The sequence below is a fragment of the Oenanthe melanoleuca genome, unplaced genomic scaffold, assembly GCF_029582105.1.
Source record: "Oenanthe melanoleuca isolate GR-GAL-2019-014 unplaced genomic scaffold, OMel1.0 S001, whole genome shotgun sequence".
In the NCBI taxonomy this organism is placed as follows: domain Eukaryota; kingdom Metazoa; phylum Chordata; class Aves; order Passeriformes; family Muscicapidae; genus Oenanthe; species Oenanthe melanoleuca.
Window position 1 is genome coordinate 2,251,933 of NW_026612650.1, and position 71,216 is coordinate 2,323,148.

Below are 71,216 nucleotides of genomic sequence, written 5' to 3' on the forward strand. Positions count from 1 at the left end.
GTTTAGCAGTAGAACCTGTTATAAAGTTAGCTAAAATTTTAAGAAATATCGATCTAAGTTTGTGAAATGTTTTATGGTTGGTTAAAATGACGCATTGCAGCAGAGCCATGAAATGCAAAGCAATTAATGACTGGTATGAAAAGACACTAGCAAGCTTTGTAGAAGTATTTGATTGGCTAAAAATTATATAAGGCATTTTTTTGTAACTAAGAATTAGGTGGCTTGTGATATTATGTCGTTGGATCTAACACCCTTAATGTCTCACCTTTGATGAGGGTGATGCTGTGAGACAATAAACCATCTTTTACACCATCTCTCGTAATATTTCCATCCCATTACTGTGGTACAGAGGAGACCCCTGTGACACTGCAAGGCCTCATGGGAGCAAGGGACCATTGTGACACTGTGGAGCCCCATGGAAACAAGAGGCCAGTGTGACACAGCTGGGCCTCATGGAACCAAGGATCCAATATGACACTAACATTGTGACACTGAGGGGTCCCATGGAAACAAGGGGCCACTGTGACACTGCGGGGCCCCACGGATCCAAGGGAACAGGTAACAGGTCTGGTTGGCTTGGCCTGACTGGTCCAACTGCCCTTGGCATGTGGAGTGAGGAGAGAAGACAAGGACTGTGCATGATTCAATGTGAATCAAGCCAAATCCGTTTATTTTTTTCCTGTAAACATGGTTTATATTTACTTCCTCTCTTGGATTACACAGTCGCACATTATTTCATTGGTAGCTCTGCTTTGTCCATGTGTCTCTCGATTGGTAGCTCCACTTTGTCCATGAGGCAGGCACGCATCTTTTTCTTAATCTAACTGGTTGATATCGTAAGTGTCATTTTACTCTGGTTGACACCCCTGTGTTTGTCAGCAACTTTCAGCTTCTTCTTTCTTCTTGCAATATCAGCTTTTTTATCCACTGAGATAACATCATGTGGAAGGTTAGGCTAGTTTATTTAGGACATGTCCATTTTCCTGTAAATATGATCCTATAATTCACCCTTCTTCTTTTTTTTGAACCAGCCAAATGTTCTTTATAGCATTTTCAATCATGTTCATAATTCCCCTAAGTATACATGGCACAATCATTAATAACAACACTATTACAATCAACACAGTATGTGCCTGGATGAGAATATCTATCAACCATCCAGTAATTCCCCAACCTTTAAGCCAAGTTTAGAGCATGTAGAGATTTGTCCCAAAACTGTACTGTATCTTCACAGTGTGGGCCTAACTGATTTACATCTCTCTTTGTCCTTGCATTTTGTGTAATATTCCCTATCATGTGATTCAGTTACTGCTTATGGTCTGACCTAAACATGATCAATTTTCCAATAGAACAAGGTCCGCCTTCGAGGTTACTTGGAATTCCAGTCCAGGCCCTATCTTCTCAAATCAAAAAGATTCCATTGGGTAATTTTAATCCCTGTGTATTGTTGTCCCATGCATTGCTTTATACCTCATTTCTGGGGCAGTAGCTGTTAGAATCATCCCTTCTGTGTCTATAAAGTACACTGCTAGGCTGTACAGAAACTTTTTTTGATTTGCTATTGCCTTAGCTGCTTTGCCTGTTGTGCATTGTCTTTAAAATACGGACATCCATCCTTTGGCCATAAAGATTCTAACAAATTTAATTTTTATCGCTCAATCCCTGTATGATTCAATTGCATTATTATTTGTCCATCCAGCAGGAATTCCCATCAATCTCAGGTTTCAGAGTTTGGCATGTTGCATTAGCTTGAGTCAGATTCATTGTTGCCCACGTTTTGTTTTTTACCAGGTCCCTAAATTGTGTAGCCTCAAACCATGGCATCCCAATCAGACAGGTCCTAAAAGCATCCTCCGGGGTGGCCATAGGAAAACAAAAGGATTGTTGTCCTGCCTGGTTGGCAAATGTGACCCATATGTTTTCCCTGGGGTTAATTTGCACTGCTGGATGTTCATTAGTTACTGTTACCCATAGCCCACTCAAGAGCATCCTTAGCTGCCCATTGATTACCCACATTTTTGCAGCTTGTTGATTTCACTTAATAATGAATTGGAATCTGAATACACTTGCCACACTTCTTGGTTAGGGTTATTGCATCTTTAGCCAATCTCCCTGTAGCATGGGCTCAAATCAATGTTCTTATCCTTGGCTTCCTTGGATGCTCGTGCACTGTTAAAATTAGTAATTCAATAACTTGTTCTGCTACCTCTGATTCCTTTGTAATACATATTTTACATAAGGTACAAATCAAAAACTCACTATGTTTATACCATTGCTTTTTACACCCTTCACACTGATAGAAAATCCAACAGGCACAGTGGCAATTGTCCCTGCAACTAAATCCACTCATTTAACTTCTGTCTGACTGGTCCCTGATGTCCTGCTTCCACCAGTTATCCACAGTCTCACCCATTTTTCTGGGATCCATCTAGTGCCAGAATCACAATTGAAACATTTTAGACCTGTCATTGGATACTACTCGGAACCGGGAAAAAGTAGCCTTGAGGCCTTGCCTTTCTCAGGCCTTTGCAAGGTCAAGGAATTATAACAATGGCTATCTCACCTGCAGGGGGCGTGAGAGACGTGATGTTTTGCTTAAAGCATGTTTTCAAAGAGGTGTTGCCTTCTTTGACCAATGAGTATTTTTTATTTTGTTTTTCACGTACTACCTCATATATATATATGTATAGTGTTTCTTTAAAAAAAGCTTTCTTTCTCTCTTGCTTCTCCATTACATGAGGAACTACTTTGCATTATCCTGTTCGCTGCTCCTGTTGCCTTAAAATGCAACATAGACCTTGGTCACTATTTCCTTCTTGGATCAAAAGTTTAACAGCCACAGCAAATGCAGTAGCTATGTATCTTTTTCCATAGCTTTTTCCGCAGTTGTGCCTGCTCTGGAGCAAGCCTCAATCATTTCCACCAATGTTGCAGTTCTGGGCATTTTCTACAGCTAAGGTCATAAGCAAGGCTTCTCTTACAGAGTCAGTAAGCAGACCTTTATCTAAAGCATTTTTCAGCTTATCTAGGAACTGCATGTATGGCTCTTCAATATCTTGCTGAATTTTCACATAAGAGGGAGTTAGTTTCCCAGCCTCTGATAATGTTTATAAGCTTCCCTTGCTAGATCTTGTGACTGCTGTAAAGCTTCTGAGTGCAGTCGTGCTTGTACATGTGCATTGGCAAAGGATCCCTGACCTAGTAACGTATCTACAGAAATTCCCCTTAACAGATGCCCATCATTCCTTTCCAGATTGCTAACTGCGGCAAAGTGACACAAATTAGACCACCTTGTCCACCATATCAACTCTTGTACAGGTGTAAATATCAGTCTAGCTATCTGCCTGCAATCAAAGGGAGTTCAGTGTGATCCAGTAAAAACATGACTGTGTATAGGAGGAGATTAACCCATACTGCAAAGCTGACTGTCCAGCTTCTTTAATAATTTTCTATTCTAGTGTGAACCGGGTATTTGGATGCCTTTATCCTTTCCCATCACTCTCCCCCCAAGTTGGACCAGATATACCATTGAAATAAATTCATACTCAATTATTGCATCCTTTATCAGTCCTTTCCAATCTTGGAATCATCGTTGTCCCTGGCTCCATCCATCTTTATGTTGTAAGTCCCTGTCAGCAAATCCATGGCTGCCATGTCGTCTTGTATGAATTGCTCATGCAGTTTTTGTTGTTGTTGCAACTCCTGCCATTTCTAAAATAACTCCAGTGCCCAAAAAGGTGGATCACTCATCACCTGCCGAGTACACTGGCCAGCGGGTGATGGAGTTGGTGGAGGGAGTGGTGGGTACTGGCAGTGAGTGTGAGGGGCAGTTTGTGGTGGAGGGATTGCAGCTCCCTGTCCCTCGGGCTCAATTTCCATCAGCTCATTTTGTGCTGAGCTCAGTGCCTCTGAGGGATTAAAATGCCTGGGTCCTATGCTGGAGAAAAGTTCTGTAGTGTCTGTGACCCTCCTCCTTTTGCTTCTTCCAGTGGTGGTGCTGATGGAGGAGCAAAGGAAGGAATGCCAGGGTCATTGTCAAATACTTTTGTTGGATATACAAATTCAGCCCTAGAGAAGCAAATGTCCCAGTGGCAGCACTGCATTCGACCTTCATTTCCCAGATTACAGTAATTATCATTTTCCAAGTTGTTGCTTGTCCTTTTCCCTCTTTTGATCCATTACTTACTTTATCCCACAGAAGCTGTCCTATTTGTTCAAATGTCTCTATTTTAAATGCAAAATTCACTTTTGCATTCACTTCAGGGGACACTTGTGTTCCCCGCTCCACAATAATAGTTTTCTTAAGATACCCTCATCATATTTAATCCCTCTTAGAAAGGATATGAAGGAGAAACTGCATTATTGCACTTTTGTCTTTAGTTAAATTCTGTCCCATCTCCTCCTCCTGGTTGCTCCCCTCACTGGGCACCCGTTCCAATGTACGTTAGTCAGTCCCAGGCTGTCCTCCAGCCTGCCAGTCTCAGCCCTGCTGAGCTGTCCTCCAGCCAGGCTCTCCTTCTGGGTTCTTCTGCCACCTTCTCTCTGACTCTGATCACATTAGGGTCACCATCAGAGGAGAGAAGATAAAGGACTGTGCACGATTCAATGTGAATCAAGGAAAAGCCATTCATTTTGCTTCCAAAAATATTGTTTATATTTACTTCCCCTCTTGGATTACACAGTCACTAATTTCACAGTCATTAATTCATTGGTAGCTCTGCTTTGTCCATGCATTTCTTGATTGGTAACTCCACTTTGCCTATGAGGCAAGCATGCATCTTTTTCTTAATCTTATTGCTGGATAATATAAGTGTCATTGTATTCTGGTTGACACCTCTATGTTTGTCAGCAACTTTCTGCTTCTTCTTTTTGACACATCAGCTTTTTTATGCCCAGAGATGACCTGATTCAGAAGGTTAGGCTGATTAATTTAGGAAATGTATTTTTTTCCTGTCAATATGGTCCTACACTGTGCTGCCCCTCTTGTGCCCAGCCTAGCTCTGTGTGGGGCAGAGGGAGAACAAGGGGCAGATCCCTCCCAGCCCCAGCCAGGGACCCCTCCAGCCCCAAGGCTTGGGGCACTGTCAGCACCCTCTGCTCCTGCCACTGCTTCTGCTGGCACTGACAGCAACACCCAAACTGTGGCTGATCCTGAGGGAGCAGCAGCAGTGTCTGGATCTGATCTCTGACTCTGGGGCAGGGCTGGACAAATGACCCCCACAGCAGCAGCAGCAGCAGCAGCACATGGAGCAGACTTTCAGCACAGCCCCTGCCACTGTTCCCTCCCGTGTGCAGTGGTGTCACAGCAGACCTTTCTTGGTCTAGCCCTCTGCAATCTCTCCCTAGCTTCCCCCACCTTTTCACCTTTTTAACTCCAAAAGTTTCCCAAAAGAATCACTACCCTGTTATTTAGAGTTAGAGACACAAGAGGGCAGAATTACCTCAGAAACAACAGATCTTCAGGCCCCCCCCCCCCAAAAAAAAGAACAAAAAATCCTAACAATTGTAGTTGTAATTACTGTTAATAACATAAGAGGGTAGTGTTACATCAAAGATATTGCAAAAGTCCACTACAGAAAACATAGAAAACATTACCCAAAACCCAAAATCTCCACCAGCAAAATTTAAATGACACAAACACAAAACATTTATCACCATATAAAATACTTCCTTCCACTACCTTACAATAAACAACAAGCACAATTTACACAGAATATTTCAGTTATGGTTATAGCAGTGAGTTATGCTGTTAATAATATTGATAATACCTTGGTTCCTGTTACAATTACCCCCAAACTAGCGGCCACCCCATTCAGTCAACAGAAACCCCTTTGCTTCCAAATACCCTCCTCAAAACTGTCAGCTCTAGGGGTCGGATGTCTCTGACACGCTGTTAGCCATGCACAGGTGTTGTAATTCAGTATTTGAGGTATAGGAAATTATATCAGGATCCTGTAACATCCTTCCTGCAAACCCCAGTTCTTGTCTTCCTTTCTGGTCCTGTGACCTTCCCCTGTGTCCTTGTACCCACCGGGGGTCGGATATTCCGGTCCTTGTCCCCTCTGTGTCCTCATCCCATTGGCAGCTAGCCAAAGCCACTCCCATTCCCTTCTCCTGAATTCCTGGTTCGGGGAGAAACTCGCCCTCTTTCTGGCCACGCCGTCGCCCTGAAATAAACTGAGACTGAAAGAGCCTCTTTGTATCCTTCTCCATCCATGATGCGATACTGTATCTGATCTGTAGTAATTAGGAAAAAGACACAGTGTAATCGCATCAGAGCAGATCATTTTTTTCCACATTTATTCCTTTCTTGTTCATACACTGATATCAGCAATATTATAGACTGAGAATGAAAACCGAATCAAGTCAGTCCTAATCAATTAGAGTTTATTCAGCAAGGGGCAGTAAGCAAAACCGCGCTGGGCGGCCGGGATGCACTGCTCCACAAAGGGAGCGCAATTTCCCTCTCCCCCCATGGTCTTTTTATGCAGTTCTGATTAAGCTGACCTGTCCTTCCTTGGAGTATTCTGCATCTTCGAGGCCCGTTGCTGGGCGGGGTCTGTAATCTGGAATTCTGGTGGTTGCAGCAGGGGAGAGGTGCTGGGTTCATTTCTTGTTTATTCCTCCTAGCCTAGGGGAAAATCCTTAAAAACTGGTTAAACAATCGCTGGTTTTAGCATAAGTTATGCATACCATGCTCAGTGACTTGAAACTATGTGGTCAAAGTCTACACCCATCTCATTCTCTGATGTATTCATTATTCCTTACTAGGAGTTTTAATGAACAAAGTACTTATACTGTATCACAATCCCTCCTTTTCTCTTTTACCATTTCGTTCATTAAAACATTTCAGTTCTCTATGACTCAGGGCAAGGGTTTCAATTACCTCTGGATCACTAGGTATTTGCTCATATTTAGCTGGAATAAGCATTAGGTGTGCTGCCTCTAGTCGTCTTTTTACAATTTTTATGATTTTATTAAAGATGCAGGGTCCAAAATTAATCCTAATACCAGAGAATGATTGGTCCTGCTATGGTTGACAACAGGGTAATGAACCAAGGAGAATTATTAAACCAAGTCTCATAGCAGCTTTGGTGGGCTTCCCTTTCTTTCTTCCTTCTCTCTAACCCCTCTCTTAGCTTGGCCATTGAATCCCTTACAATGTCTGTTTTATTCGCATACATGCAACACCCTTCTCTTAAGGCAACACACAATCCCCCTTGTTGTAAAAGATTGGATCTAGACCCCTTTGGTTTTGTAACACTACCTCCAATAGTGACTGAACATCTTGCTCTAGATGGATCTATGGAACTATGGATCCCTCAATGTGGGGTAAGTCTGCATCTACAGCTACCCTTAGGGAATTGAATTCTTGGTTTTGTTTCACTAATGATGCTACTCTGGTGCCTACCTCTGCTCCTCCTATTAGCATTAAAGTGGCCACGGTTAAGGCTGTGAATGGTTCCCTTTTAGTCAAGTGATGCCCCTTAGCGTCTTGGAGATCTTATGCATATCCTTCTGGGTGATATATAATTTTAGGGACTATCAATACCTGTACACAAAAATTTGATGCTTCATTGAATAAGCTGAGAGAAATACAAGGAGTTATTCCTTCCTTTGAACATACCCATCCAGCATTTCTGGCAAGGATTAGCCAGGTGGTGGGGTTTCTCGGTTGCTTTGCTTTTGTTATTACCCCACACAGATGTTTTTTATCTTTCGGGACATTCCTGATGCACCTCCCCTTTCCAGTTACTGCTGCTAAAGTTATCCCTCGAGCTTGAGTACCTTTCCAATCACATTGAGGGGGGTTACTTCCATTTGCACGCCTAGCCTTTTCAGTGACTCCTATTGTTTCATTGTTGGGGGTTGAGTGTTTTCCTATTACTGTGTCAATTTAAAGAATTTTTCCCATTATCATGCCAATGGAGCTGCCGGTTACACCTCGGATCTTTGATGGCTCTGGACAAAAGGGGTAGGTGGGATCGGCTTGGAGAGGGGCTCTCATGCTCCCGGAGGGGACTCGTGTTTCCGGGAGCTGGGAGGAGGATCCTCTCGGTCTTGGAGCCACGCGGCCGAACGCAGGAGAGAGCCAGACCCTCTGCGATCACCTGCCCTGCATCTGCCCTGCTCCAGCCTCCAGTCTCTGCGGACACAGCGAATCACCTGGATACCAACAGTGAGCGAGGAGCTGCCCGCTCCAGCTGCTCCCCCCTGAGAGCCGCGGCCGCCCCTTCCCGCCTCCGCTCCCGCCGAGAGAGAGTGTGCTCACAGCTAAAGAAAGGACTGGAACCGAGTTATCTGTTCTGTTTTGTTAGTAATTTTAACAATTGCTGTTGTTTCTGCTGGTACAGTTACATATATTAGTAAAAGAGCTGTTATTCCTACCCCCTTATCTCTGCCTCAGAGTCCTTGATTCTAACGTTTATAATATTTGGGGGGGAATGGAATTCGGGTCTCTGCTTCAAAGGAAAACTTCTGACTTTCTTGGCAGACACCTGTCCTTCAAACCAGGACATTCATAAAAGGGGTTTAATATCAAAACAAAGCCAATAATGTTCAGTAAGGTCAGGCTTAGTGGCATTAAGAACTTGATAAGCAGCATACATAAGGCTTCAAAGAGTGTTTTGCTGAGGGTCTACAGTGGGGAGTATTATGGTCTCGTTGTCTGATGCCAGGGCGCTGTTACCTTTAGTGAAGGTGTCATTTACTTTAGGCAAATTGTCATCACTAATTATTGGGTTTGGGCCTATGGCATGATAGTCATGGGGCAAGGGTTCCTTCTTAATGAGTATTAGTCCTCCTCTATCGGTGCCTGGTTCCCAATACCGCACTCCCCAAGTCCTCCCAATCACCCACCCAGGGTCTTGTGGGTTTGTTATGTTTAAATAAATGAAATAACAATTACTACTTCCAAGTACTCCCCCACTATATGAATGCTTAGGTTTTTGGCAGCCTGAGGGGCCCCATCCCACTTGAAGGTATTTATCTTTGCCGCCCCAGGTTCCCAATCAGAGGCAACTGTCTCACAGCCCCAATAAGCACAATAATATTCTCCAGGTGAATTACAGTAACTTTTTCCTGGATTCAAGCTTGGGCACATATAAAATGCTTTTACTTGGGCTTGTCTTTTATTTATAACTACAAGTGAGCTCAAGTGCGGTGTGAAGCTAGGGGCTCCTGGCCCCTCTCTAGACTGAACTAGTTGTTGATCTTCTCACATGATTAGAGACCACCTGAAGGGTTGGTGGCTGTGTTCTCCTTGTGACAATTCAAAAAGCATTCCCAAAATCACCAATACAGTCTGCCAGAAAGGGTAAGGTCTTGGCCTGGCCATTAAAGCACTGTTTCCTAATCTCTTTGTCTCCCCTGGGTGTTTGCCCTCTGGTCCCAATGTGGTGTCCGTTTTTTGGTTTCTTAGGGAATTAATATCCCAGGGGCATTTCTTGAAGGATTTTTGTGTTGTCCCACTTGGTGTGTTCCTGCCTCCACACTCTCTTACCTCTCTGCCTCGCCCGCCGACTGGGTTGCGGCCAGACACGAGGTGTTCCATCTTCTCGGCAGCAAAGGTAGGCTTCAGGAGGTCTGTAGCTTTGCCCCTTTCCGTTCTTATACGATTCCCAGTTTTTATCTTTTACTTGTGAATCACACTGGACCCACTGGGCCCCATTCAAGGGCTTTCGGCAACACACTTTGATGATTTGTGCTGAAAATGCTGCTGGTTCATTGGAGTGATAACAATAATTCTCAGGGTTCACTCCTTTTACAAATATTTCCCACCACTCTTGAGACTGTTCTACTATTCTCCCAGTAATTTGTCTTACCTTCAGGGTAGCCCCTGTGAGCTTCCTTTCTATTCCTTAACACCCTCTACAAACTCCCCTTGGGGGTCTGCCTCTTTGGCAGTGGGTCCACCACTGTTCCTGGCACACTTTACAGATAAAACATATAAAAGGATAGCAATCACAGCCCCATATCCCACAGTATGCTCTGAAATGGACAACAATGGGGTAGCTATATCCAGCCAATTCACTAACTCGGGTCTCTTGAATTAATCGCACAGAGTTCATTAGTAATAGTTCTGAGTCTAGTTCCAAATTCTTATATTTAAAACGTCATTTTCAGGTCTCCAGGCGGGCTGGCTATCTTCCAGGGCTTCTCAGCATCCACCAGAATGGGTCCTTTTACTCGGATAGCGTTGAATCCATCCTTTTTCAGCAGTTCTCACAGCTGTTTTTATAGTAAGCAAAAACAATATAGGGTCCTTCCCAACGAGGTGTTAAGGACATGTCTTTCCAGGCTTTGATTAACACCTTATCCCCAGGTTTAATTTGGTGGATGGCCATACCTAAAGGTGGGCACTGTGCTAGAAATCCCTTCATGCGTAATTTCTCTCTCTTAGCCATGAAACGTGCTATATATCAATTTATCTTTACATTTTCTAAACTCGGGTGATCTGCTGGGGTTTCCATGTAATAGGGCATCCCACAGAGCATCTCAAAAGGGGAGATCCCTACATCAGTTTGTGGCTGGGTCCTTATGTTTAACAAAGCTAAAGGAAGACATTTCATCCATGACATCTTGGTTTCTAACATCAATTTAGTTAATTGTTTTTTATTTCTCCATTCATCCTCTCAACCTTCCCTGAGCTCTGTTGGTGCCAGGGAGTATGATACTGCCACCGAGTCCCTAATGCTGAAGAGATATACCCCACCACCTTGGACACGAAATGTGGGCCTCTGTCTGAATCTACCGCCTCTATTATCCCGTAATGGGGGATAATTTCTTCTAGGAGCAACTTTACCACTGTTTGGGCAGTGGCTTGGGCAGTAGGGAATGCCTCCACATAATGGGTCAGGTGGTCCACTATTACCAGTAAGTACTTACATCTCCCTGTCTTTAGTAATTCAGTGAAATCTACCTGTATATGGGAGAAGGGTCGGTGTGCTAGTTCTCTTCCTTCCATCACTCTTTCTCTTAGTTGTTGCTTATTAACCTTCTGACAGGTCAAACATCCTTGAGTAATTTGTTTTACCAAATTATAAATTCCAATGCACATATATTTGATAGCAAATTGATCCACTAATGCCTGTGCTCCACACTGGGTCTTTTCATGGATTGCCTGTAGTGTTTTAATGGCTAGTGGTTTGGGAAGAACTTCCCTACCATCCGGTAGTTCCCATTTTCCTTCAGTTGTTTCTGATACCCCCATTTGCGTTAGTTTGGCTTTCTCTTGAATAGTGAAGCTAAGAATGTGTTTGGGGCCATGTATAAGGCAGTGCCTTTTTTGTAAATTATCACAGGCACAAGGTATTCGTCCATCCCAAAACCTTCCCAACAGGCATAGCAAGGCTCTTCCTCTAAATCTTTGCCGCAGGTTGCACACTCCTCTCTGGTCCATTCTTTGATCCTTAGGGGTAGCAGGGCTGCTCACCGAGCTTCCTGGTCTGCCAGATTATTCCCTCTTACTGTAACACTTAGTCCTGTTTGGTGCCCTTTGACGTGTACTACGGCTATTCTCTCTGGCCCTCTTATAGCCTGTAGAAGTGGAACTATTAATTCCTCATGAATTATTCCCTTTCCTTGTGAGTTTTTCAGACCCCTTTCTTCCCAAATTTTCCCAAATGTATGTACTACCCTGTAGGCGTACTTTGAATCAGTGTATATAGTTCCTTCCCTGTCCTGTAGTAGTTTTAGGGCCCTTAATACTGCATAATGCTTAATACATGCTTGAGCTGGCCAGGGGACCTGATTGTATAACTTCAAAAGTTCTCCCATTTACAATGGCATATCCTGATTTCCTTTTCCCTTCTATTACTCAGGACGAGCCATCCACAAATAATTTCTCCCCATCTTCTAACTCCTCCTCTTCCAAGTCTGGCCAGATTTTTGTTTGCTCCTCTATATTTTTAAGACAATCGTGGGTCAATCCTTCTCTAGGCTCACTGTATAAAAACTGGGCAGGATTTTGCAATGCAGTTGTTTCTAGCGTTAACTTAGGGGATGATACCAAGATCCCCTCATATTGTAGGAGCCTGTCATCCATGATCCATTTTTCTGCCTTCTGTTGTAGTACCCCTCTAATGTTATGCGGGGACATAACCTTAAGTTCACCTCCAAAAGTGATTTTCACTGCTTCTTTGACCAGTAATGCAGCAGCTACTATGGCTTGTAAACATGTTGGGCATCCCTGACTAACGGGGTCTAGAAGTTTGGATAGGTAAGCTACAGGCTTCTTACTCCCAGCCCACTCCTGAGCCAGGACTGCAAAGGCCGTCCCCTCATTGGTATTGCCAAACAGGAAAAAGGGCCTTTTCAGATCTGGCAAACTCAGTACCGGGGGGGTTTACCAATTTTGCCTTAAAGTTCTCTAATTGCTCCTCATCTTCAGGAGACCACTTTACTAACCCTTCTTTAGTTAGTTTCTGATATAGAAATTTGACCTTGCCACTAAAATCTTCAATCCATTGTCTACAATAGCCAAACAGCCCTAGCAATTGTTGGACCTGTCTCTTAATTTTCAGGCCTGGAATTGAAAGGATGCCCTGCACTCTCTCAGGGTCCAGTTTCTTTGTGCCCTTACTTAATCTGTGCCCTAAATACTTTACTTCTTCCTCTACAAATTGCAGTTTGGACTTAGAAACCTTTAATCCCTGTGAGCTCAAAAAGTTCAGCAGTTTTATACTTTCCTGCCTGACCGCTTCCTCTTCCTTCCCCGCTAGTAATAAATCATGCACATATTGTACTAATCTCACCCCTTCCCCTAGATCATAGTTTAGCAAGATTTGCTCCAGTGCTTGTCCAAACAAATTCTGGGACTCGGTGAATCCTTGGGGAAGGACTGTCCACCTTAGCTGCTGTTTTCTGTGTGTATCCAGGTCCTCCCATTCAAAGGCAAAGTAATCCCGGCAGGTTTCCTTAAGGGGACAGGACCAGAATGCATCCTTTAAATCTATTACGCTGTACCATTTATCTTCTGGTCCTAGCTGGCTTAATAGGGTATGCAGGTTTACAACCGCTGGGAAACTTTCCACAGTTCTTTTGTTTATTTCTCTTAAATCATGTACCAATCTGTATTTTCCGTCAGCCTTTTTTACTGGTAATATAGGGGTGTTAAAGGGGAACATATGGGGCTCCAGCAGCCCTTTCTTTAACAATCTCTCCATCTCTGGTTTCAAACCTTGTCTCCCCTCTTTGGACAATGGGTATTGCCTAATTCTTACAGGAACCTCGGGATTCCTGGTTGTTACTTCAAAAGGTTCAATTTCTAATTTCCCCACTGTATCAGGTGTGTACCACACCTCGGGATTTATCTTTTCCCATCTGTTGTTCGTAGGGGGCATAATTTAATGTTCAGTTTATTCTCTGCAACTTCTAAACTAATTCCTAACTCAATCATCAAGTCCCTCCCTAATAAATTATAATCTGCTTCAGGGACTAACAATAGAGACCCCAGGCCTATTCTGGAGTCTGTTTCAAATGTTACATCCTCTATCACTGGCACTCTGAAGGGTTCTCCTTTAGCTCCCACCACCTGTACCCTTTTTAATGAGATTTTATAGCCACAGTGCAGGGATTGAACAGGTGACCTTTCTGCCCCAGAATCTACAAAAAATTCAATTTCTTCTTGTTGGGGACCTACTCTTAATTTTACCAGAGGCTCTGATCTTTCTTGTGTCCCCAGCAAATAGAGCCCCCGACCTCCCTAATCCTCTTTAAACATCTTTTCATCTGCCCCTCTTTTCCTACATTCTTTCTTCACATGTCCCTTCTTCCCACAATAGAAACAAGTCACTCCACCTCTTCCCTCCTTTTCTCTTCTCGATCTTTCTACCCCTTGACTATTCCTCTCTCTCCTGAAAGCAGTCATCCTCTGCGAGGATGCTGCCCTCTGCCCTTCACGTACCACTGCCACCATCATTTTCACCTGTTTTATTTGAGCCTCATCCTCTTGCCGAACATATACTTTCTGTGCCTCCCTTAACAACTCCTCCAACCCCTGAGTCTGCCAGTCCTCTAGCTTCTCCAACTTCTTTCTAATGTCCACCCACGATTTTGCGATTAACTGAAATTTCAACATTGCCTCTCCCGCGGGGGTACTAGGATCTACACCTGATAATAACTGAAAGTTCCTCCTAAGCCTCTCCAACCATTCTGTGGGATCCGCATCCTTCTTCTGGTGTTTATTGCAGGCTTTATTGATGTTCTGTTCCCTGGGGACAGCTTCCTTAATTCCCTGTATAATTATGGTCCTGAGATCCTGCATATGTGTACGGTGATTAACATCTTGTTTATCCCAATTAGGTCGTTGTAATGGCCACTTTTGATCTCTGGCTGGACCCTGTTGGTGTTGATGATCCCATATCCTCATCCCAGCAGCCCTAATCATCCGTCTCTCCTCAGCTGTAAACAGGATGCCCAAAATAGCCTGCATCTCATCCCATGTGTAAATGTTTGGACCTAAAAACTGATCAACTCTTTCTGAAACTCCCAGGGGATCTTCTAAAAGATGTCCCATTTCCTCCTTGATCTCCCGGACGTCCCCTGTATTCAGGGGTACCACCACGTATCCAATCCCGGGCACCTGACTGCCCATGGGAACCTCCCGAAGGGGAAATATCCCCTGCCTGTCCCGCTCCTTCTTTGTCTGACTCCTGGTTAACCTCTGCCTTAGTTCCAGTGTGCTCGAGTCTGAGCTTGAGTTAGAGTCCCTCGGATGTGCGGGGGCAGTGGGATTAGGGGGTGGCAAAGGCGCAGGGAGGGGAGGCGGGCGGGGAACATAGGGTGGAGGCAGTACTAGCATTTCATCTTTGGTTTTGGTCCTTTTCTTCCTACCTTCCTTTAGTGTAAAAAGATTCACTCTAGTCTCGGTAACTCTCCACAAGGCAGCATATTCACTCTCCTCTTGCCTGAAAAGCTCCTTTGAATTCACATAAATATTAAAAGCCTGACAAATCCAATCTTCAAAGGAACTGAAAATTGGCCAATAGAGGTGGTGTCCCCTAATCTGCTGACCACCCCATACCTCCATGCAATAGTGTATCATTTTTGCTCTGTCTTTCCCGCTCCTAGATGGGAAGGCATCCCAGGTCTTGATTATTAAACCTAATGGACTCTCTGGTGGTATGTGGGGGAGCTTAACTTGGGGTCCCCCACCCATGGGAACAGAGGGCTTGCTTTTCTCTGTCCCATCTTCCGGAGTGCCTTCTCACTCACACACACCTGCTGCCCCCTGTTCGTGACCCAGCCCTTCGCAGGGTGTGGGAAATGCACTACTAGGGGGTCTGCACTGGCTTCACCCACAGTCGGGCGTCTCACTCAGCACACTCCAGGATACTCAACCCCAACCGAATGGATAAATAATAGATAACGGATAACGGCCTATACTTACAGGTCCTGCATCTTTGTCCGGATCTTCGTGCACAAAGATTACGGGGTTTCCAGCTTTCTTTTGCTTAATGCCAAATTTAGGGTTTGTCGCTTAGGGTCCCGCAGGGCGTCTCTCAAACGGGGCTGCAAAATTGTGGGGTGCCTCCCCAAGGGAGAGAGTCCCACCGGGTTGTCCCTATCTGAGTCACGGCACCAAATTGTTATAGACTGAGAATGAAAACCGAATCAAGTCAGTCCTAATTAATTAGAGTTTATTCAGCAAGGGGCAGTAAGCAAAACAGCGCTGGGCAGCCGAGAGGCACTGCTCCACAAACGGAACGCAATTTTCTTGTCCCCCCATGGTCTTTTTATGCAGTTCTAATTCAGCTGACGTGTCCTTCCTTGGAGTACTCTGCATCCACGAGGCCCGTTGCTGGGGGGGGGTCGTAATCTTGTCTTCTGGTGGTCGCAGAAGGGGAGAGGCGCTGGGTTCTTTTCTTGTTTATTCTTCCTAGCTGTCCCAGTTTAGGACAAATTAGGGTAAAATCTACAAAGGAGCTCCCAAAAACTAATCCCCAAAATCTCCTCCCCTCCCACCTACGGGTTCCGGAAGAACTTCCTCAAAGGTAAAGTGGAAAAAACCTATTTATTTAGCAAAACACACAGGAAAAAAAACCAAAAACACTCCCCAACACGAGGAAAAGAACAGCCACGGGTGATGCAGAAAAACTTCACCCGTCCGAGTGGATGCAGCCGGTGCTGGGAAGGGCAGGAACACGTATTTCTTGTCATGATGGTGCAGCATCCAGGGTTCCTTGATGTTCAGGCCATCCAGGATCAGGTATTACTAGCTAATAAGGGAAAAAAAGGTAAAGCAAAAACCACAGAAAAAGCGCAAAAGGTGGGTGGGGGGGTGGTGTTGCAAGCAGCAGCAGCAGCAGCAGCAAGCGGGGGCGGGGTTTGCCGGCCGGCCGGCGGCAGCTCATCTCCGGGGGGAGGGGGTAGTGCTGCCTGCTAGACAAAACAAACTCTTCAGGCATGAGCAACACACGATTTGGTGATACAGAGCATTGCAATGTCACCCCAGGACATTCCACTCATTATCTCCATAACGTGAACAGGCTCAAGAACTTAATAAAATAAAAATAAATAAAAAAACCAAAACAAAACAAAAAAACTTCCATTTCACTTACTCAGTCCATCAACACTTACACATTTCCTCTCATTTCACTTAGTCCTTCAACACTTATATATTTCTTTTTTTCTCACCCCACAATCAGATCTCCTTGTGGTACGCATCGTGTCGTTCCATCTGCCTGCATTATCCACCACGTGCATCCTGGTCCTTGAGCAAAGACAATCCCACAAATGGGTTTGCCTGTACTCGAGGCAGGATTAACCCATACTGCCTTTCCTACCAAACCTCTAACATGGGCCACTGGGACTTTATCTCCATCCACTATCTTAAGGGAGTCAGACTGGGCAGGACCTGCTCGGTTGATGGAACCTCTGGTGTTAACTAACCAAGTAGCCTTTGCTAGATGTTGTTCCCAGTTTTTAAAAGATCCCCCCACCCAATGCCTTCAAGGTGGTTTTCAGTAATCCATTGTACCTTTCCACTTTACCTGCAGCTGGTGCATGGTAAGGGATGTGGTACACCCACTCAATACCATGTTCTCTAGCCCAAGTATTAATGAGGTAGTTCTTAAAATGAGTCCCATTGTCTGACTCGATCCTCTCAGGGGTGCCATGCCTCCACAGGACCTGCTTTTCCAGGCCCAGGATGGTGTTGCGGGCTGTAGCATGAGACACTGGGTACGTCTCTAACCATCAGGTTGTGGCTTCCACCATGGTCAGGACGTAGCTTGCCTTGGCGGGTCTGAGGCAGTGAGATGTAGTCAATCTGCCAGGCCTCTCCGTGCTTATACTTAGACCATCGCCCCCCATACCAGAGGGGCTTCACCCACTGGGCCTGCTTGATGGCAGCACACATCTCACAGTCGTGGATAACCTGGGAAATACTGTCCATGGTTAAATCCACCCCTCGGTCTCGTGCCCACTTATAGGTGGCATCTCTGCCCTGGTGACCTGAGGCATTATGGGCCCATCGTGCTAAGAACAACTCTCCCTTGTGCTCCCAGTCAAGGTCTATCTTCGACACCCCTATCATTGCAGCTTGATCTACTTGCTGATTATGTTGCTGCTCCTCATTGGCTCCCTTTCTGGGGACATGGGCGTCTACATGGCGAACCTTCACAGGTAATCTCTATAGCTGAATAGTGATTTCTTCCCACTCTTCAGCAGCCAAAATTGGTTTTCCTCTGCACTGCCAGTTCGCCTCTTTCCATCTCTTCAACCATCCCCACAGAGCATTGGCTACCATCCAGGAATCAGTATACAAATATAGTTTCAGCCATTTCTCTTTTTTTGCGATGTTAAGGGCCAGTTGGAAGGCTTTGAGTTCAGCGAATTGACTAGATCCCCCTTCTCCTTCGGTAGCCTCTGAGACCCGCCGTGTGGGGCTCCATACAGCTGCTTTCCATCTCCGGTTCATCCCCACAACGCGACAGGAACTGTCAGTGAATAGAGCATAGCGTGTTTCCTCTGCTGGTAGCTCGTTGTATGGTGGAGCTTCTTCAGCCTGTGTCACTGGTTCTTGTTCTTCATCCGCGACAGCAAAACTTTCACCTTTGAGCCAGTTTGTAATTATTTCCAGAATCCCAGGGCAATTTAGTTTTCCAGTTCTGGCACGCTGAGTGATGAGGGCTATTCACTTGCTCAATGTGGCACTGGTGGCATGGTGGGTTGAGGGAACCTTTCCGCTGAACATCCACCCCAGCACTGGTAGTCGGGGTGCCAGGAGGAGCTGTGCTTCCGTACCAATCACTTCTGAAGCACCTTGGACTCCCTCGTAGGCGGCCCAAATTTCCTTCTCCGTTGGGGTGTAATTGCCTTCAGACCCTCTGTAACTTCTGCTCCAGAATCCCAGGGGTCGGCCTCGGGTCTCACCAGGCACCTTCTGCCACAGGGTCCAGGACAAACCATGGTACCTGGCTGCAGAGTACAGTACGTTCTACACATGTGGTCCCATCCTAACTGGGCCAAGAGCTACCACATGGGAAATCTCCTGTTTAATCTGGGCAAAAGCTTGTTGCTGCTCAGGGCTCTAGTGGAAATCGTTCTTTTTGCGAGTGATCTGGTAGAGAGGGCTCACAATCTGGCTGTACTCAGGGATGTGCGTTCTCCAAAAGCCTTTGGCCCCTAGGAAAGCTTGTGTCTCCTTCTTGTTAGTAGGTGGGGACATAGCTGTAATTTTGTTAATAACATCAGTAGGAATCGGACGCCGTCCATCTTGCCACTTCACTCCCTGGAACTGGATCTCCCGAGCAGGTCCCTTAACCTTACTCTTCTTGATGGCGAAGCCGGCTTCCAGGAGAATTTGGATAATTTTCTCTCCTTTTTCAAACACTTCCGCTGCTGTGTTCCCCCATACGATGATGTCATCAATATATTGTAGATGTTCCGGAGCCTCACCCTTTTCCAGTGCAGCCTGGATCAGTCCATGACAGATGGTGGGACTGTGCTTCCACCCCTGGGGCAGTCGGTTCCAGGTGTACTGCACGCCCCTCCAGGTGAAAGCAAACTGAGGCCTGCACTCTGCGGCCAGAGGAATGGAGAAAAATGCATTGGCGATGTCAATGGTGGCATACCAACTTGCTGCCTTGGACTCCAGCTCGTACTGCAGCTCCAGCATGTCCGGCAGGGCAGCGCTCAGCGGTGGAGTCACTTCATTCAAGGCACGATAGTCCACAGTCAGTCTCCATTCTCCATCAGATTTGCGCACAGGCCAGATGGGACTGTTGAAGGGTGAGTGGGTTTTGCTCACCACCCCTTGGCTCTCCAGCTCACGGATCATCTTGTGGATGGGGATCACAGCATCTCGAGTTGTCCTATATTGCCGGCGATGTACTATTGAAGTGGCAAGTGGTACTCGTTGCTCTTCTCCTTTCAGCAGTCCTACTGTAATCGGATTCTCGGACAGTCCAGGCAATGTGTTCTATTGCTGGATGTGCTCTGCCATCATAGCTGCTATTCCAAATGCCCACTTAAGGCCTTTTGGATCCTTAAAATACCCACTTCGAAGGTAATCTATGCCAAAAATACATGGGGCCTCTGGACCAGTCACAATAAGATGTTTCTTCCATTCCCTTCCAGTTAAACTTACTTCAGCTTCCACCAAGGTGAAGTCCTGCGAGCCACCTGTTACACCAGCGATAGAAACGGATTCTGCCCCCACGAATTTTGATGGAATTATTTTACACTGAGCACCTGTGCCAGCTAAAGCTCTATACTTCAGTGGTTTCGATGTGCCAGGCCACCGAATCCACACAGTCCAAAAGACACAATTCTCCCTCGCCTCACCCTGGCTAGAGGCAGGGCCCCTCTAAGCCTGTTTATCTTTCTTTCCTGGGGCATACGTCTTAGAAGTTCCTTTGAGAGGGTCAGACATGTCATTATCACTATCATATTTGGCACTTTGGGTACGGGCAACAGGAGCGGCTCTCCTTCGGGTGGAACTTCCTCTTTCAATCTTGCCTTCCTTCAGATCCCTCACCCGTTGTCCAAGACCAGCCATAGGCTTTCCATCCCACCTCCTCACGTTCTCTCCAGAATCCTGCAAGGAAAACCATAGCTCGGCTCGGGGAGTGTACCTCCTCTCCCCATCGGGGGAATGTCTACATTGGGTGCCAGGACGTCTAATTTGCACAGCTGAAATTTGGAGGAGGTCCTCCTTAATTTCCTCCCTGAGCCTCTTATGATTTTCCTCTATCTTGTCCTCTAAATTTTGTAATCGTGTTTCCACGGCGGCAATTCTGGCATGGGTTGGGCCATGCACAGCATCTGCGTATGCCCAGAGCTTCTTTGCCATGTCGAGCACTGTTTCATATATCTCTTCCCGCTTCATTATTGCCAAAGAAGAGGCGTATTCAGATGGCCCGAGTCGCACAAGCTTTCTCCACATAACCGGGGTGCATGGTACCAGGTCTGGATTCCTAGTTGTTGTATCATCCGAAAAAATAATCTCCACCACCGCCATCTCCCTCAGACGTTGGATCCCTTGCTCTATGGTTTTCCACTGGGTCTGCTGCATATACAGGTCATCGGCACACAGATGTCTTTGTGCCACGCTATCCAGAACACGTGCCCAGAGGCTTTAAGGGTTGGCCCTCCTCATCATTCCTTGATCGATGACCGGATCATGAGACAGGGATCCCAAATGTCTCGCTTCAGTGCCATCTAGGATGGTAGCCTCGCCTGCCGCATCCCAAAGCTGGACCAGCCAACTAATTATGGATTCATCAGGTCATCTTGTATAATCTTTTCTTAAACCACAAAGATTTTTTAGGGAAAGAGACTCATTATTTGTTTCTGATCTCACACCAGTTGCTTTAACTCTTGATTTTATATCAGGAGGCGTTGAAGGTCCTTCCCCTGCATCCTCATCATCATCCTCCACTGGCCGATCGGTCTTCTTTGTGCACTTGCCACTCCTTGTACTAGTAGCCACAGCCATGGGTTGAAGCTTACTTTCTAATTTCGTCCCTGTCCTCGAGCCTGGGGTGTTAACTACAGCCTGAGTAGCTGGCATAGTAGCTATGTTATCTCCCTGTTCCCTTTCCTTTGTTTGTTGTTCTACACTATCTAACAGGGTACGATAAGCATAGGCCCGAGCCCAGCTCACTGCAGTGATTTTTTTTCCTTAGGGTCATCCTGACACTTCTCTCTCAGGTATTTTGCAACCTCGACTGGATCCTGAATCTGTTCAGATGGGAAGTCCCAGACTATAGTGTCAGAAAATTCTTTTAGAATTTGGCCCATATTCTCCCATTTCCCATTCCTCTCAAAATTCCTTCTGCTTGGCTTTACTTCTAAATCAGGAGTCTCACCAGCCCCTCTGGAAACCTCAGTCTTCATTTTATATAAGCTGCAGAGAGTATAGAAAAAACGTACTAAATTAAATACCAGAAAGATGGTTTCCTTAACATTCAGGGAGAACTGAACATTTTCTAACAGAGATGCAAATTATTCAGAGGAGAAGAAGGAAAATAAAGAAAAGTCCTCTTTGCCTGCTTCTCCTCTAATAAATTGAGTGCACAACACAAACCATGAATTATACATCCCTGAAGTAGTTTCTAATATTCTTATAAACATCCTGCAAATCATTACAACCAAGCCTAGCCCAATAAATATTTTGGTTAATATCCCTTTAATGCAAAACCTACGTATTAGGGACAACACCAGGGCTATCTCTGGATAAAAGAACAAGCCCAAAGACCACAGGCGTATTAACACTTCAAAAAGCCCTAAAGACCAAATATACAGGCAGGCTTCCACTCCAAAAGCCATTATGGATTCAAAAAACATACCAATACCAACACAACCAATTGAAAAAAAAATATTATTAGAGTAAGGTTTTTTTCCACTTTCTCTGGTTTCCCCGTACATGCCACCAAATTATTTGTCCAAGTTTAGGACAAAACTTGGGGGGAAACCTCCAAAGGAGCCCCCCAGAGAATAAGCCCCCCTCAAAATTCCTCCCCCCACTGGGCTCGGAAAGAATTTTACTCGGGGGGAAAAGTGGAAAAAACCTATTTATTAACAAACACAAGAAAACCACTTCCCAGCACCAGGAAAGTACAATCTCAGATGACAAAAAACGATTTCACCAAAGTGAGAGACGGTCGCCGCTGGAAAGGGAGAAAAAGCTTTTTGGCAAGCTCCAGAGGCAGTCTCTGATGTTCTGGTCCCTTCCGGAGCCAGTACAGATCTTCGAGATGAAGGAGAGAAGTGGGGGGGGAGGAGGGGAAAGCAGCAGCAGCAGCCGAGCAACAACAAGCTGGGGCAGAAAGCAGTGGGGCAGCAGCAGTAGCAGCAGCAGACAGGGGTGGCTAGCAAGCAAGACAGCAAGCAGGTGGGGCAGCAAGCAGCTGGGGCAGCAAGCAGCTGGGGCAGCAAGCAGCAGCAGCACAGCCCCGGGGCCCCACGCCCCCGGGTGGGGGAGAAGCGGCACCGGCGGCAGCTCCATGGAGACAGAGAGGTGTGAGGGCGGGAGAGGAGCAGACACAACACCAACCTGGGACACTGTCGCAGATGGAAGCTGCTGGTGCCATTCTCACCTTTAACCCCTCTTTTGAATGCAGACAGATGTTCCAAGGTGTGTTAAGCAGCTCAATGTTCATGCAAAGCTTTTGTATCCTCATGGAACCAAGGACACCCTTGTGACACAGCAGGGGCTCATGGAACCAAGGAGACAATTGTGACAGTTCAGAGCCTCACAGAAACAAGGCTCCATTGTGACACTGAGGGGAATTATGGAATCAAGGAGACCATTGTGACAGCCAGGCCACATGGAACCAATGGTCCATTGTGACAATGCAGATCCAAGGAGACCATGGTGACACTATGGGACCCCATGCATCCAAGGGGCCACTCAAGAACTTCATGGAACCCAGGGTCCAGTGTGACATAGTGGCACCATTGGAACAAGAGAACCATTGCTGACAGCACAGAAACTCATGGAACCAAGGGACTGTGGAGAAACAGCAGGGCCACATGGAACCAAGGAGACTTGTGACATTGAGGTACCCTATGGAACCGAGGGTCCATTATGGCACTGCAGAAACAAGGAGACCATTGTGACACTATGGAAGCTAATGGAACCAAGCAGCCATTGTGACACTCCAAAGCCTCACTGAACCAGGGAGACCATTGTGACACTCCAGAACCTCATGGCACTAAGGGTTTATTGTGACACAGCAGGGTCCCATGGAACCAATTGTCCATCGTGACAGTGCAGATGCCAGAAGACCATGGTGACATTTTGGAAGCTCATGGAGCCAAGGGTCGATTGTTACAGTCCAGAACCAAGGAAAGCATTGTGACAATACAGAACCTCACAGGACCAAGATTTCGTTGTTAAGCAGCGGGGTTTCATGGAACCAAGGAGCTGCTGTGACACAGCAGGGCTGCATGGAACCAATGGTCCATAGTGATACTGCAGATCCAGGGAGTCCATGGCCACACCACGGAACCTCATGGAACCAAGGGTCCAGTGTGACACAGCAGAACCTCTTGGAATCAAGGCAATCACGGTACACTATGGAACCTCATGGAATCACAGATCCAATGGAACACTGAGGAGCCTCACTGGAACAAAGGACATCATTGATGAGACAGAAGCTCATGAAAACTCTGGGACATTGTGACACTGCAGAGCCTCATTGGACCAAGGGCACCAGAGTGATACTGAAGAACCTTGTGGAACCAAGCAGGCATTTTCACACTGCAGAACCATGGAGACCATTGTTGACAGTAGAAAACCTCATGGAACTGAGGGGCCATTGTTATATAGTGAGGCCTCATGGAACCAAGGGGCCATTGGGACAGTGTGGCTCCATGGAACCAAATATTCATTGTGACCAGGAAGGCTGCTTGTAACCAATTGTCCATTGCAATGCTGCAGATCCAAGAGACACTATGGCAGTTCATCAGCCAAGGGGAAGTTGTGACGCACCAAGGCTTCGTGGAAGCAAGGAGAGCATTGTGGCAGTGCAGAACCAAGGAACCATTTTGACAATATGGACCCCAATAGAACCAAGAGGCTATTGTGGAACTGTACAAAGGACATAATTGAGTCAAGGACAGCACTGATACTGAAATGTGCTGGATAGAATCTTCTGAACACAGTTTTGAGTATTCTTTATTACAGCATGGTGGTCAGTCTGGTAATCCTTCATCCATTTGTGTGTACTGGGAATCATGTAAACGGTGATTTATCACACATGCTGATTACATCCTCATTAGCTATCCCCACTTCCTTTGACTTTATTTGACATAGTGGTATCCATTATCACAAATCCTTATGGGGTTAATTGGGGTCTGTCTTCAACATCTGGCAAAGGTGGCTGTTCCTCGATCCGTGATTTTGAATGATGGCAATCTCCTTGCTTTGCATAATTTCTGCTTTATCAGCAGTCTTTCAGAGCTGAGCTGGCATCCTGCTTGCATTTTGAATGACTTGTGCTTGCCTGAGTGACATCTTTGATCTGTTTCTCCAAGGCTGTGATCTTCTGTTTTACTGTCCTTGATAAGAGTAAATGTTCTTTTCTCCTGTCCTTATCACAGTGCTCACCCCACATGAGACATGCCAGCAACCCCCTCCAACCCATGGGCTTGGGGTGGGCAGGTGTTCCTGAGGGAACAGGGATGGGACAGCTGGGCTGGACTGACCCGAGGGATGTTCCGTTTTGTGTCACATCATATTCAGCAATAAACTGAGAGATATGGGGGAAGCAAAGGGAATAGGGGATTTATTTGTTTTTTATGACATTTTTCTTTCAGAACACCACCTACACTTCTGCCCTTGGGTAGTTTAACATTTTCCACTGATAGGAGATTTCCTGTGGATTTGGTTGCTTCTGTTTGTAGTATTTCCTTATTGTAGTTGGTTCGTTTGTAGGGGCTTTTTATTGTGGGTAGGTTTTGCTTTGTTTTGTTTTTTATTTTTGGTCGGGTTTGGTTTTTTCCGTATTTACTTTCTTTTGATGTATAAGTTTTTTCTGCCTTTTCATGTTGCTTGGTTTGCACCTGATGGCAAGGCAAATTTACGAAATTCAGTCATCTTCCCAATTATGTTTTGCAGTCATCATTAACTGGATGAGTTTGGTCACAGACTGCCTGCAGCTTGGGAGCATCCACAAAGGAATTGAAAGTGCATTTCATGCCATTATAGAGATAATAGACATGTTCCCAAGTGGTGGTCAAGGGCTGGTGACTGAGGGATGTCACCAGGGAGTGGCTGCCAAGGGGACTCTGTGCCATGGAGGATATTTGACCCTCATTGTTCAGCCAAATTCCCACCCACCCCATGTTCCACCCCTTCAGCCCAGCTCTGTCCAGTCTGGCTCTGAGGAGACCATGTCCCAGGCCTGGCTAAAGTCAGGGCACACAACATCCCCTTCTTTGCCCTCCCCCGGTGTTCTGCAATCCCTGCCTTGTGCCACCAGTACCTGGAATGGCTGCAGGAGGATTTGCCACATGGCCTTCCCTGCTGAGCCTGACCAGTCTGTGACTCTCCCAGTGCCCCTCCCTGCCCTGTTTGCAGACTGCTTCCATGTCTGCCCTTCCCAAGTGCCCAGGACCCTCTGGGATGGTTCTGGCCTTTCCAATGGGTTTGAGAGAGGTCTCACAGTGACACTGCCCAGCCTACTAAACATCCCTGAATCCAAAGGCCTTTTCCACATCCCTCAGTCCCAAGTCAGTGCCCAGAACACAGCACAGCCCTGTCCAGGTGCTCAGGGTTGTTCCGAAGGGAGGCAGCTCTGATTTCTTCCCACAAACCCCCACCACAATGGTCTCTCTGTGCAGTCCATGGCTGTCCTGAGCACTTTTTCCTGGAGCCTCCTTGCCCAGGCTGTTTCTCTCTATGGAATCCTAACCACAGCCCAATAATGAATTCAGGTGGTTTCCCAGAGTTTAGTGGCCTCAAGGCACCGTTTGTGCCACCAGAACTGTGCCAGCCCCGAGTGCTGATGATGGTGTTTGTGCTCACTCGGGTTCATCTCCCCACACACACACGATGCACTGCTGAAATCTCCTCAGTACAGAGCAAACTCAGACTGCTCCCTTGGTCACTTGGTGTCCCTCCATGCAGGGACAAACAACCTCCTGCAGGTGGGGCAGAGGCCAGTGATGGGTGTGGTGGTTGCAGGGACTGGTGTGGGACAATATCTTGGGGCACCTCCCCAGGCTGTGGCCAGAACAAAGACACAGCCCAGGCCCTGCTCTGCTGCTCCCTCAGGTCCATGCCAGGAGCTCTGGCTGTGCCAGGACACTGCTGTGTGCCCCCTGCACACTGCCCCTCTGTCCCAGGCACTGGGCTTTGCTTTGCATTCCTGGAGCACATTGCTGACAGCAGCTCTGGAGGAGAGCAAAGCCTTCCTGCCCTGCCCTCAGGAGATCCCTTTGCTGATGGAGCTGCTGTGCTGGAGCCCAGCTGTGTCCCAGCAGTGCCCATGGCCTGTCCCTGCCTGTGCTCACAGCACGGACACGCAGCAGGACAGTGACCAAGCTGCCAGAGCACTGCGGCCTTACAGGCACAGAAGGGCTGGCAAGGAGAGGGTGGAGTTGGGAAGAGCAGATGTGGGAAGAGCCAGGGCCATTGTCCCTGGCTGTGCTGCTGTGCTGGGAGACTCTTCCCTCCACCTCTGCCCACAGGCACTGCCCTGCAGAGACAGAGAAGTGCTGAGGAAGAATCCTGGACACACAGGTTAGCGCATGCACTTGTTTTTATTTAAATGCATAGGGAAGAGACCTCTTGAATATATATTTTTTTCAAAGGGTAGATATTAATGTAGAAATGAAAAGAGTAATGTTGCAGTATTTTTTAAAAAACAGAGCAACATAAAAAATGTAACGGAAGAAAAAATGGTCAAATAAGGGGGGAAAATGGCTGAGATTGTAAAGAGGTACATTCTAAAGACTCTAGTGCAGAAAAGAAGGAGTGCAACACTTCTGAAAACATAGAGTCATCAATTTTCTTGTGACTCCTTTGAGCTCCTGGTTCCTCAGGCTGTAGATGAGGGGATTCAGGGCTGGAGGTACTACTGAGTACAGAACTGACAGAGACAGATCCAGGGATGAGGAGGAGATGGAGGGGGGCTTCAGGTAGGAAAATACTGCAGTGCTGATAAACAGGGAGAGCACGGCCAGGTGAGGGAGGCAGGTGGAAAAGGCTTTGTGCCGTCCCTGCTCAGAGGGGATCCTGAGCACTGCCCTGAAGATCTGCACATAGGAGAAAATAATGAATACAAAACAAGCAAGTGCTAAGGAGGTAGCAAAAGCAGAAATCCCAACTTCCCTGAAGTAGAATTTTGAACAGGAGAGTTTGAGGATGTGGGGGACTTCACAGAAGAACTGGCCCAGGGCATTGCCATGGCACAGGGGCAGGGAAAATGTATTGGCTGTGTGCAGCAGAGCAGTGAGAAAGCCACTGGCCCAGGCAGCTGCTGCCATTTGGGCACAAGCTCTGCTGCCCAGGAGGGTCCCGTAGTGCAGGGGTTTGCAGATGGACACGTAGCGGTCGTAGCACATCACAGTCAGGAGGAAATACTCTGCTAAAATAAAGAAGACAAAGAAAAAGAGCTGTGCAGCACATCCTGAGTAGGAGATGGTCCTGGTGTCCCAGAGGGAATTGTGCATGGCTTTGGGGACAGTGGTGCAGATGCCGCCCAGGTCAGTGAGGGCCAGGTTGAGCAGGAAGAAGAACATGGGGGTGTGCAGGTGGTGGCCGCAGGCTACGGCGCTGATGATGAGGCCGTTGCCCAGGAGGGCAGCCAGGGAGATGCCCAGGAAGAGGCAGAAGTGCAGGAGCTGCAGCTGCCGCGTGTCTGCCAATGGCAGCAGGAGGAAGTGGCTGATGGAGCTGCTGTTGGACATTTGCTGTGTCTTGGTATGGGGACCTGTATGAAAAGTAATCATGGAATAGTTCAGTTTGGAGAGGACTTTAAATATTCCAGCCCAGCTTGGTGGCACTTTCCCCCCACTGCCTGCCCAGGGCTCTGCTGTCTGGAGCTGTTCCTGCCAGCAGCTGCTTCCCTGTGCCGAGGGCTGGGCGGTGCCAGTGCTGCCAGAGCCCAGCCCAGCCCTGGGGGCTCAGCTCTGCCCTGCAGACACCTCCCAGCCCAGGGCACCTCCCAGGGCCAGCTCTGCCTCTGCAGGCTCTAATGGCAGCATTAGAGGAATCCTGAGGATGTTGGAAAAGAGACACTGGTGCTGCCTATAAGGGCCCCTGTGCTGATTTCTTTTTTTGCCTGGTTTATTCAGACTTGAGAGAAATTGCTTTTATTTTTCTCAACCTGAACAGACAGATGAATATCAATGTGCAATTTCCCATCCAGACAACCTAGAGAAGAAGATTATAAAATCAGGATTTTCTCTTTTATGCAGCCTCTGCCTTGCTGTGCTCCCTATGTAATCTACTTGGAAATGTTCTGCAGTTAAATGTCATGCTGGGAGCAGTCCTGAACAATGCAGCATCCTCATCACACTTCCAAGAGCACTTCCAAGCCTTACCAGCTGTCTCCTTCCACCCAGACCTTGTCCCTCAGTGCTGTGAGCAGCTCCCAGTGCTGGCTGAGAGCTGTCCCTGGCAGGCAGCAGAGTCCCTGCCCCAGCAGAGCACCCTGGGCTGCAGGACCCTGCTCTGCAGGACAACCCTGGGCACCCCTGGCTGCTCTACACAAGAGAGAATCAGAGAATGTACTCACAGAGTCTGCAGGCATTGGGATGTTCCAGCTTTAGAAGATCGCTCCAGGTGCTGCAGCTGCCTTGTCCTGCAGCCAGAGGCTTCCTGTGTCAAGGGCTGGGAGTGATTCTGCCCCAGTCACTTCTGAGCACTATCCCAGCCCTGACTCATTGAAACTCTCTGTGTCTCTTTGCTGTGCCTGGGGTGGCTGCAGGCAGTGCCCCAGCCCTGCTGGGCTCTGAGAAGAGTTGCTCAGGAAGACCAATGTGTTTTTGAAGCTCTTCTTGGTTGCCAGGATCTCACTCTGAGCAGGAGCCCAGCCCAGCTCAGGAGCACAGACACAGCACAAGGACTTTAATGACCCTCTCGGGGTTTGTGCTGAGGCCCTGAACATCAGTCCCTGAGAAGGAGCTGAAGAAACCTCTCAAGAACTCCAAGTGAGAATCAAACTCCAAAGTTTCTTGAAGTTTTATTGGGTCCCACTGAGGAATACGAGTGAGAAAGTGTCCCTAGGTTCCAGTTAGAGCAGGAAATTGGAGGCTGAGATGACAGGTGGCAACAAAGAGAAATCAAGTCTTGGTACCCTGGGGCACAGCAGGGTCTGTGCCACCAAGGGCTGGGAGGAGACACCTTGTCCTGAGGCACTGGGGCCTCCTGGCACAGCCCCAGCAAGGCTGGGCACTGTCACCCCTTGTGCTGCCCTCAGCATCTCCCCACATCCCAGTGGCCTCAGGGATCTGCTGGGACCAGTCCCTGGGGAGCCTTGGTCAGGAATGGCCCAGGGGGCTCCTTCATGCTCCCAGGTTTTTCCAAGGACTCTGGGTTTTGCTTTTGCCTTGGAGTCTCTGAGAGCTTTGTGCAATCATGGCCTCCAATTATCTCCTTTAATTAGACCCTTGGGAGCCTTTCTCAGTAGCAACACTCAGTGGGGCTCATTAATGCTTCAAGGTACTTCAGGTTTTTTAAGGTACTTTCCTTTTTCCTTTCCCCTACGAGTCTCAAAAATTTTGGGGCAATCATGGCCTCCAATTCTCTCCACCAAGGAGTCCAAGATGAGCCTGTGTTGGGGATGGACCTCAGTGGGACCCATTAATGCTTTGAGACACTTTGGGTTTTTCTTCTGACTTGGACTCCTGGAAAGGTTTGTGCAATCTCCTCTCAGGCCCTGAAGTTCCAGGGCTCAGCACCAAATGCAACACAGGGTTATTTGGGATCAAGCAAGTTCTGACAAACCATGGCTCTGCCTTGATGTCCCTCTTGTCTGGTGCTGTTCATTAGGAAGGTTTGCTGCTGCATTTATGGAGAAATATTTCAAAGAGCTTCTAAGAAATATGTATTCCTATTTTAAAGGGTGTATTTCATACTGTTTCTCTTTAGAGCAGAGGTGATTGCAGCATTTTGTCATTGATATTGACCCAAGGTCTCTCCTCAGGAAGTCTGGCCTGCTCAGAGATGATGTGCCTTGAGGTCTAACCTAGTGTGGACAATCTTGCTGCACATTACCCAGCTCCATCCTGTCTGTCCTCTCTCACCTGGGACCTGCTTTGCTTGGAGATCTGGCTGCACTCAGGCAAACAAGAGTTTTCTTCCTTTTCTTTTTTTGAAGCAATTGAAAACTCCTGAGATTCCCCACTATAAACAGACACCCTCCTCAAGTGTCTGTCAAGATGCCACCATGGAGATTTACATTCCCAAGGGAGAGCCATGAAAGATGTGTTTTAGACCTTTGGACTCCTTGGTTCCACAAGGCCTTGTTGTGTCACCATGGACTCTTGGTTCTGTGAGGTTCTGTCACAATGGATGTTTTTTCCATGGAGCCCCAGAGTGTCACAGGGGTTTCCTTTTTCCTGTGGTAATTAGCAGCAAACCCTACTGACAGACCCAAATGCCTGGGAAGAAGGAGGAATGGGGACATTTGGAGTGATGGTTTTTGTCTTCCCAGGGCACAGTGACGTTGGGTGGGGCCCTGGAGATAGCTGAACACAGGCCTGCCCATAGAAGGGGTAAGAAACAACTCTGTGCGTGGACTACAAGAGCAGAGAGGTCCGGCTGAAGGCTGGGCTTAAAAGACTGTCACCAGCACAGGAAACATCAATGTGAGAGGAAAGATGTGTGCTAATGTCTTCACAAATCATTTGGTGAGTGAAGGGATGGGTGTTAAGGTCTGTGAAAAGGTTCATAATTTTTCCACTGACTTTGGGCAGCACATTTTTTACTGGGACCAGACAGCTTGGCTCCTGAAACAGACAAGGGTCTGCACAAGGCTGAACTTCTGAATCTCGGGGGAAAATGCCAGGTTCAAGAGGGAATATGGAGGAGGCAGGCCGGGAAGGCTGTACCTTCCTAGTACCTCAGCCAATGGTGAAAGGAAGAGGGCAACAGGCAGAGAGGAGTTTAGGATAAAAGGAGTCTGCACCCTCTGAAACCTCAAGAGAGAAAACTCCATGGGTGTGTCCACAAGGGGGCAGCACTCCTCAAGGGGCGGGGGGGTGCTGTGTCTGCAAAGGGGCAGAACTACTTGGGAGAGGGACTGCAGTACTGGGTTTTTTCCACAAAGAGAGCAGCACTGCTCAGCAGAGGGGGGAGCTGCAGTACCACGGTGTGTTCACAAGGGGGCAGCACATCTAGGAAGAAGGAGGCACTGCAGTACCAGGCTGTGCCCACAGGGGGACAGCATTGCTTTGGTGGTAGGCAGCAGTACTGGGCTGTGTCCCCAGGGGGGCAGCACTGCTCGGAAGAGGGGGATGCTGCAGTACCAATCTGCGTACACAAGGAGCAGCACTGTTCGGAGTGGGGAGGGGGGGTGTGTTAGTATGATGCTATGTCCACAAGGACATAGCTAAGAATGAGGGGGCTGCTGCACTGGCTTGCGTACACAACGGGGGAGCACTGCTTGGGTTGGGGGGGGCTGCAGTACTAGGTAGTGTCCACGAGGAGGTAGCACTGCTCAGGGTACGGGGTTGCAATACTATGCTGCATCCACAAGGCTGCAGCACTGCTCGGAGGAGGGGCTGCATTACCGAGCTGTGTCCACAAGCAGGCAGAACTGCTCAGGGAGGGCAGGGACTGCAGTACCATGCTGTGTCCACAACGGGATAACACCGATCGGGAGGTGTTGTGGCTGAAGTACCATGTTCTGTCCACAAGGGGGCAGCACTCCTCGGGGAAAGTGGGGGCTGCAGTACTGTGCAGTGTCCACAAGGGGGGAGCACTGCTCGGGGTGGGGGACTGCAGTATTTGTTGTGTCCACAATGGGGCATCACAGCTTAGGGAGAAAAAGGTGCTGCAGTAGTTGGTTCTGTCCTACAGGCGACTGCATTGCTGGGAGTGAGGGGTCTGCAGTATGAGATTTTGTCCACAAGGGGGCAGCACTGCTTGTGGAAAAGGGGGGCTGCAGTGCTGAGTTTTATCTACGGTGGGGGGGACTCTTCAGGGAGGTTAGGGGCTGCAGTACTGCATTTTGTCCACAACTGGGCAGCACTGCTTTGGGGTGAGTGGGCTTCAGTAAGATGCTGTGTCCACAAGGGGACAGCCCTTCTCAGAGGAGGGGGATGCTGCAGTACCAATCTGTGTACACAAGGGGCAGCACTGCTCGGAGTTGGGGGAGGGGGGGGGGGGAGTACGATGCTATGTCCTCAAGGGGGCTGCACTGCTAAGAATGAGGGGGCTGCTGCACCGGCTTGTGTACACAACGGGGCAGCGCTACTTGCACTGGGAGGCGGGGGAAGGCTGCAGTACCAGGTGGCGTCTACAAGGAGGTAGCACTGCTCAGGGCACAGGGTTGCAGTTCTATGCTGTGTCCAAATACTGAAGTACCTCACTCCTTTAAGCAGTGCTGCTCCCTTGTGGACAGAACCCAGTACTGCAGCCCACACCCCACCAGTGATGCACCTTTCTGAACACAATATAGAAGTGCAGCCCCCTCCCCCCCAGGCAGGGCTGCTCCCTTGTGGACAGAACCTGTAATTACAGCCCCCTCCCCCCACCTCTCTGAGCAGTTCTGCCCTCTTGTGGACACAACCCAGTATTGCTGCTCTTACCCCCTCAGAGCAGTGCTGCTCCCTTTTGGACACAGCATGGTACTGCAGCCCCCTCTCCCCGGGCAATGGACATGCTAGCAGATCCCATCCCAATAAATCCCAGGCCCAGCAGATCCCAGATCCCAGCAGATCCGAGATCCCAGCAGATCCCAGACCCAAAGATCCCATCCCAGCAGATCCCCATGGCCAACCCCCTCATTAGCATCTAATTTGCATGAAACTGCCTCAATTCCCTCCCCTAAACAACCCCAGGGACCCTCCCTGTGTCCCTAATTTGCATCTAATTTGCATAAATGATGCCTAACCGTCCCAGGACCCACCAAGGAACCTCCCAGTTCCCCTCATTAGCATCTCATTAGCATAAACACGCATTAATATTCCCAAACCTCACACATCTCATTAGCATCTCATTTGCATAGGAACACCTTCATTTCTCTTAAAAACTCCCCAAAAACACTTCTACCAGAAACACACCCACCCCCTAATTAAAATCTCATTAGCAGAAACACCCCAGATATTCCCAACAGCCTCACCCCTAATTAGCATCTCATTAGCATAAACACACCAATAATTTCAATGCAGTCCCCTAATTATCCTCTAATTAACACTAACACCCCCGACTTCCCAATAGCCACACCCCTAATTAGCATATCATTTGCATAAACACAGATGCCAAACCCACTACCCTCATTAGCATCTCATTTGCATACGAACATCATCAATTCCTTTCTTGTGCCACTAATTTACATCTAATTTACATAAATCATTCCTAGTATCCGCAGAACACCACGCCCCTCACTAGTATCTCATTTGCATAAAATGATTTCCCCCCAAGTCCGAGTCGGCCAATCAGGACACAGTGCCATCGAATCCACCAATCCCCATTGGCTGCCATGGCCTTGCCCCACCCACCACAGCCATTTTGGGGGAGTGGTCTTTTTTCGGCCGTTTTGGGGCATGACCTTTATTTTGTCGGCCATATTGGGGGTGTGACCTTTGAACTGGCAGCCATATTTGGGCATGGTCTGGAGCCATTTTTGGTGTGGTCTCAACACATTGTCGGCCATCTTGGGGGCATAGTCTCAGCATTTTGTCAGCCATCTTGGAGTGTGGTCTCAGCATTTTGCCAGCCATCTTTGGGGTGTGGTCTCAGCACATAGTCAGCCATCCTGGTGACATAGTTTCAGCATTTTATCAGCCATCTTGGGGGCGTGGTCTCAGCATTTTCTCAGCCATCTTGGGGATGTATTCTCAGAATTTTGTCGGCCATCTTAGGGGCATGAGCTCAACATTTTTTCAGCCATCTTGGGGGCGTAGTCTCAGAATTCTGTCGGCCATTTTGGGGCGTGGTCTCAACATTTCATAAGCCATCTAGGGGGCGTGGTCTCAGCAGCACCGGCGGCCACCTTGGTGGATGTGGCCCGGCTCAGGCGGCCACCTCGAGGTCCCACATGGGCAAAGTCCCGGTGTCGTCACCAGGGCTCAGCCCCTGCCAGAGAGAACCCCCTGGATTTGGGTGAAAATCCAACATTTTGGGCAAAAAGAGTCATTTTTGAGAAGAAAAGAGCAATTTGGGGAGCACAAAAATGGATTTGGAGGAAATTGAGGATTTTTGGGGTGCAAAAAGGAGATTTTAGGAGATAAAATGGGGATTTTGGTGTTGGGTTGAGGTGGTTTGGAGACAAAATGAGGCAGTTTTGGGGGAAACAGGAAATTTGGAGCATAATTAGTGATTTTGGGGGTAAAACAGGAGTTTTGGGGATAAAATGAGAATTTGTAACTGTAAAATAAAGGTTTTGGGCTCAAAATAGAGGATTTGGAGTAAATCATGGGAGATTTGAGGGGCAAAAATGGAAATTTGGGGTGAATTCGGGCTGAAATTTGGGAGTGTGGGGGTGAATGGGCTTGGTTTGGGAGGAAAATGGAAAATTTGTGGTAAAAATGAGAAATCTGGAGGGAAATGTAGAGACTTGGGGGAATAGGGAATTTGGGATAGAAATGGGCAATTTGAGTGCAGAAGGGCAAAATTTGGGGCAAAACAGGAAATTTTAGTCAGAAATGAGAAATTTGGGGTGAAAATGTGAAATTTGGGATCAAAATGCGGCCAAAATGGCCGATTCTGGGATAAAATTTATAGATTTGGGTTAAAATTGGAGGTTCCAAGGAAATTTGGGGGTCAAAATGAGCAATTGGGAGTCAAAATGCGTAATTTGGGCCAAAAGGGTCAGTTTTGGACTGAAATTGACTATTTTGGGGGCAAAATGGGCAATTTTAGATTAAAATTGGGAATTTGAGGTCAAAACAGGGAATTTTGGAGTAAAATGGACAATCCTGGTACAATGAGCAATTTGGGAGCAAAAAGGTCAATTTTTGGATAAAAAGGGAGAGAACTTTGAGGTCAAAATGAGAGATTTGAGGCTTAAAATGAAAAAATTTGGGTCAAAATTGGAGAGATTTTAGGGGAAATTTGGATCAAAATGGGAATTTGGAGTAAAAATGGGTGGTTTAGGGGCAGAAATGTCAATTTTTGGACCAAACTGTGAAATTTCGGTCAAAATGGGCACTTTGGGGAAAATTTTGGGGTCAAAATGAAACATTTGGAGCAAAATGGCCAATTCTGGGGTAAAATGTAGAACTTTGGGTCAAAAAGAACAATTTGGGGACAAAAGGGTCTTTTTTTTTGTCTAAAATGGGTGAATTTGGGTTAAAGTGGGGAATTTGGGGGCAATTTCGGGAGCAAAGTGGGGAATTTGGGAATTCAAGCGGGAAATTTGGGGTCAAAATGGGCAAATTTTTGACAAAAGTCGAGAAATTTGTGTTCAAATTGGTAATTAGGAGGAATTTTTTTTTTTTTTCCCTAATTTTGGGGTTAAAATGGGAGATTTGGGGAAAATCTGGGGGCGAATTCCTCCCCTCCCCTGCACTGACCCCTCCTCCTTCCGCAAATCCAAGCAGCCAATAGGAGCACGAGAAGCAGCGAGGCCACGCCCACGACGCCGCCAACGACCAAGGGGAGGAGATTGAACTGAGCTGAGGCTGAGAAACCCCCCCCAAAAACAACCTGGGTCAGCAAAAAACACCAAAAACACCAAAATTTCCCCCAAAATACCCCAGAGTCAGCAAATAACCCAAACCCCCAAAATTTTCACCCAAAAAACCCCCTGAGTCAGTGAACACCTCCAAAACCTAAAAATTTCACCCCAAAATAACCCGGGGTCAACAAAAATCCTAAAACACCCCCCTGGTTCACCAAACTCCCCAAAAAACCCACAACTGAATCCCCTAAAAAACCCTGGGTCAGAAAAAATCCCAAAACCATCCCAAAAAAAACACTGGGTCAATGAACACCCAAAAAACCCCCAAATTTGCCCTCGAAAACCCCCCTGGGTCAGCAAATACCCCCAAAACCCCAAATTTTTCCCCAAAAAACCACTGGGTCAGCAATAACCCCAAAAACCCCATTTTTTTTCTGAAAACACCCCCTGCGTCAGTGAATACCCCAAAAATTTTAAAATTGCCCCCCAAAAAATCCCTGGATCAGTGAAAACCCTAAAACTTCTCCAAAATGCCCCCTGGGTCAACAAATACTCCAAAAACCCCAAAACATCCCCAAAACACCCCTCTAGGTCAGAAAATACCCCAAAACCCCCAGAATTTTCCGCCAAAAAAACCCTGGGTTGGTGAACACCCCAAAAACCCCAAAACTGCCCCAAAAATTCCTGGGTCAGTGAATACCCAAAAAAACAAAAAAAATCACCCCCAAAAAAACCGTTTATGGTCAGCGAATATCCCAAAACCCTCAAAACTGCCCCCAAAAAACCCCACTGGATCAGCAAATATCCCAAAAAATCCCAAAATTTTACTCCCCAAAATCCCTGAGTCAGCAAATACCCCAAAAAACTCCCAAAATTTCCCTCCCAAAAAATCCTGAAACAGCAAACACCCCAAAATTGCCCCAGAAACTCCCCTGGGTGAGAAAATATAAAAAAAAAACCCAAAACGTTCTCCCCAAAACACCAAAACTATCCAAGAAAAAACACCTTGGTTAGCAAATACCCCAAAACCCCGAAATTTCTCCATCAAAAACCCAAAAATTTCACCTCCAAAAAATCCTGGGTCAGCAAGTTCCCACAAAACTCTGAAACTACCCCAACAAACACTGTGTCAATGGACACCCAAAACCCCCAACATTTTCCCCCAAAATAACAAACCCAGGTCAGCAAATACCCCAAAAATGCCCCAAAAACCCCAAAACCCTCATGGTGACCCCAAATTTCGGACGCCCCAATTCCGACCCCAATTCTGGCCTCGTTTCACCACCCCACACCCCAAATATCTGGGGGTTTTGGGGCTTCAGTTTTGGAGAAATTTGGAGGTTTCGGAGTCAAATTTTGGGGAAATTTGGGGAGAAATTAGGGGATATTTGAGTTCAAATTTGTGGAAATTTGGGGATTTTGGGGCTCAATTTTGGGGAAATTTGGGGTGGAAATTTCAGTGCTTTGGAGGCTCAATTTTGGGGAAGTTTGGGGGAAAATGGGGGTTTTAGGGCTCAATTTGGGGAGAATTTTGGGGGGTTTAGGGCTAAATTTTTGGGGAAATTTTTGGGGAAATCTGGGAGGGAAAACTGGGGATTTGGAGACTCAATTTTGGGGGAAATTTGGTGGAAATTTAGGGAAATTATGGGGAAAATTTGGGGATTTTGGGTCTCAGTTTGGGGGTAATATGGGGATTTTTGGGGTCACAATTTTGGGGAAATTTAGAGAGAAATTTGAGGGGCTTTTGGGTATTTTGGGGATATTTGGGGACATTTGTGGAAACTTGGGGGTTTGGGGGACACAGTTTTGGGGGAAATTTGGAGGGTTTGGAGCTCAGCTTTGGGAGAAAATTTGGGGGTTTTGGGGCTCAATTTTGGGGCAATTCAGAAAGAAATTTGGGGGATTTTGGGATTAATTTTCGGGAAATTTGGCAGTTTGGGCTCTCAATTTTGGGGGAAATTTGAGGGGTTTTGGTAGCTCAGTTTTGGGGAAATTTGGGGAGAAATTTAGGGATTTTGGGGCTCAATTTGGGGAAAATTTGGGGGTTATGTACGCTCAATTTTGGGGCAATTTGGGGTGAAATTCAAGGGGTTTGGGGGCTCCATTTTGGGAAAAATTGGGAGATTTTGGAGGGTAATTTCTGGGGAAATTTAGAGGTTTTGTGCTCACTTTTGGGTCAATTTGGGTGTTTAGGGCTCAATTTTTGGGAAATTTGGGGGCTCAGATTTGGGAAATTTGGGGGGAAATTTGGGGGGAAATTTTAGTGTTTTTGGACTCAATTTTAAGAAAATTTGGGAGGACATTTGGGGATTTTGGGGGCTCAAACTAAAGCTAATTTGAGAGATGTGGGGACTCAATTAAGATGGAAATTTGGGGGCTTTGGGGTCTCAATTTTAGGGTAGTTTGGGGGCTCAATTTTGGAGTAATTTGAGGGGGTTGGGGACTCAATTTTGGGTCTCAGTTTTGGGGGAAATTTTGAGGGTTTTGGGATTCAATTTTCAGAAAATTTGTGGTGGATTTGAGGGGAAAATTTGGGATTTGGGGGCTCAGATTTGAAGGATATTTGGGTATTTTGGGGCTCAATTTGGGGCAGAAATTTAGTTCTTTTTGGGGTTCAAGTTCAAGGTAATTTGGGGGGTTGGGGGCTCAATTTTGTGGTAATTTGGGGGGTCTGGAGGCTAAATTTTGGGGCTCAATTTTGGGGCTCAATTTTGGGGCTCAATTTTGGGGGAAATTTGGAGGGTTTTGGGACTCAATTTTTAGAAAATTTGGGGTGGATTTGGGGGGAAAATTTAGGATTTTGGGGCTCAATTTTGGCTGGAAATTTGGGGATTTTGGGAGCTCAAATTAAAGGTAATTTGGGCGGTTTGGGGGCTCAGTTTTGGAGAATATTTGGCGATTTTGGGAGTGCAATTTAAGGTAATTTGGGGCTATGGGGGCTCAAATTAAAAGTCATTTGGGGATTTGGGGTGCTCAAATTAAAGCTAATTTGGGGTAATTTAGGGGCTCAGTTATGGGCTAAATTTAGGGGTTTGGGGAGCTCGATTTTGGGGGAAAATTGGAGTTTTTTTGAGGCTCACCGGGTACTCTGACAGCAGCGCTGAGCGGGGACAGCACCCAGCCCATGTCCAGCTCCTCCTCGTAGCGGCAGCTGAAGTGTCCGGCTCCGGCCGTGACCGCAGAGGGGACGGCGACAGAAATTTGTGGCCAGGGGCTGGCCTCGGTGGTCTCATAGCCGTCGCAGTAGAAGCGGAAGTGGCGCCGGACATGGCCGGAGGGGTCAGGGGCGAGGCAGGTGAGGGAAATTTGGGATTCGGAGCCGTCCGGAGAGGCCGAGAGAGGGGTCAGGAGGAGGATGGGCTGGGTGGGAGGGGCTGGGGGATACAGGGGGTGTTGTCAGTAGGAGTGGTCAGTGGGTGTGGTCAGTGGGAGTGGTCAGTTGGGTGTGGTCAGTCGGATTTGGTCAGTTGGATGTGGTCAGTTTGGTGTGGTCATGGGATGTGGTCATTGGGTGTGGTCTGTGGGTGTGGTCTGTGGGATGTGGTCACTGAGGTGGTCAGTGGGTGTGGTCATTGAAGTATGGTCTGTGGTGTGAGCAGTTTGGTGTGGCCAGTGGGTGTGGTCAGTTGGGTGTGGTCACTGGGGTGGTCAGTGGGTGTGGTCAGTGGGTGTGGTCATTGTGTTCAGCCATTTTGATGGATGTGGTCAGTGGGTGTGGTCAGTGGGTGGGTAGGATCAGTCGAGTGGTCATTGGGGTGGTCAGTGGGTGTGGTCACTGTGTGGGTTCAAACATTTTTATGGGTGTGGTGAGTGGGTTTGATGCAGTCAGTGGGTGTGGTCAGTGGGTGTGGTCAGTGGGTGTGGTCATTGTGTTCAGCCACTTTGATGGATGTGGTCAGTGAGGTGGGTGTGGTTAGTGGGATGAGTGTGGTCATTGGAGTGGTCTTGGGTGTACTCATTGTGTGCGTTCAGCCATTTGATGGGTGTGGTCAGTGAGTTGGATGCAGTCAGTGAGTTTGGCAATTGGGTGTAGTCGGTGGGTGTGGTTGGTTAGTTTGGTCAGTGGGTGGGCGTGGTCAGGGGGCGTGGTCAGTTGTGTGCGATCAGTGGGTGTGGTCAGTTGGTATTGTCAGTTGGTGGGTGTGGTCAGTGGGTGTGGTCAGTGGGTGGGTGTGGTCAGTCGATGGATGTGGTCCATCTGTGGGTGTGGTCAGTGGGTGTGGTCAGTGGATGGGTGTGGTCATTGGGTGTGGTCACTGAGGTGGGTGTGGCCAATGGAGAAGTCAATGCACAAGTGGGTGTGGTCAGTCAGGCAGGATTGACCATTTCTGTGGGCGTGGCCACAGCTAAAATCCGAAAATCTCGCCTTCCCACCCCAAATACCCCTTCCCTTCCCCAAAAAAATCCCCACCTACCCCTCACCACCACAGTCACGCCCCGGCTGGGCAGAGCCTCCAGCCAGGCCCCGCCCACCTCTTCCTCCACCTGGCAGCTGAAATTCCCAGCGAAATTTTGAGAAATATTCAGAAAGATCAGCTCGGACCCATTCCAGGTGATGACGTCACCAATGACGTCACCAGCATTTGGCGTCACCTTGGTGCCGTCGCGGTAGAACCCGAAGCGCTGCCAGAATCGGCGCCGGGGCGCGACGCAGCTCAGCCGCAGCCGGTGGCCCACAGCCACCACGCCCGAGGGCGGCTCCACAGACAGGATGGGGGCCGGACACAGATCTGAAGGGGGGGGAAAAGAAGCGGGGAAAACTCTGTGGAACCCAACTACGGCCCAACTTTGGCATCTCCTCAAATTCCTCCAACCCAACACTGAGGTTACTCCAAGCCCATCCCAGTGCCCAGAAAATCAGGGATTTAACCCCAAAATAAAATATTTATCCCCAAAATCACAGATTTATCCCCAAAATCTCAGGTTTATCCCCCAAATCACAGATTTATTCCCCAAATCAGAGATTCATCTTCCAAATCACAGATTTATCCCCAAATCACCAATTTATCCCCAAAACCACAGATTTATCCCCAAAATCTCAGGTTTATTTCCCAAATCACAGATTTATCCCCCAAATCACGGATTTATCACCAAAATCACAAATTTATCCCCAAAATCCCCAATTTATCCACTAAATCACAGATTAATCCCTGAAAATCCCAAATTTATCCTGAAAATCTCATATTTATCCCCAAAATTACAAATTAATCCTCAAATTCACCTTCGACGATGACCTGGACGGAGTCGCTGGGGTAGGACGTGATCCAGCGCCCCTCAGTCATCTCCTCGTAGCGGCAGCTGAAGTTCCCGGTCCTGTTCCGGCCGGTCTTCTCCACCTGCAGCCAGACGCCAGCAGCTCTGGAACCTTCCTGGATCCCGTCCGTGACCTCGAGCTCAACCTGGAAGAACCCAAATCTCCGCTCGGCGGTGCCAGGTCGCATTGCGCAGAGGAAGATGAGGGGCTGCCCTTCCACGGTGACGCTGGAGGGAGTCACCGTCAAGTTGGGTTGGATTGGGCGATCTGGTGGGAGGAGAAGACTGAAAGTCAATGTTGGGCCTCAGTGGATATGGATTTTGGGATCCGTTGGGCCAAGACCCAAAGTTATGTTCACTGGGGATGAATTTTGGGGGAAAAGATGCTCCAGTTGGGTGGAAAAGTCAAGGTTGGCTGGAAAATTCAATGTAGGACCTTCATGAGGGTGAATTTTGGGATAAAAACACCCACATTGAAGCAAAATCACACATTTTGGTCAACGGGGATGAATTTTGGGATAAAAATGCTGAATTGGATGGAAAAGTCAAGGTTGGTTGGAAAAAGTCAAGGTTGGACTCCATGAGAATGAATTTTGGGATAAAAATTCTCCTGTTGAACTGAAACCAAACATTTTTGTTAACAGGGATGAATTTTGGGATAAAAAAGCAAAATTGGGTGGAAAAGTTAAGATTGGGCCTCAAAGGAGATGGATTTTGGGGTAAAAATGCTGAATTAGGTGAAAAAGTCAAGGTTGGTTGGAAAAGTCTAGGTCGGATCTCCATGAGGATGGATTTTGGGTTAAAAATGCCCCCATTGGACCAAAACCCAATAACCATGTCAACAGGGATGAATTTTGGGGTAAAAAAGCAAAATGTGTGGAAAAGTCAAGGTTGGTTGGAAAAGTCAAGGTTGGACCTCCATGAGAATGAATTTTGGGGTAAAAATGGCCACATTGGACCAAAACCCAGCAATTTTGTCAACAGGGATGAATTTTGGGATAAAAAAAGCCAAAATGGGTGGAATAGTCAAGGTTGGGCCTCAACGGGGATGAATTTTTGGGGTAAAAATGCTGAATTGGGTGGAAAAGCCAATGTTGGTAGGACAAGACATGGTTAGACCTCCCTGAGGGTGGATTTTGGATAAAAACGCCCAAATTGAACCAAAACACAATATTTTGGTAAACAGGGATGAATTTTGGGATAAAAACACCTCATTGGTAAAAAAAGCCAATGCTAGGCCTCCCCGTTGGGCCGAAACCCAACATTTTGCTCAATGGGGATGAATTTTGGGGTAAAAACGCCCCAACTGGGTGGAAAAGTCAATGTTGAGCCTCAATGGGTATGGATTTTGGAGTAAAAACACCAAATTGGGTGTTAAAGTCCTGATTGGTTGGAAAAGTCAAGGTTTGACCTCCATGAGGGTGAATTTTGGGATAAAAACGCCCACATTGAACCAAAATCCAACATTTTTGTCAACGGGGATGAATTTTGGGATAACAATGCTGAATTGGGTGGAAAAGTCAAGGTTGGTTGGAAAAGTCAAGGTTGGACTCCATGAGGATGGATTTTGGGATAAAAACACCGCCGTTGGACCAAAACCCAACATTTTGGTCAACAGGGATGAATTTTGGGATAAAAAAGCCAAATTGGGTGGAAAAGTCGATGTTGGGCCTCAACAGGGATGAATTTTAGGGTAATAATGCTGAATTGGGTGGAAAAGTCAATGTTGGCTGGAAGAGTAAAGGTTGGATCTCCATGAGGCTGAATTTTGGGATAAAAATGCCCCCGTTGGACCAAAACCCAGCAACCCTGTCAACAGGGATGAATTTTGGGATAAAAAAGCAAAATGTGTGGAAAAGTCAAGATTGGACCTCAACAGGGATGGATTTTTGGAGCAAAATGCCCAAAAATTGAGTAGGAAAGTCAATGTTGGATGGAAGTCAGCATTGGGGTTCAATGTGGACAAATTTTGGGTTAAAAACCCAAACGCAACAGTGGCCCAATCAAACCAAACCTAACCAAACACAACCATGGCCTAACCAAACCCAACCAAACCAAACCAAATCAAACCAAACCCAACCCAACCAAATCAAACCCAACCCAACCATGGCCTAACCAAACCCAACCAAACTAAATCCAACCCAACCAACCCAACCCAACCCAACCCAACCCAACCCAACCCAACCCAACCATGGCCTAACCAAACCCACCCAAACCAAATCAAACCAAACCAAACCAAACCCAACTATGGCCTAACCAAACCAACCAAACCAAACCAAACCCAACCCAACCATGGCCCAAACAAACCCAACCAAACCAAACCCAACCCAACCCAACCATGGCCCAAACAAACCAAACCCAACCTAACCAAACCCAACCAAACCAAATCAAACCAAACCCAACTCAACCATGGCCAAACCAAACCCAACCAAGTCCAACAAACTCAACGAAACTCAACCAAACTCAACCATGGCCCCAACAACCCAAACCAAATCCAACCAAACCAAAGCCAACTCAACCTAACCAAACCAACTAACCTCAACCCAACCAAACTCAACCATGGCCCAACCAAACCAAACCAAACCAATCCCAACTCAACCCAACCATGGCCCAAACAAACCAAACCCAACCAACCAAACACCAACCCACCCAACCATTCAACCATGGCCTAGCCCAACTCAAACCAACCAAAGCAAAACAAATCAAACCCAACCAAATCCAACCCAATCATGGCCAAACCAAACCAAACCAACCAAACCAAACCAAACCTAACCATGGCCCAACCAAACCAAACCAAATCCAACCAAACAAACCCAACTCAACCCAACCATGGTGTAACCAAACCAAACCCAACCATGACCTAACCAAACCCAACCCAACACAACCAAACTAAACCATGGCCCAACCCAGCCCAACCATGGCCTAACCAAATCCAACCAAAGCATATCAAACCCAACCAACCAAACACCAACCAACCCAACCCAACCCGACCCAACTTAACTATGTCCTAACCAAACTCAAACAAGTCCAACCAACTCAACTAAACTCAACAAACTCAGCCATGGCCCAACCCAGCCCAATACAACCAAACAGAACCCAACCCAAACAAACCCAACTCAACGCAACCATGGCCTAACCAAAGCCAACCCAATCCAATCCAACCAAACCAAAGCAAACTCAACCTAACAAAACCAAACCAAACCAAACCAAAGCAAGCCCAATCCGACACAACACAACCCAACCCAACCATGGCCTAATCAAACACAACCAAAGCATATCAAACCCAACAAAGCCCAACCAAACCAAACCAAACCAAAGCAAACCCAACCTAACACAAACCAACACAACCAAACTCGCCCATGGCCAAACCCCACCCAACCCAACCATGGCCTAACAAAACCCAAGCCAACCATGGCCCATCCAAACTCAGCCATGGCCCAACCATACCAAACCAAACCCAACCATCACCTAACCCAACCCAACCAAACCCAACCAACCCCTGGTTGGACCAAACCCCAACACTGTGATCAACATTTTGGGGCATCCCCAGACCTTGGACATTGATGAGCGCGGCCTGGCTGGGCAGGGAGATGACATGGCCGCCACCACGCCGGAGCACTATGTAGGAGCAGGTGTGGAAGCCGCCATCTTGCAGGTCGGTGACGTTGAAGGTGCGGACGAAACTCCTCTTGGACGTCCGGACATCGGTGACCGAACCGGACATCCTGGAGAAGCGAAATCCTTGGATCTGGTCCTGATTTGCCGGGCCCGGCACGGCGCAGAGGATGAACACGGTGTCGCCGATGAGGAACTGCGGCTTGGCCGGCGTCACTGAGATGTCGGGGGCGGGGGGAAGGAGGTCTGGGTGACAAAAAATGTGAGAAAAGGACCAAAATTGCATCTCTAGAAGGTGGGAATGGAGAAGATGGAGAGGAACTACCCAGTTTTCCCAGAAATCCGGATTTTTTTTTTTTTGCTGGAAGAGGTTCCACCAGCCCGTTGGGTTGGGCTTGGACTGAGTCCAAAACTGGTGAACAATGGCCCAAAAATTCAATATTTTGGAGATGGGAATGAAGAACATGGAGAAGATGGAGAGGAACCACTCAATTTTTCCCCAAAATCCCAATTTCTTTGACATGAGGAGGTTCCACCATGATCCTCATTGGGTTGGGTCAAAAGAGCCTAAAAATGACCCAAAAATTTGATATTTTCTGTGGCTGGAGGACATGGGAACTGAGAAGATGGAGAGGAACCACCCAGTTTTTCCCAAAATCCTCATTTTTTTTTGGCTGGAAGAGGTTCCACCATGACTCTGCGCAGGCTGGGCTCAGATTGAGTGAAAAAAAGCCAAAATATGGCCCAAAAATTCAATGTTTTGGAGATGGAATGGTGAAGATGAAGAAGATGGAGAAGAACCACCCAGTTTTTCCCAAAATCCAAATTTTTTTCACCCAGGGAGGTTCCATCATGACCCTGGTTGAATTTGGCTTGGATTGGGTCAAAAAAAGGTGAAAAATGGCTCCAAAATTTAATATTTTGGAAATGGGAATAGAGAAGATGGAGAAGATGGAGAGGAACTACCCATTTTTCCCAAAATTATGATTTTTTTGACCTGAGGAGGTTCCACCATGACCCTCGTTGGGTTGGGTCAAAAAAGCCTAAAAATGACCCAAAAATTTGATATTTTCTGTGGCTGGAGGACATGGGAACAGAGAAGATGGAGAGGAACCACCCAGTTTTTCCCAAAATCCTGATTGTTTTTGGCTGGAAAAGGTTCCACCATGACCCTGGTTGGGTTGGGTTAAAAAAGTCTAAAAATGGCTCAAAAATTTAATATTTTGGAGATAGAAATGAAGAAGATGGAGAAGAACCACCCAGTTTTTCCAAAATCCAATTTTTTTTCACCCAGGGAAGTTCCATCATGACCCTGGTTGAGTTGGGCTTGGATGGCCCAAAATTTTGTCTTTAAGAGGTGGGAGTGGAGAAAATTGAGGGTTTTTTTTCCCCAAAATCATGATTTTTGTCAGAATTTTGTGTTACCTGAAGGCATGGCCAACGGGAAAAGGATCGGGAGAGAGGCTGGAGAAAAGGAAAAAGTGGGAAAAGTGAAAAAAATTGGGAAAACAGGAGAAATGGAAAGGAAAAAATGTGAAGGGAAAATTGGGGTGAAAAAGGAAAATGATAAAAAATGGGAAAAAGTGCAAAAGGGAAAAATTGTAGGGAACAAAAAGTGGAAAAGGAAAAATTGAGAATAAAAATAATAACATTATTAATTAATTAATTAATAGAAAAAATGAAAGGAAAACGGAAATGAAAGGAAAATAGAAAAGAAATTTAAAATAAAAATAATTTTAAAATAAAAAGGAAATTAAAATGTCATTTTAAAAGTTGATATAAAAAATAAAAGGAAATTTCAAAATAAAAAAAATTAAAATAAGTCTTTGTAAATTCAAAATATTAAATGTAAGATCTAGAAGTAAATTAAAAGAAATTAAAAATAATCAAAAATCAAAAGAAAATTAAAAATAAACTTTTATAAAATAAAATAAAAATTAAAGGCAATTCAAAAATTAATAAAAGTAATTTAAAAATAAGAATCGGTAAGATAAAAAGGAAGTTTAAAGTAAACTTTAATGAAAGAAAATTTTAAAAATTAAAAATTAAAAATTAAAAAGGAAATTTAAGTAGAAAGAAAATAAAAAGAAGAATTAAAAAATGAAAATTAAAAATTAAATTTTAAAACTAAAAATAAAAAGGAACTGAAAAACTAAACTAATAGAAAAATTATTAAATGTAAAAGAAAATTTTATAACAAAAATAAATTGAAATTACAAGAAATTTAGAATTTTTAAGATTTAAAATAATAAATGAAAAATTAGAAGAAAATAAAAATCAATAATTAAAAATAAATTTTAAAACAAAAGGAAACAAAAAGAAACTTTAAAATTTCAAGTAAAAAAAAGTGAAAATAAAAGGAAAAGCCAAAAAATGGGGAAAATTGGAAAAATTGGGGGAAATTTGGGAAAAAAAATGGGAAAATTGGGGAAAATTGGGGGAAATTTGGAGAAAATTGGGGGAAATTTGGGAAAATTTGGGGAAAATTGGGAGGAAATTTGGGAAAATTAGGGGAAATTGGGTGAAAATTGGGGAAAATTTGGAAAAATTGGGGGGAAAGTTGTGGGAATTGGTGGGAAATAGGGGAAAAATTGGAAAAATTGGAGAAATTGGAGAAAATTATGGAAAACTGGGAAAAATGGGGAAAAATTGGGGGAAACTGGGGAAATGGGGGAAACTGGGGAAATGGGATGAGGAGGAGTTGGGATAAAGAGCACAAAATGAGGGAAAAAAGGGAGAAATTGGGAAAAATGGGGGTGTAGGAGGAAGAGGAGGAGGAGATGGGATGAAGGGAAAGGAAATGGGGGGGAAATGGGAAAAAAAGGATGGGGAGGAAGAGGGGTTGGGATGAAGGACATGGAAATGGGGGGAAAAGGGAAAAAATGGGGGAAATTGGGAAAAAAATTGGAAAAATTGGGGGAAATTGCGAAAATTTGTGGAAAATTTGTGGAAAATTTGTGGAAAATTTGTGGAAAATTTGTGGAAAAATTGTGGAAAATTTGTGGGAAATTCGGGAAAAATTGGGGAAAATTGGAGAAAATGATGGAAAACTTGGGAAAATGGGGAAAATTGGGGGAAATTGGGGAGAATGGGGAAAAATTGAGAAAAATGGGAGAAAATTGGGGAAAATGGGGAAAATTGGGAAAAATAGGGGGAAAAGGGAAATTGGAAAAAATTGAGATGGAGGAGGAAGAAGATGAATATTTGGGAAAATGGGCATGGAAATGGGGGAAAAAAATATTGGGTTAAAAGGATGGGGAGGAGGAGTTGGGATGAAGGACATGGAAGTGGGGAAATTGGGAAAAATTGGGGGAAATTGGGAAAAATCGGGAAAAATTGGGAAAAATTGGGGAAAAAGGGATGGGAGGAAGAGGGGTTGGGATGAAGGATATGGAAATGGGGGAAAAATTGTGAGAAATTGGGGGAAATTGGGAAAATGGGATGAGGAGGAGGAAGAGGACGAAAAGTTGGGATGAAGAGCATGGAAATTGGGGGGAAAAGGGAAAATTGAGAGAAAATGGGGATAGAGAGGAAGAGGAAGTGGAGGAAGAAGAGTTGAGAGAAAGGGGATGGAAAATGGGGGAAAATTGGAAAAATTTGGGAAAAATAGGGTGGAGGAGGAGGAAGAGGAGAAGTTGGGATGAAAAGCAAAAAATGGGGGGAAAATTGGGAAAAATTGAGGAAATTGGAGATGGAGGAGGAGGAAGAAGAGGAGGAGGAGTTGGGAATGAAGGGGAAGGAAATGGGGAAAAAAGGAAAAAATTGGGAAAAAAAGAATGGAGAGGAAGAGGGGTTGGGATGAAGGGCTCAGAAATGGGGGAAAGTGGGAAAAATCGGGGAATGGGGGAAATTGGGGAAAAATTGGGGGAAAACCGGGGAAAAATTGGGGGAATGGGGAAAACCAGGGAAAAGGGGGAGAAAACTGGGGGAAATTGGGAAAATTGGGGGAAATGGGGAAAATTGGGGAAAACTGGGAAAAAGAGGATGAGGAGGAGGAAGAGGAGGAGTTGGGATGAAGAGCATGGAAATGGGGAAAAATGGGAAATTTGAGGGAAAATGGGGATGGAGGAGGAAGAGGAAGTGGAGGAAGAAGAGCTGGGGGAATGGGGATGGAAAATGGGGGAAAATTGGCAAAATTTGGGAAAAATAGGGTGGAGGAGGAGGAAGAGGAGGAGTTGGGATAAAGAGCAAAAAATGGGGGAAAAAAAGGGGAAATTGAGGATGGAGGAGGAGAATGAAGAGGAGGAGAAGTTGGGATGAAGGGGAAGGAAATGGGAAAAAAAGGGAAAAATTCGGAAAAAAGGATGGAGAGGAAGAGGGGTTGGGATGAAAGACATGGAAACAAGAAGAAAAAGGGAAAAATTGGGAAAAATCGGATGAGGAAGAGGAGGAGGAGGCCTCACCGAACAGCGGGATGAAGGTCAGCAGCCCCATGGCTGTGTCCCCTCCCTGTCCCTGTCCCTGTCCCTGACCCCTCCCTGGTGCCATCCCCTCCCCCCACGTGACTCCAAAACTCTCAGAAAAAGGGGAAGTGGCCCCAAATCCGGAGGTGACTCAGGGGCGGCTCTTGCGACATTTGGGGACATCCCGCGGTTCGGGAAAAGGGGTTGGGAGGGGATTTTTGGGGGAGGGAAGTGGGAATTTGGGCGGGGGGGGGGTGGCACTGGTGGGGTGACAACGAGGAGGTGACATCGAGGTTGGTGACACTGAGGGGAAGGTGACAATCGGGAGGGGGTGGCACTGGTGAGAGTGGCACTGAGGAGGTGGCACCAAGGAGGAGGTGACACCAAGGAGGTGGCACCGAGGACAGGGTGACCCCAGGGTTGGTGACACTGAGTTGAGGGTGGCAGGACGGTTGGTGACACTGAGCAGGTGACACCAAAGTGAAAGCGGCACCAAGGTGAGTGACACTGAGGAGGAGGTGGCACCAAGGTGAAGATAACATCAAGTTTGGTGGCACCAAGGTCCCGGTGACCCTGATGTGAGGGTGACACCAGGGTTGGTGACACTGAGAAGGTGACACTGAAGTAAGGGTGACTTCAAGCAGAAGGTGACAGCAGGAGGGTGACACCAAGGTTGGTGACACCAGGGTCGGTGACACTGAGCAGGTGGCACCAAGGTGACGGTGGCATCAAGGTTGGTGACATAAGAATCCTGACACCAATGTGAAGGCATCAGCAGGGTTGGTGACACTGAGGAGGTGGCACTGAGAGGAGGGTGACACTGATGGTGGCACCAGGTCAGGGTGACACCGAGGCTGGTGACACCGGGGTTGGTGACACAAAGGTGAGGGTGGCACCAAGGGGGAGGTGGCCCCAAGGTTGGTGACACTGAAGGCAAGGTGGCACTGAGGAGGAGGTGACACCAAGTTGAGGGTTATATCAATAAGGGTGGACACCAAGGTGAAGGTGTGTTGGGGGTTGAGGGTTTTTCTATCACTGTGTCAATTTAAAGAATTTTTCCCATTATCATGCCAATGGAGCTGGCCGGGTTACACCCAGGACCTTTGACAACTCTAGACAAAAGGGATAGGTGGGAGCTGGGCTTCAGGAGGGGCTCTTGTGCTTCTGGAGGGGACTCGTGTTTCCAATGACCTCGGAGGAGGACTGCCCCCATCTCCAGCCACGCGGCCGAACACAGGAGAGCCAGACCCTCTGTGATGACCTGCCCTGCATCTGCCCTGCTACAGCCTCCTGCCTCTACAGACACAGCTGAGCACCAAAACCCAAACGGTGAGCGAGGAGCTGCCCGCTCCAGCCTGTTCCCACCCGAGACCGGAGCGGCCGCTGCCACCTCCTCCCACCTCCGCTCCCGCCGAGAGAGAGTGTGCCCACAGCTAAAGGAAGGACTGGAACCGAGTAATCTGTTCTGTTTTGTTGTTAATTTTAACAACTGCCGTTGTTTCTGCTTGTACGGTTAGATATATTTGTAAAAGAGCTGTTATTCCTACCCCCTTATCTCTGCCTCAGAATCCTTGATTCAAACAATTATAATACTTGGGGGAGTGGAATTAAGGTCTCTGTTTCAAAGGAAAACTTCTGCCTTTATTGGCAGACACCTGTCCTTCAAACCAGGACAGGAGGGAATAGAAAAATCTTATAAGTGCCTGGCAAGTAGTTTTGAAACAACAGATGAAATAGAGATGTTGACATACATTGACATAGATGTTGAAAACATACATGTGAAGGCTTGAGGCCTCTTCCTTTGTTTAGATGATACCAAATGCCACAAATACCAAAGAACCAAAAGACATCCTGTCCTAAGCCTGGCAGGAAAGGTCTGAAGATAAGGGTTACAGATAAGAAAGCCATAAAACATGGTAATTTAGTTGTTTCTATAGGTTTCATGCAAATATTAGGAAATTAGTCTATTGTATTAAATTGGTTAATGGAAATTTGAATATTCATCATAGAAGAATACTTATTGTATTGTAAACAGGAAATCGCTCTCTTGCTCTCTCTTAACCCCTTGCTCTTATCTCTTACTCTCTTACTCTCCATGCTCTATACTCTCTCTTACACCCATGCCTTTATAATAAACTACAAACCTGAAGAACAGAAAATAGTAAGCTCCTGAGTCTGTCCAGCGACCGTCCAACCAACAATGCTACCCCCACAACACTGTCCCCAGCTTGTAACGTTGTAGGGGATTTTTATGGCCAAAATGTAGAATTCAGCACTTAGACTTATTAAACTTCATCCTGTTGGACTCTGCCCATCTATCTAACCAATCTAAGTCTCTCTGCAGAGCCCTTCTTCCTTCCAATAGGTCAACACAAGCTCCCAGCTTAGTGTCGTCTGCAAATTTGCTAATGAAGGACTCGATGCCCTCATCCATATCATCTATAAAAATATTAAACAGAACTGGCCCCAGCACAGAGCCCTGATGGACACCACTGGTCACTGGCCACCAGCTGGATGCAGCACCGCTCACCACCACTCTCTGGGCCTGGCCATCCAGCCAGTTCCTAACCCATTGAAGAGTGCTGCTGTCCAAGCCGTGCGCTGCCAGGTTCTCTAGGAGTATGCTGTGGGAGACAGTATCAAAGGCCTTGCTGAAGTCTAAATAGACAACATCCACAGCCTTTCCTGTATCCACCAGGCGTGTCACCTGGTCATAGAAGGAGACCAGGTTGGTCAGACATGACCTACCCTTCGTAAACCCATGCTGACTGGGTCTGATGCCCTGGCCATCCTGTAAGTGCTGTGTGATAGCACTCATTATGAACTGCTCCATTATCTTATCTAGTACTGAGGTCAGGCTAACTGGCCTGTAGTTATCACGATCCTTCTTCCTACCTTTTTTGTAAATGGGTGTCACATTGGCCAGTTTCCAATCATCTGGAATCTCACCAGTGAGCCACGACTCATGAAAAATGATGGAGAGTGGAATGCAAGCTCATCTGCCAGCTCCCTCATCACCCTGGGATGGATCCCATCTGGTCCTATTGATTTATAAATATCCATGTAAATATATTTATAAATATAAATGTCCCAGCAGTTCTCTGACTGCCTCTTCTTGGATAACAAGAGGACCATTCTGCTCCCTGGAACCACTTACCAGCCCCTGAGAACAGTGGTCTTGAGGACAAGCTGTCTTACCACTAAAGACCGAGGCGAATAAGGCATTAAGTATTTCTGCCTTTTCCTCGTCTTAATTACTAAGTTGCCTGCCTCATCCAATAAAGAGCAGAGGTTGCTTATACCCTTCCTTTTACCATTAATATATTAGTAAAAACTCTTTTTATTATTTTTAACAGAAGTCACCAAGTTAAGTTCAAACTGAGCTTTGGCCTCCCTAATTTTTTTTTCTACATGCCCTAGAGCTCCCTTAAATATTTCCTGAGAAATCAGTCCCTCCTTTAAAAGATGATACATCTTTTTTTTATTTCTAAGTTCATTCAAAACCCCCTTGCTCATCCAGACTGGATGCTTACCTCGTCAACACGTCTTTTGGCACACAAGGACAGTCTGTTCCTGTACCCTCAGGAACTCTGCTTTGAAGCACATCCATTTCTCCTGGACTCCTTTGTTTCCAAAACTCTTTCCCAAGGAACTCTTTGAATAAGTGTCTTTAAAAAGTCTGTCCTCCGGAAGTCCAGCGTAGACATCTTATTGGTATTCCTCCTTATTTCACCAATTATTGAGAACTCTATAATTTCATGATCACTATGCCCCAAGTGCCCTCCAACCTCCACATCATCCACCAGTCCATCTCTATTTGTGAGACAGGCATGAGCCATAACACAATGACCAGGAAGAGGAATTCAGAAATCTGACCTCAGTATGTGTTCATGTGTTTAGGAAAGCCAAAGCTCAAGTGGAGCTGATGGAGGCTGCAGGCAACATCCAGAGTAAAGTCAATTCAGTCACTGTGTTTGCAGTAAAAGGCTGCAAAAGGAACGTGTCAACTTGCTGCTAAATGAGGCAGGGAGGGGCAAATCTAGGATCATAGAATGGCTTGGGTTGGAATCCTAAAGATAACCCAGTTCCAATCTCCTGCCATGGGCAGGGACAGCTCCCACTGGACCAGATTGCTTCATCCAACCTGGCCTTGAGCACTTCCAGAGGTGGGGAATCTGCAGCCTCTATGGGTAACCCTGTGCAAGGGCCTCACCACCCTCACTGGGAAGATTTCTTCACAATGTCCCATTTCAACCTGCCCTCCTTCACCTCATGGCCATTCCCCCTTTTCCTGTCACTCCAGGCCTTTGTCGGAAATCCCTTTCCAGCTCTCTCAAAGCTCCTTTAGGTGCTGGAAGGGGCTCTAATGTCTCCCTGAGCCTTCTTGTGCCCAGGCTCAACAGCCCCAGTTCTTTCAGCCTGGCTGCACATCTGAGGGGTTCCAACCCTGCAAATGTCCACTGTGACACTGCAGGGCTTCATGGAACCAAGGGATCATTGTCACACTGTGGAACCAAGGAGTCCCTTGTGACAGTGGGTACCCCATGGAACCAAGGGGCCATTGTGACACAGCAGAGCCCCATGGAACCAAGGAGAGCATTGTGACACTGCAAGGGCACATGGAATCAAGGAACCCACGTGACAGAGGGGTCACAAGTGTCTAATGTGACATTGTGGGGCCACAAGGAGCCGAAGGGCCATTCTAACCCTTCAGGGCCTGCTGAAAGCAAGGGGATCATTGTGGCACTGTGGGGTCTGGTATAACCAAAGGTCAGAGTGGCACTGCAGGGCCTCATGGAACCAAGGGCCATTTTAAAGCTGCAGAGCCAAGTAGAACTTTGGGACACTGAAGGGCCTGATTGAACTGATGAGAATATTGTGACACAGTGAGACCTTATGGAAACAGGAATCCATTGGAACATTTTGAGGACTCATGAAAGCAGGAATCCAGCTGTGACACTGCAGAGCCAAGGAGATCATGATGGCACTACAGAGTCTCATGGAACCAAAGGGCCATTGTGACACTGCTACAAAAAATCAGGAAAAAAAAAAAAAAAGAAAAATATTAACACCAAGGGAGCAGTAAGAAGCAACATTCTTTATTCAGCCAGAGGCAGAAGGGGAGAATAGCTCCTCCCAAAGGTGTGCATGCTGAGTACAGGGAAGTTCCTGCATACAGACTGTCTTTCACATGTTCAGTGATTCTCCCAGAATAAACATACATATGATTATCAGTTCTCTGAAATCATCAACATATTTTCCGTCCACTGCACAGATTTGTTGTTATGTTCTGGTGGTCTCTTTGGTGGTCTCTAGTGGCTGGTGATGCCAGTCACATCTGATTGCTCAAAAACTGCTAAAAGTTGACACAACTGGCGCTGGTCTCTGTCCCTTTCTCCTTCTAACACAATGGGCATTGTGCAGTTCCATGGATCAGTGGGTTTTGAAGAAGAAGCATTGTGTGTGCTCTCCAGGTAGAGATGGCTTTTCATAAGGTAACATCCCCCCTTTGAGGCTTGTGAAACTTCTCTTCAAGCCTTCCAAAGCCTCACATCACTGTCTGCTGGAATTCAATCTTTCCCCATTCCCCAGTACCCATGCATTTCCCTTCCCCAACATTGCTCCCCAGCACAGCCATGGAGGCTCTTTGGGCTCTTGACATTTCCTGCAGCCACCAGGGCCAGCTGAGCTCTGCCGTTGCCACAGCCAGCCCTGCCCAGCGCAGGCAATGCAGAGCAATTCATTATGTGTGCCTGGCCTTGCTGTCAGCCCCAGCAGTGGCTCCGTGGCCCCTTTGTGCCCCCCTGCCCCAGCCATGGTGGCACAGCCCCTGTGCAGGCCCAGCCCAGGACAGGAGCATTGCGGGTGGAACGGTGCCCACAGCAGCCCTGGGGCTCTGTGCCCCATGGCCTCCCTGCTGGGCAGCCTCTGCCAGCTCCTGCACAGCCCGTGGCACCTGTGGGCCTGCACTGACAGCCCTGCCCCGGGCTCTGCCGGGCTCTGGGCCAGCAGAGAGGCCGGGCAGGGCTGGCCATGGCCGGGAACAGGCCCTGAGCCCCGCAGGAGGATGGAGCTGGGCCACAGCCAAACTCAGCCCAGGGCAAACCTGGGCTGAGCAGCCAGGGCTGGCAAGGGCTGGGGACAGAGGCTGGAGGTGACAAATGTCCTGGGCCCCCTCCCTGCTCTGTGCATGCCACCAAGGGCACAGTGCAGCCTCCTCTCTGGGCCACTTGCCTGTTTCCAATGTCTTCCCCAGGCGCTGCCCTGCCCCACAAGGCCTGGGCTGAGTCCTGCCCCTGCACGCTCAGCCAGGCTGACATGGACACTGCTGCTTTCTCTGGCAGGCTCTCTCAGGCCAGCCCAGCTCCCTGCAAGCTGTGCCAGCTGCCCTGAGCTCTGTGCAGTACCAAGGGCCTCTCCCCAGCACAGCCCAGCCGGCTCTGGCCCCACAGCTCTGCTCAGGGCAGGGGGCTCTGGGCAGTGGCCCCACGGCCTCAGCCCCTGGCAAGGGCACAGCAGCAGCTGCAGCTCAGAGAGGACTCAGCCCCAGCCATGGGCAAGGTGCTTGGCCAAGGCAAAAGGAGGCTCCCTGTGTGCCCTGCTCCCCTCTCCCTGAGCTCCTGAGAGCTCTGCAGCCCCTGCTGCCATCCCATCTGCCCAGGCCAGCACAACAGCCCCGGCCTTGGGGCCCTGCAGAGCTGCTCCTGCTCCAGGCCCAGGGCCCATCCCAGAGCTGGGGCAGCCACAAAGCTGTGCCCATTTCTGTTCATTGCTGCTCTGATGAGGATGGATCCTCAGCAACTTGGATGTTGCTGGTGACTTTTACTTTTCTGAAAGCCTCTTCTTTTTTGAGCTCTTCAGTTCAGAAATTCAGTGACAAGGACTCATAAACCTTTGTTCAAAACACCCAAATAAGAAAAGCCCCTGGGAATAATTTAAGTTTTCAATTCTTCTGTGGTTAATTAGACAGATTCCAGAATTGTATTCAAAGTAAATATACTACATTGGAAACAACACAGAGAGGACAGTTTTGTGTGGTTTTCTTTTTCTTGTTCCAGATTGATACCAGCAATGTCCAATTGTTATTGACCCCCAGCACCTTCTAATACAGCCTGAATAGCTATGAAAATCAAGACACTTCATGGCTGACAGTCAATCAGACTTTGTCCCCAACCTCTCCCCACCATATCCTTCATCCCACCCCTGGGACTCCAATGGATCAGGAACGTTCTGGCCAGCAGGACCAGGGCAGTGACTCTTCCCCTGTGCTCAGAACTGGTTGGGCAGCACCTCAAGTACTGTGTCCAGTTCTGGGCCCCCCAATTTAGGAAGTGCATGGAGAGACTGGAGCATGTCCAGAGAAGGGCAACAAGGCTGGTAAGGGGTCTGGAACACAAGTCCTGTGAGAAATCGCTGAGGGAGATGGAGTTGTTTATCGTGGAGAAGAGGAGGTTCAGGGACACCTCATCAATCTCTACAGCTCCCTGACAGCAGGGTGCAGCCAGGGGAGGGTCAGACTCTTTTCCCAGGGAACAGTGACAGGACAAGGAGGGGCAGCTGCAAACCTGCAGCAATGAATGTTTAGGCTGGACATTAGGAAATATTCTTCACAAAGAGTGTGATTGGGCATTGGAATGGACTGCCCAGAGAGGTGGGTGAGTCACCGTCCCTGGAAGTGTTTCAGGAAAGACTGGATGTGGCATCCAGTGCCATGGTCTGGGTGACAAGGTATTGTTAGGTAACAGGTTGGACTCGATGCTCTCAAAGGTCTTTTCCAGCCTGGATGATTCTGTGATGATTGTGACACTTCAGGCCCTGGGGAAGCAAGGGGCCATTGTGAAACTGTGGGGCCTCGTGGAAATGAGGGGACCAGAGTGACACTGTGTATGACATGGCACCACAGAGCCAAGGGGCCACTGTGACACTGTGGGGCTACATGGAAGCCAGGAGTCCATTGTGACAGTCTGGGTCCTGGTGGAACCAGAGGCCACTGTGACACTGCAGGGCCTTGTGGAACCAAGGGGCCACTGTGCCACTGCAGAACCAAGGAGAGCCTTCTGAGAGCCTGGGGCACAATGGAATCAAGGGACCATTGTTCCACTGCAAGGACTCTTGGAACTAAGGGAACAATTGTGACACTGTGGTGCCCCATGGAACCAAGGGTCCCTCGTGACACTGCAGGATCTTGTGGAACCAGGGCTCCATTGTGACACTGCAGCACCAAGGAATTCATGGTGGCACTCGGAGGCCTCATGGAGCCAAGAGGCCACAGTGACACCGCAGGGCCTTGTGGGACCATGCAGAGCATTGTGACAGAGCAGGACCTCGTGTGATGATGGGGCCATTGTGACATTGCAGGGCCCCATGGAACCAAGGGACCAGTGCTGCTCCTCAGGGACTCATGGAATGAAGGAAACATGTTTGACACCGAGATGCCCCTTGGGAAAAGAGGCCATTGTGACACTGTGGAACCAAGGAGAGCATTGCTGCACTGCGAGACCTCATGGAACCAAGGATCCATTGTGACACTGCAGGGCCTGCAGGACCTTAGGGTACCAGGGCACCATTGTGACATTGCAGGGCCCCATGGAACCAAGGGATTTTGTGACACTGGAAGGCTCCGATGGAACCAAAGGGACATTGTGACACTGGGAGGCTTCATGGAATCATGGAGATCATTGTGACACCCTAGGGCCTTTATGGAACCATGGTGACACCAAGTTGCCTGGGAGTGTAGATGTGCTGGAGGGTAGGAGGGCTCTGCAGAGGGATCTGGACAGGCTGGATCCAGGGCCTAAATCCAACAAGGTGAGGTTTAACAAGACCAAGTCTTGGCTCCTGCACTTTGGCCACAACAACCCCTGCAGCATTACAGGCTGGGGACAGAGGGAATGGACAGCAGCCAGGCAGAAAGGGATCTGGGGGCAGTGATGGACAGCAGGCTGGACATGAGCCAGCAGTGTGCCCAGGTGGCCAGGAAGGCCAATGGCACCTGGCCTGGATCAGGATTGGTGTGGCCAGCAGGACCAGGGCAGTGATTATTCCCCTGTGCTCGGCACTGGTTGGGCAGCACCTCAAGTTCTGTGTCCAGTTCTGGGCCCCCAATTCACGAAGGATATGGAGGGGCTGGAGCATGTCCAGAGAAGGGCAACGAGGCTGGTGAGGGGTCAGGAACACAAGTCCTGCAAGGAGCAGCTGAAGGAGCTGGGGCTGTTTATCCTGGAGAACAGGAGGCTCAGGGAGACAAGGTGGTACAGGGCACAGGTTGGACTTGATGATCTCCAAGGCCTTTTCCAACCTTGCTGATTCTGTGATTCTCTGAAACCACCCCTGGAGCAGCTGCAGGATGAGTACTGGGCCTTCTGTTCAGAAGGTCCAGCAGCCCAGGTCCCTCAGCTTCTCCACACAGCCCCAAAGCCCATCCTGTCAGTCCTGCAGAGCCTCTCCAGCCCCTCCTCAGTGCCCAGAACAGGGAGCCCCACACCCAGACACAGCAGCCCAGATGTGCCCCCCTGGCCTGTGGTGCCTCTGGCAAGGGAGCAGCACGAGGCACTGCAGGACCCTGCAGACAATTCCTGCAGCACTTGCAGGATGATCCTGCTCCCCAAGGGACGTTCCCATGGTGCCAGCTCAGGAACTGAACTGGGGTGTAGGGCCAGAGAGGAAAGGGCAAACAGGGATGGGCTGTTTGCAGGGGAGGAGGACAGGGATGGGCAAGAGGAAGAAATTTGGATGAGGAGAGGAAAGAAAGCAAAGGTGAAGTGAAGTAAATGCTCAAGGCTGTTTGGGAGTGGTTGCAGGCAGCCCTGGCTCTGAGCAACGATGTCTGCATCCCAAATTGTCCATAAATGTTCATGTAATTTATTCTTTAGTGTAATATTGAATTATAAAAATTGTTTGTTATATATATTTCTAAATACAATGGGTTTTATTACTTAGTTTTTATATTTATTTTTAAAAATCTATACATTTGTTACAGCCAAGGAATTAATTTTCATTGGTTGTAAGTAACACAATTCCCTTAATTTATTAGTTAAGTTCTATGGATTTTTTTTTCTCATTCATGATAATTAGTAATATTTGTAGTACATTTGTCATCCTTTTTATCCACTTGTTTTCAGGCAGTGTCAAAGGGGGCACTTCATGGTCCAGGCAGGCATTTCTGGAGCACAATTTGGGCAGTTTTGGGCCTGGGGATAGAATTTAGAGAGAACTTGAGGCTCTGGTCTACATCTGGGGGAGCTGAATGAGCACTTGGATCGGCACTGAGGGATTCTGATGGAGAATTCGAAGTGTGGGGGAGCACTTATGCATCCAGGGGGGCACTTGGAGGTCAGGGAGGAGAATCTGGGGACATTCGGGGTCCCTGTGGGCACTTGGGGGCTCTAACGGGGCTCTCTGCGGCGCGGGGGCTGATGGGAGTTGTAGGCACAGGTATAATAAGGTTTAATGGGGTCGTGGAGCATCATGGGAGTTGTAAGCACTGCTGCATTAGCTGTTTAATGTTCGCCAGAGAGCATGATGGGAGTTGTAGTCCCGGAAGTGGCTCAGACGGGGCATCTGGGGGTCCAGGAGGGAACTTGGGAGGCACTTTTGAATTCATACAACGACTTCTGGTCCTCAGGAGGGAACATGCACCGTTCGGCGAGGTCTAATGGGGCTCTTTAGGGCAAAGGGCACAGAAAGAGTTTTAGGCTCTCCAATGGGCTCTATCGGGCCCGGGGCATGATGGGAGTTAGAGGCAAAAAGAAAAGATGGCGCCGACACCAGGAACACCCCCGAGGCCCCGATCCCCAGCGCTGATTGGCTGTGGGAGGTGATGGGCAGGGTCCTGGGCAAATGGGAGGCAGCAGAGGTGGGAACAGCCCATTTCACCCCTGCAGTCCCTCCTAGTACAACCCAGTTCATCCCCAGTACAGCCCAGTCCCACCCAATACAACTGAGTTTATTCCCAGTCCCCTCCAGTTCCCCCCAGTGTCATCCATTTTAAGCCCCAGTGTCCCCCAGAGTTCCCCACAGTGTTCCCCGTGTCCCCAGTTTGTCCCAGTATTTCCCAGTATTACCCCCAATATATCCCAGTGTCTCCCACAGGGTTCCCAGTGTTCCCCAGTATGTCCCACTCCTCCCCAGTGTTTCCAAGGAAACTTGCACTTCTCACGGTTTCCGTGGCCCCCTAACCCAGCAGTGGGGTCAGTGCAGTGTCCATGGCCACAGCCCCTGGCAGTGGCCAGTGCAGGTTGGGATGATGATCCACCCTCACAGCTGGCCCAGGGCAGCTCTGGGGTGGATTTGGTGGCACCTTGGGCTGGCACAAACCTGAGGAGTGTGTCTGATTGCAGTGGGGAAAATGAGGAGTTTTAGACTGCTTAAAAAAATACAAAAATAAATTATATACATATATAAATATATAAATATATATATGTAAATGAAAAAAATCTCTTTTTCCGAGTGCAGCCAGGTGAATGTGGAGCCAGGTTGTCCACACTGGGTCAGACCTCAAGGCACAGCTTCTCTGAGCAGGCCAGACCTCCTGAGGAGATACCCTGGATCAATATCAAACACTGAATGTTGCAATCATCTCTGCTCTAAAGACAACAGTATAGAATACACCCTTCAAAAGAGAAATGTGTATTTCTCAGAAGCTCTTCGATGTATTTCTCCATAACTGGAGATGAAAGCCTTCCATATGAGCTGCACCAGACCAGAGGGAAATCAATTCAGATCCATGGTTTGTTAGGAAACCTCTCAAGAATTCTGTCAGAATTGAACTCCAAAGTTTCTGATCCAATTTATGGGTCCCACTGAGGGACACGACTGAGGAAAGCCCCAGGTTCCAGTTAGAGTAGGAAACTGGAGGCAGAGAGGACAGGTGGGGACAAAGAGAAGCCAAGTCTTGGTGCCCTGGGGCACAGCAGGGTCTGTGCCACCAAGGGCTGGGAGGAGACACCTTGTCCTGAGGCACTGGGGCCTCCTGGCACAGCTCCAGCAAGGCTGGGCACTGTCACCCCTTGTGCTGCCCTCAGCATCTCCCCACATCCCAGCGGCCTCAGGGATCTGCTGGGACCAGTCCCTGGGGAGCCTTGGTCAGGAATGGCCCTGGGGGCTCCTTCATGCTCCCAGGGACTGCAGGTTTTTCAGAGGACTTTGGGTTTTGCTTTTGCCTTGCAGTCTCTGAGAGCTTTGTGTAATCATGGCTCCAGTTATCTGCTCAGTTATCTTTAATTAGTCTCTTGAGAGCCTTTCTCAATAACAACACTGAGTGGGGATTAATGCCTCTAGGTGCTTCAGTTTTTTAAGGTTCTTTACGTTTTCCTTTCCAGTGAGTCTCTAAGAACTGGTGGAACTCAAAGAGAGGGTTTCTTTTTGTTTTTTTGGAAGCAATCTCAGTCTCCTAAATTTCCCCACTGCAAATTGACACACTCCTTCGGTGTGTGCCAGCCCAAGTCTCCACCAAGGATGTTCCCCTTCCCCAAAACAGAATCCTGCAAGGAATGTTTCAGACCTTTGCACTCGTTGGCTCCCTGTGGCCTTGCAGTGTCACAAAGGCTCATTGGTTCCATGAGGTTCTGTTCTGTCATGATGGAGATTTCAGTCCATGGGCCGCCCCACAGTGTCACAATGCTCTTTTTGGATCCATGAGGCTTTGATCTGTCACAATGGACTTTTGGTTCCATGAGGTTCTGTGCTCAGCAATGGTCTCTGTAGTTCCAAAGTGTCACAATGGACCCTTGGTTCCATGAGGTTCATTGGTGTCACCATGGTCTCCTTGGTTCCAGGAGGCATCACAATGTCACAATGCACCCTTGGTTCCATGAGGTTCCTGCAGCAGGACTTCCCCTATGGCCCAGCAGAGCTCATCTGTTCTGTCCAGCAGCTGGTGCCATAACTCAGGGCATCTTCCCCCTCTCAGGAATTGCTGAGATAAGCCAGGCCAGACATCTGTACTGTCCTGCGTTCTCTCTGGTGCCAGGCAAGTGGAATTCCCAGCTTACCATGAACAGCTTGCTTTGTGAGCAGCTGAAGGGTGATAAGCCTTGAATTTCTGGGTGACACAGACTTCATTGTACAAACTAGAAAAGCCATAAGAGACTTTGACAAAGCAGAATTCTTCTGCATAGTCCCTGGAAATGGGTAGGGCTTCTCTCCGAAGTCTGGATGCATCTTTGTGGTTCCTTTTCTGGAAGCTGAGTGAAAGGGCTCTATGTGTACTCCCTCCTCCATTCAGTGGTAAATTACATTGACTCCTGATCTGTGCTATTTCTTCACTAGCTGTAATATAGGTAACTTTATTGTGCATTGTGTTTGTTATCAATGTGCACTTCTTTTGTTTATTCTGTGCAGTAACTAGTCCATTTAAGGATTCTTGTCAGTTTATCTTGAGTCCATTCAGTAAATAATTCACTTTAGAATAGACCTAATCAGCCATTCTAAAGAACTTGTGAGCAAGAGCAATTGGGCTGCAGGTCACCTGAAACAGAGTTACTGCCAGAAATGTGAGCATAAGGCAGGACTTGTCTAAGCTTTCATTCCATTTATAACATATTTCATTTAAAAACAAAAAGAGAGAAGATCATTTTTTTTCCACATTTATTCCTTTCTTGTTTATACACTGATATCAGCAATGTTATACTGAGAATGAAAACCGAATCAAGTCAGTCCTAATCAATTAGAGTTTATTCAGCAAGGGGCAGTAAGCAAAACAGCGCTGGGCGGCCGGGATGCACTGCTCCACAAACAGAACGCAATTTCCCTCTCCCTCCATGGTCTTTTTATGCAGTTCTGGTTCAGCTGATGTGTCCTTCCTTGGTGTACTCTGCATCCGCGAGGCCCGTTGCTGGGTGGTCCGTAATCTGGAATTCTGGTGGTTGCAGCAGGAGAGAGGTGCCAGGTTCTTTTGTTTATTCCTCCTAGCCTAGGGAAAATCCTTAAAAACTGTTTAAACAATTGCTGGTTTTAGCATAAGTTATGCATACCATGCTCAGTGATTTGAAACTATGTGGTCAAAGTCTATGCCCATCTCATTCTCTGATGTATTCATTATTCCTTACTAGGAGTTTTAATGAACAAAGTACTTATACTGTATCACAATCCCTCCTTTTCTCTTACCATTTTGTTCATTAAAACGTTTCAGTTCTCTATGACTCAGGGCAAGGGTTTCAATTACCTCTGGATCACTAGGTATTTGCTCATATTTAGCTCAAATAAGCATTAGGTGTGCTGCCTCTAGTCGTCTTTTTACAATTTTTATGATTCTATTAAAGATGCAGGGGCCAAAAGTTAATCCTAATACCGGAGAATGATTGGTCCTGCTATGGTTGACAACAGGGTAATGAACCAAGGAGAATTATTAAACCAAGTCTCATAGCAGCTTTGGTGGGCTTCCCTTTCTTTCTTCCTTCTCTCTAACCCCTCTCTTAGCTTGGCCATTGAATCCCTTACAATGTCTGTTTTATTCGCATACATGCAACACCCTTCTCTTAAGGCAACACACAATCCCCCTTGTTGTAAAAGATTGGATCTAGACCCCTTCGGTTTTTTAACACTACCTCAGATAGTGACTGAACATCTTGCTCTCGAGCGGTTATGGATCGCTCAATGTGGGGTAAGTCTGCATCTACAGTTACCCTTAGGGAATTGAATTCTTGGTTTTGTTTCACTAATGATGCTACTCTGGTGCCTACCCCTGCTCCTCCTATTAGCATTAAAGTGGCCACGGTTAAGGCTGTGAATGGTTCCCTTTTTGTCAAGTGATGTCCCTTAGTGTCTTGGAGATCTTATGCATATCCTTCTGGGTGATATATAATTTTAGGGACTATCAATACCTGTACACAAAAATTTGACGCTTCATTGAATAAGCTGAGAGAAATACAAGGAGTTATTCCTTCCTTTGAACATACCCATCTAGCATTTCTGGCAAGGATTAGCCAGGTGTTGGGGTTTCTCGGTTGCTTTGCTTTTGTTATTACCCCACACAGATGTTTTTTATCTTTCGGGACATTCCTGATGCACCTCCCCTTTCCAGTTACTGCTGCTAAAGTTATCCCTCGAGCTTGAGTACCTTTCCAATCACATTGAGGGGGATTACTTCCATTTGCCCACCTAGCCTTTTCAGTGACTCCTATTGTTTCATAAAAGGAGTTTAATATCAAAACAAAGCCAATAATGTTCAGTAAGGTCAGGCTTAGTGGCATTAAGAACTTGATAAGCAGCATACATAAGGCTCCACAGAGTGTTTTTCTGTGGGTCTACAGTGGGGAGTATTATGGTCTTGTTGTCTGATGCCAGGGCGCTGTTACCTTTAATGAAGGTGTCATCTACTTTAGGCAAATTGTCATCACTGATTATTGGGTTTGGGCCTATGGCATGATAGTCATGGGGCAAGGGTTCCTTCTTAATGAGTATTAGTCCTCCTCTATCGGTGCCTGGTTCCCAATACCGCACTCCCCAAGTCCTCCCAATCACCCACCCAGGGTCTTGTGGGTTTGTTATGTTTAAATAAATGAAATAACAATTACTACTTCCAAGTACTCCCCCACTATATGAATGCTTAGGTTTTTGGCAGCCTGAGGGGCCCCATCCCACTTGAAGGTATTTATCTTTGCCGCCCCAGGTTCCCAATCAGAGGCAACCGTCTCACAGCCTCAAGAAGCACAATAATATTCTCCAGGTGAATTACAGTAACTTTTTCCTGGATTCAAGCTTGGGCACATATAAAATGCTTTTACTTGGGCTTGTCTTTTATTTATAACTACAAGTGAGCTCAAGTGCGGTGTGAAGCTAGGGGCTCCTGGCCCCTCTCTAGGCTGAACTAGTTGTTGATCTTCCCACCTGATTAGAGACCACCTGAAGGGTTGGTGGCTGTGTTCTCCTTGTGACAATTCAAAAACCATTCCCAAAATCACCAATATAGTCTGCCGGAAAGGGTAGGGTCCTGGTCATTAAAGCACTGTATCCTAATCTCTTTGTCTCCCCTGTTTGCCCACTGGTCCCAATGTGGTGTCCATTTTTTGGTTTCTTAGGGAATTAATATCCCAGGGGCATTTCTTGAAGGATTTTTGTGTTGTCCCACTCAGTGGGTTCCTGCCTCCACACTCTCTTACCTCTATGCCTCGCCCGCCGACTGGGTTGCGGCCAGCCGCGGGGTGTTCCATCTTCTCGGCAGCAAAGGTAGGCTTCAGGAGGTCTGTAGCTTTGCCCCTTTCCATTCTTATACGATTCCCAGTTTTTATCTTTTACTTGTGAATCACACTGGACCCACGGGGCCCCATTCAAGGGCTTTCGGCAACACCCTTTGATGATTTGTGCTGTAAATGCTGCTGGTTCTTTGGAGTTGTCCTGGTTTGAAGAACAGGGGTCTGCCAAGAAAGGCAGAAATTTTCCTTTTAAACAGAGACCTGAATTCCACTCCCCCCAAAATATTATAAACGTTTGAATCAAGGACTCTGAGGCAGAGATAAGGGGGTAGGAATAACAGCTCTTTTACTAATATATCCAACTGTACCAGCAGAAACAACAGCAATTGTTAAAATTACCAACAAAACAGAACAGATTACTCCGTTCCAGTCCTTTCTTTAGCTGTGAGCATGCTCTCTCTTGGCGGGAGCGGAGGTGGGAAGGGGCGGCTGCGGTCGTGCCGGTCTCAGAGGGGGAGCGGCTGGAGCGGGCAGCTCCTCACTCACCGTTTGGGTTCTGGTGCTCAGCTGTGTCCGCAGAGACTGGAGGCTGGAGCAGGGCAGATGCAGGGCAGGTCATCGCAGAGGGTCTGGCTCTCTCCTGCATTCGGCCGTGTGGCTCCAAGACCGAGAGGATCCTCCTCCCCGCCCCTGGAAACACAAATCCCCTCCGGAAGCACGAGAGCCCCTCTCCAAGCCGATCCCACCTACCCCTTTTGTCCAGAGCCCGCAAAGATCCGCGGTGTACCCGGCAGCTCCATTGGCATGACAATGGGAAAAATTCTTTAAATTGACACAGCAATAGGAAAAATACTCAACCCCCAACAGGAGTGATAACAATAGTTTTCAGGGTTCAGTCCTTTTACAAATATTTCCCACCACTCTTGAGACTGTTCTATTATTCTCCCAGTAATTTGTCTTACCTTCAGGGTAGCCCCTGTGAGCTTCCTTTCTATTCCTTAACACCCTCTACAAACTCCCCTTGGGGGTCTGCCTCTTTGGCAGTGGGTCCACCACCGTTCCTGGCACACTTTATAGATAAAACATACAAAAGGATAGCAATCACAGCCCCATATCCCACAGTATGCTCTGAAAAGGACAACAATGGGGTAGCTATATCCAGCCAATTCACCAACTCTGGTCTCTTGAATTAATTGCACAGAGTTCATTAGTAATAGTTCTGAGTCTGGTTCCAAATTCTTCGATTTTAAACGTCATTTTCAGGTCTCCAGGCGGGCTGGCTATCTTCCAGGGCTTCTCAGCATCCACCAGAATGGGTCCTTTTACTCGGATAGCGTTGAATCCATCCTTTTTCAGCAGTTCTCACAGCTGTTTTTGTAGTAAGCAAAACAATTAAGGGTCCTTCCCAACGAGGCGTTAAGGGCATGTCTTTCCAGGCTTTGATTAACACCTTATCCCCAGGTTTAATTTGGTGGATGGCCATATCTAAATGTGGGCACTGTGCTAGAAATCCCTTCATGTGCAATTTCTCTCTCTTAGCCATGAAACGTGTTATATACCAATTTATCTTTACATTTTCTAAACTCGGGTGATCTGCTGGGGCTTCCATGTAATAGGACATCCCACAGAGCATCTCAAAAGTGGAGATCCCTACATCAGTTTGTGGCTGGGTCCGTATGTTTAGCAAAGCTAAAGGAAGACATTTCATCCATGACATCTGGGTTTCTAACATCAATTTAGTTAATTGCTTTTTTATTTCTCCATTCATCCTCTCAACCTTCCCTGAGCTCTGTTGGTGCCAGGGAGTATGACACTGCCACCGAGTCCCTAATGCTGAAGAGATATCCCCCACCACCTTGGACACGAAATGTGGGCCTCTATCTGAATCTACCGCCTCTATTATCCCGTAATGGGGGATAATTTCTTCTAGGAGCAACTTTACCACTGTTTGGACAGTGGCTTGGGCAGTAGGGAATGCCTCCACATAATGGGTCAGGTGGTCCACTATTACGCATAATACTTACATCTCCCTGTCTTTAGTAATTCAGTGAAATCTACCTGTATATGGGAGAAGGGTCGGTGTGCTAGTTCTCTTCCTTCCATCACTCTTTCTCTTAGTTGTTGCTTATTAACCTTCTGACAGGTCAAACATCCTTGAGTAATTTGTTTTACCAAATTATAAATTCCAATGCACATATATTTGATAGCAAATTGATCCACTAATGCCTGTGTTCCACACTGGGTCTTTTCATGGATTGCCTGTAGTATTTTAAAGGCTAGTGGTTTGGGAAGAACTTCCCTACCATCCGGTAGTTCCCATTTTCCTTCAGTTGTTTCTGATACCCCCATTTGCGTTAGTTTGGCTTTCTCTTGAATAACGAAGTTAAGAATGCGTTTGGGGCCATGTATAAGGCAGTGCCTTTTATGTAAATTATCACAGGCACAACATATTTGTCCATCCCAAAACCTTCCCAACAGGCATAGCAAGGCTCTTCCTCTAAATCTTTGCCGCAGGTTGCACACTCCTCTCTGGTCCATTCTTTGATCCTTAGGGGTAGCAGGGCTGCTCACCGAGCTTCCTGGTCTGCCAGATTATTCCCTCTTACCGTAACACTTAGTCCTGTTTGGTGCCCTTTGATGTGTACTACGGCTATTCTCTCTGGCCCTCTTATAGCCTGTAGAAGTTGAACTATTATTCCTCATGAATTAACCCCTTTTCTTGTGAGTGTATCAGACCCCTTTCTTCCCAAATTTTCCCAAATGTATGTACCACTCCGTAGGCATACTTTGAATCAGTGTATATAGTTCCTTCCCTGTCCTGTAGTAGTTTTAGGGCCCTTAATACTGCATATAGTTCACATGCTTGAGCTGACCAGCTGGGACTAAGGGGACCTGATTCTATAACTTCAAAAGTTCTCCCATTTACAATGGCATATCCTGATTTCCTTTTCTCTTCTATTACTCGGGACAAGCCATCCACAAATAATTTCTCCCCATCTTCTAACTCCTCCTCTTCCAAGTCTGGCCAGATTTCTGTTTGCTTCTCTATATTTTTAAGACAATCGTGGGTCAATCCTTCTCTAGGCTCACTGTATAAAAACTGGGCAGGATTTTGCAAGGCAGTTGTTTCTAGCATTAACTTAGGGGATGATACCAAGATCCCCTCATATTGTAGGAGCCTGTCATCCATGATCCATTTTTCTGCCTTCTGTTGTAGTACCCCTCTAATGTTATGCGGGGACATAACCTTAAGTTCACCTCCAAAAGTGATTTTCACTGCTTCTTTGACCAGTAATGCAGCAGCTACTATGGCTTGTAAACATGTTGGGCATCCCTGACTAACGGGGTCTAGAAGTTTGGATAGGTAAGCTACAGGCTTCTTACTCCCAGCCCACTCCTGAGCCAGGACTGCAAAGGCCGTCCCCTCATTGGTATTGCCAAACAGGAAAAAGGGCCTTTTCAGATCTGGCAAACTCAGTACCGGGGGGTTTACCAATTTTGCCTTAAAGTTCTCTAATTGCTCCTCATCTTCAGGAGACCACTTTACTAACCCTTCTTTAGTTAGTTTCTGATATAGAAATTTGACCTTGCCACTAAAATCTTCAATCCATTGTCTACAATAGCCAAACAGCCCTAGCAATTGTTGGACCTGTCTCTTAATTTTCAGGCCTGGAATTGAAAGGATGCCCTGCACTCTCTCAGGGTCCAGTTTCTTTGTGCCCTTACTTAATCTGTGCCCTAAATACTTTACTTCTTCCTCTACAAATTGCAGTTTGGACTTAGAAACCTTTAATCCCTGTGAGCTCAAAAAGTTCAGCAGTTTTATACTTTCCTGCCTGACCGCTTCCTCTTCCTTCCCCGCTAGTAATAAATCATGCACATATTGTACTAATCTCACCCCTTCCCCTAGATCATAGTTTAGCAAGATTTGCTCCAGTGCTTGTCCAAACAAATTCTGGGACTCGGTGAATCCTTGGGGAAGGACTGTCCACCTTAGCTGCTGTTTTCTGTGTGTATCCAGGTCCTCCCATTCAAAGGCAAAGTAATCCCGGCAGGTTTCCTTAAGGGGACAGGACCAGAATGCATCCTTTAAATCTATTACGCTGTACCATTTATCTTCTGGTCCTAGCTGGCTTAATAGGGTATGCAGGTTTACAACCGCTGGGAATCTTTCCACAGTTCTTTTGTTTATTTCTCTTAAATCATGTACCAATCTGTATTTTCCGTCAGCCTTTTTTACTGGTAATATAGGGGTGTTAAAGGGGAACATACGGGGCTCCAGCAGCCCTTTCTTTAACAATCTCTCTATCTCTGGTTTCAAACCTTGTCTCCCCTCTTTGGACAATGGGTATTGCCTAATTCTTACGGGAACCTCGGGATTCCTGGTTGTTACTTCAAAAGGTTCAATTTCTAATTTCCCCACTGTATCAGGTGTGTACCACACCTCGGGATTTATCTTTTCCCATCTGTTGTTCGTAGGGGGCATAATTTAATGTTCAGTTTATTCTCTGCAACTTCTAAACTAATTCCTAACTCAATCATCAAGTCCCTCCCTAATAAATTATAATCTGCTTCAGGGACTAACAATAGAGACCCCAGGCCTATTCTGGAGTCTGTTTCAAATGTTACATCCTCTATCACTGGCACTCTGAAGGGTTCTCCTTTAGCTCCCACCACCTGTACCCTTTTTAATGAGATTTTATAGCCACAGTGCAGGGATTGAACAGGTGACCTTTCCGCCCCAGAATCTACAAAAAATTCAATTTCTTCTTGTTGAGGACCTACTCTTAATTTTACCAGAGGCTCTGATCTTTCTTGTGTCCCCAGCAAATAGAGCCCCTGACCTCCCTAATCCTCTTTAAACATCTTTTCATCTGCCCCTCTTTTCCTACATTCTTTCTTCACATGTCCCTTCTTCCCACAATAGAAACAAGTCACTCCACCTCTTCCCTCCTTTTCTCTTCTCGATCTTTCTACCCCTTGACTATTCCTCTCTCTCCTGAAAGCAGTCGTCCTCTGCGAGGATGCTGCCCTCTGCCCTTCACGTACCACTGCCACCATCATTTTCACCTGTTTTATTTGAGCCTCATCCTCTTGCCGAACATATACTTTCTGTGCCTCCCTTAACAACTCCTCCAACCCCTGAGTCTGCCAGTCCTCTAGCTTCTCCAACTTCTTTCTAATGTCCACCCACGATTTTGCGACAAACTGAAATTTCAACATTGTCTCTCCCGCGGGGGTACTAGGATCTACACCTGATAATAACTGAAAGTTCCTCCTAAGCCTCTCCAACCATTCTGTGGGATCCGCATCCTTCTTCTGGTGTTTATTGCAGGCTTTATTGATGTTCTGTTCCCTGGGGACAGCTTCCTTAATTCCCTGTATAATTATGGTCCTGAGATCCTGCATATGTGTACGGTGATTAACATCTTGTTTATCCCAATTAGGTCGTTGTAATGGCCACTTTTGATCTCTGGCTGGACCCTGTTGGTGTTGATGATCCCATATCCTCATCCCAGCAGCCCTAATCATCCGTCTCTCCTCAGCTGTAAACAGGATGCCCAAAATAGCCTGCATCTCATCCCATGTGTAAATGTTTGGACCTAAAAACTGATCAACTCTTTCTGAAACTCCCAGGGGATCTTCTAAAAGATGTCCCATTTCCTCCTTGATCTCCCGGACGTCCCCTGTATTCAGGGGTACCACCACGTATCCAATCCCGGGCACCTGACTGCCCATGGGAACCTCCCGAAGGGGAAATATCCCCTGCCTGTCCCGCTCCTTCTTTGTCTGACTCCTGGTTAACCTCTGCCTTAGTTCCAGTGTGCTCGAGTCTGAGCTTGAGTTAGAGTCCCTCGGATGTGCGGGGGCAGTGGGATTAGGGGGTGGCAAAGGCGCAGGGAGGGGAGGCGGGCGGGGAACATAGGGTGGAGGCAGTACTAGCATTTCATCTTTGGTTTTGGTCCTTTTCTTCCTACCTTCCTTTAGTGTAAAAAGATTCACTCTAGTCTCGGTAACTCTCCACAAGGCAGCATATTCGCTCTCCTCTTGCCTAAAAAGCT

The 71,216-nt window shown here is 47.2% G+C and overlaps 2 protein-coding genes across 2 annotated transcripts; both read right to left on the reverse strand.

The window, feature by feature from the left end:
• Positions 1–26,877: 26,877 nt before the first annotated feature.
• LOC130266081 (olfactory receptor 14J1-like) lies at positions 26,878–27,871 on the reverse strand. Its single transcript, XM_056515402.1, has one exon. The coding sequence runs from the start codon at positions 27,865–27,867 to the stop codon at positions 26,914–26,916; it is 954 nt and encodes a 317-aa protein (XP_056371377.1). The 5' UTR covers positions 27,868–27,871; the 3' UTR covers positions 26,878–26,913.
• Positions 27,872–33,400: 5,529 nt separating this feature from the next.
• Positions 33,401–49,082, reverse strand: LOC130266076 (alpha-1B-glycoprotein-like). The gene is made up of 8 exons (XM_056515395.1): positions 49,022–49,082; positions 46,044–46,082; positions 44,556–44,864; positions 40,972–41,271; positions 40,166–40,480; positions 38,831–39,124; positions 35,644–35,751; positions 33,401–34,221 (listed from the first exon to the last, which is right to left on the reverse strand). Exons 1-8 carry the CDS (start codon positions 49,050–49,052, stop codon positions 34,142–34,144), a joined length of 1,476 nt encoding a protein of 491 aa, XP_056371370.1. The 5' UTR covers positions 49,053–49,082; the 3' UTR covers positions 33,401–34,141.
• Between the last annotated feature and the right edge of the window lie 22,134 nt (positions 49,083–71,216).

What these genes read in the sequence shown, in the direction of transcription:
- LOC130266081 (XM_056515402.1), bottom strand. Translation starts at nt 27,867, where the DNA reads ATGTCCAACAGCAGCTCCATCAGCCACTTCCTCCTGCTGCCATTGGCA.
- LOC130266076 (XM_056515395.1), bottom strand. Translation starts at nt 49,052, where the DNA reads ATGGGGCTGCTGACCTTCATCCCGCTGTTCG. An exon ending in CGCGCTCATCAATGTCCAAG is followed by an intron (nt 41,272 to 44,555) that starts GTCTGGGGATGC and finishes TCCTCCCACCAG; the next exon opens with ATCGCCCAATCCAACCCAAC. An exon ending in CGTCCAGGTCATCGTCGAAG is followed by an intron (nt 40,481 to 40,971) that starts GTGAATTTGAGG and finishes CCCCCCCTTCAG; the next exon opens with ATCTGTGTCCGGCCCCCATC.